We start from the raw sequence: 72,089 nt of genomic DNA, 5'->3' as shown, positions 1-72,089 counted from the left end.
TCCTCCCTAGCTGCTAGCCCAGGGCGATGTGCATCAACCGCTGGAAGGTCGCCCATGTGTTGTGTAGTCCGAACGGCATGGAGGTGCAGCAGTATACCCCTCACGGGATCAAGAAGGCCATCTTCTCCATGTACTCCACTGCCATCTTGATCTGGTGGTAGCCTGAGAACGCGTCTAGGAAGCATAGCAGGTCGCACTCGGCGGTGGAGTCGACGATCTGGTCGATGCGCGGGAGCAGGAATGGGTCTTGGGGGCAGGCTTTGTTGAGGTTGGTGAAGTCGACACACATGTGTTCCTTTATGCCCTTCTTAGGGACGACGACGAGGTTTGCCAGCCATTCTGGGTATCGTACCTCGCGAATGTCACCCGCTGCTTCTAGCTTGCGAGTTTCTTGGACGATGAAGGCCTGCTTCTCCGTGGATTGCCACTGCGCCTTCTGCTTCACGGCGCGCACATTGGGGCACACCCTTAAATGATGCTCGATTACCCCCCTGGGGACTCCCACCAGCTGCTTGGGCTCCCAGGCGAATACCTCCTTGTTCGCGCAGAAGAACTTTACCAATGCCTCCTCTTTGCCCGGGTCGAGGTTGGCGCCTATGGTGAAGGTGGCTCCCAAGCACCCATCTTCCTCGACCGGGACTTGCTTCATTTTGGCCCGATCTTGAGTAAACAACTGCTTCTTCTTCGCCGGTGCGGCCTCCTTAACCCCAGGGGCGGCTTCGTCCGCCGGGCGCCCTGCCACTGCGACCCTGAAGGCGAGCTTGAGGGCCGCCAGTGCCTCCTTGGTGTCTCCAGCCACAGTGAGGATGCCGCTGCTACCCGACATCTTCATGAGGTTGTAGGCCGGATGGGTCGCTACCATGAACTGAGCTAATGCAGGGTACCCGAGGATGGCATTGTACGGTAGGTCAATGCGGGAGATGTCGAAGTCGATCAGCTCGGTGCGGTAGTTGTCCCGGGTACCGAAGGTGACCGGAAGGCGTATTTGCCCCGGGGGCTGGTGGACCCGGGGCCGACCCCGGAGAAAGGCTTGGTGGGGCGGAGCTGGCCATACGGTACATGAAGCAAGCTGAAAGCTTCCACGGAGAGCATGTTGAGGCCTGCTCCACCGTCGATGAGTGTCTTGGTCATGGCGACGTGACAGATGGTGGGCGTGTAGAGCATTGGAGCGCTCCTGAGCCGGCAGTGGTAGCGGGGTGATCCCCTAAGTCGAAGGTGAGGTCGGCCTTGGATGGAGGGGCTCCCTGCCGTACAGATGTGGTGCCGATCTGGCGGAAGAACTGCTTGACGTGGCGGTCCGTGGGTGGCGCTTGGAGCCGCCGAGGAGGGCCGCGACAGCGACAGGCGCCGGTGTCGCCTAGCACACGACGAAAAGGCCACACAGCTCTTCCCAAGAAGCCATGGCGGATCCTGGCAGGTTGAGCAACCAAGCGCGTGGCGCGCCAGTGAGGGCCATGGGGAACCAACTAGCCATGACCTTGTTGTTGCCTCCCGCATCCAGGACGGCCTCCTCGTAAGCCAGCATGAAGGTCAACGGATCCGCCGCGCCATCAAAGGAGGCAGCATCTCCGGCCTGAACTTGGCGGCCACCGCACCTGTCGTAAGGCGGGGGTGAAGGCCCTGAGCCCCCCTGGCGCCGTCATGGTCGCCCATCGATCCAGTCGGTGGAGCAGTGCCGGCCATGGGGACCGAACGGGGAAGTGGAGCCGGCGGAGGAGTGGAACTTCGGCACACCCCTACTAGGCGTGCCAAATGTCAGATTCTGGGTTCCGGAAAACCCTTGAGGTTCGAACATTGGGGTGCACACGAAGATCTCTCTCTCTCTAGCTCGCCCTCGCAACGATCTCAAAGCCTAACTCGCCGAACCCGGGGAACAAGAGACATGAGGGTTTATACTGGTTCAGGCCACCGTTGTGGTGTAATACCCTACTCCAGTGTGGTGTGGTGGATTGCCTTGTAGGTTGATGATGAACAGTACAAGGGAAGAACAGCCTCCTGAGGAGAGGTGTTCTTGAGCTTGGTGAGCTTGTATGTGCAAGGGTGGTCTCGATCTCCCCCCTCTTGCTAAGGTGCTGGCTAGTCCTATTTATATAGGCCCTGGTCCTCTTCCCAAATATTAGGCGGGAAGGGATCCCACAATGGCCAGTTTGAAGGGGGACAGCTAGTACAAGTTATCCTGACAAAAGCCGGTCTTCGCCTAGCAAAGACTCTGGCGGTGACGCCGTTGTGGGCTTCGCGGTGACCTCCATCATGCCGTCCTGCTGGGCTTGGTCTCGTTGCACCAATATGGAAACCTTTGCCTGATGCCTCAAGACTCCTCGCCTGGGCTTGCCCCTTTAGCACAAAGAGGCAACGAGTACTCTGTGCCCACTAGCGCCCGCCTGGCCTTGGTCATCATGGCTCACGTCACACGCTCCTCGCGAGGTGCCCCTTGCATAGATATCTCCACCCCTCGGGAGCCAGCCTAGGGAGGATGCCCCTGAGGAGGTCTTGCATCGTCCGCCTCACGAGGCTTGGCCCCTCACGATGGTCTTGAATGGTTGCTGATGAAGATGGGCCGTACCGGGCCACTGGTGGAGCCACGCTCTGGGCCGCATGTAGGCAAGTCTGGGTACCCCCGTTCCTAGGACGCCGACAATGAACTTTGAGTTTATGATCAGATCTATCTTTTTATATCCATGAAAGTATTTGAGTTTCTTTGATCTCTTTTATGCATGATCTCTTGTAGCCTCGTATTTCTTCTCCGATATTTGGGTTTTGTTTGGCCAACTTGATCTATTTATCTTGCAATGGGAAGAAGTGCCCGGTAGTGGGTTCGATCTTACGGTGCTTGATCCCAGTGACGGAAAGGGGACCGACACGTATGTATCATTGCTACTAAGGATAAAAAAGATGGGATGTATATCTACCGCCATAGATAAACTAATCTCGTCTACATCATGTCATCGTTCTTATTGCATTACTCCGTTTTCCATGAACTTAATACCCTAGATGCATGCTGGATAGCGGTCGATGTGTGCAGTAATAGTAGTAGATGCAGGCAGGAGTCGGTCTACTAATCTTGGACGTGATGACTATGTAATGATCATTGCCTGGATATCGTCACAAGTATTTGAGGTTCTATCAATTGCCCAATAGTAATTTGTTTACCCACCGTTTGCTATTTTTCTCGAGAGAAGCCACTAGTGAAACCTACGGCCCCCGGGTCTTCTTTCTCATATTTTTGCCTTTGCGATCTACTTTTTATTTGCTTTTATCTTCAAATCTATTAAACCAAAACCCCAAAAATACTTTGCTGCACTTTATTTTATTTGCGATGTATTATCTATCACAAATTTATCTCCCGTCCAGGCACCGTTTCTAGCGCCGTTACCCGAAAGGGATTGATAACCCCTTTAACATGTCGGGTTGCGAGGTGTTGTTATTTGTGTGCAGGGGCTATTTACGTTGTATTGCTTGGTTCTCCTATTGGTTTGATAACCTTGGTTTCATATCTGAGGGAAATACCTATCGCCGTTGTGCTGCATCATCCCTTCCTCTTTGGGGAAATACCGACGTAGCTTCAAGCGACATCAAGTACCGGGGGGGGGGGATAATGGGCCTTATGGGCTATAAGAGGGGAGCACACCAGCCCACAAGGGGTTGCGTGCCCCCCTTTAGGCAGGAGGCCGAATTGGAGAAGGAAGAGGGGGTTCGCCCCCCATTTCCTTCCTCCCTTCCCTCTTCCCTTTTCCTCTCTAGTGAAATAAGGAAGGGGGCGAACTGGGATAGGACCCCAAGTAGGATTCCTCCTACTTGGGGCACCCCATGGCTGCTCCCCTCCCCCTCCCACCTATATATACGTAGGGAGGGGGTGCCTAGAACAACAATCATTAGCCGTGTGCGGTGCCCCCCTCCATAGTTTACGCCTCCGGTCATATCTTCGTAGTGCTTAGGCAAAGCCCTGCGTGGATCACTTCACCATCACTATCACCACGCCGTCATGCTGACGGAACTCATCTTCTTCCTCAACACCTTTGCTGGATCAAGAGGATGAGGGATGTCATCAAGCTGAACGTATGCAGAACTCGGAGGTGCCGTACGTTCGGTGCTTGATCGGTCGGATCTAGAGTTCGACTACATCAACCGCGTTGTAAAACACTTCCGCTTTCTGTCTACGAGGGTACATGCACTACAAAAAAAAGACACATCCGTGACATTTTGGGCCGAACGAAATTGTTCTCTGTCATACTTATGACATTTCTGTGACAATAATTCTGACAAAACCCGGTATCATCATAGATGTGGTGGGGTCCTACTTGTATGACAAAAAATCATGACAGAAAATGGGCTTTTCGTCCTGGGCGGGCCGGAGATGCAGCTGCATGACATTCTTTGGGCCGTCCATGACGGAAAAAACCATGGTAGAAGCGAGGGCAAGGAAAATATCGGGGAGCTCCCAGTTACGGTGGCTGGTCGGGGGCCGAGCGATGCGCATTTCTCTCATATGTACACGCGTGTGTGCGAGGCATTGCGCTCTAACTGAACCCGAGCAAGGCATTGGGCTCTAACTGAACCCGAGCGATTGCACTGCAGGCTATGTGTTACTAAACCCGAGCAATCGATCGATGGCTGTTAACTGAACCCGATCGAGCGATTCCTTCACTACTGCTGCTAACTGAAGCCGATCGATGTTGCCTCTGGATGAATAGTGAGCGTTGTTGGGGGGTTTGGATGAACAGTTCCCCGTGGGGGTTGGATGAACAGGAACCCGTGGTAGTAGAGGCGGTTGCCGTTGGATGAACATTACCCCGATCGATCGAGCCGGTGGATGAACAGGAGCCCGTGGAGGGATGGATGAACAGGAGCCCGTGGAGGGCTGGTTGAACAGTAGCCCGTGGAGGGCTGGTTGAACAGTAGCCGGTGGTGGGCTGGATGAACAGTAGCCCGTGGAGGGATGATTGAACAGGACCCCGTGGAGAGGGCTGGTTGAACAGTAGCCGGTGGAGGCTGGATGAACATGAGCCCGTGGATGAACAGTCGTAGGTGGAGGCTGGAGGAGGTCGACGGTGGATGAACAGTAGCCCGTGGAGGCTGGAGGAGGTCGACGGTGGAGATGAACAATATCCCGTGGAGTCCCGTTTTGCAGTACGCCACACCCATCCGATGAACAGGACCCCCATTTCTACCGTAGCGCTCCAACACAAGTCTGTTTCCTCCGTTTTACGGTACGCCACACCCCTCCCGATCAACAGGACCCCGTATCCACTGTAGGAGGTCCGTTTCCTCCGTTTTGTGGTACGCCAGACCCCTCCCGATGAACAGGATCCTGTTTCGACCGTGGCCGGTCGAACACAAGGCCGTTTCCTCCGTTCTACGGTACGCCAGGCCTCGTTTCCATCCCCTGTTCCATCCAAGCCGGTTGGCTCCCGATGAACACGATGACGACGCAGTTTCTCCATTCTGACCCAGCCATGTACACGAGCCCTGGCCGTACGTATGCACGAGTAGGCATTCGAGACCCCGCCCGTATGTACATACGTGTCCGTATTTACTTTCTTGCACCTTGGCCGATGTACGTACGTGTGCATGCTACGTGCGCGCCTCTACTACCACACGTGCCCTTCCTTGCACGGCCACGGTTCATCGCTGCAGCCTACTGACAGACCGGTTGACCAGTATGTACGTACACGTTCGCGACCAGAATGACAATGCTACGTACGCTTTGACCAGGTGGGTCCCGACTGTCAGGCACTTCCTTGCGTGTGAAGATGTAGCTGTGGGTCCCAGCAGTCAGGGGGCGAATCATTTTTTTGCCCGTATTATGGACACACTTCCTTGTGTGTGAAGATGTAGCTGGTGGGTCCCAGTAGTCAAGGGCGAATCATTTTTTTGCCCATAATATGGACGCACTACTTGCGTGCGAAGATGTAGCTGGTGGGTCCCAGCAGTTAGGGGAAGCCTTTTTTTTCACGAAATACGGTGGGCCGTCCGGTGGGTCCCTACTGTCAAGTGGATGAATAATTATTTTCCATGTAATAAGGAGGCACTTCCTTGCTGCGGCCGTGGACCCAGCTGTCAGCCTCTCCACGTACAGTACTCTTCCGATGGAAGTCGGCGTTGACCACATTGACCACGCCGTGCCGAGAGCACCAAGGCGGTGGACGAGGCGAGGCCTAGGAAGGGGACGACGCATAACCGGGGAAGACGTGGCAGTGGATGTCCACGCGGAGAGGAGTACGAGGGTTCACTGGTTTGGCTGCGGTGTGAGGATGCCATCGCCGCAGGGCCTGGCCAGCAGTGTGAGTAGTAGGGGGCTGTGAGGCCTCCACGGCAGCACAGCCGGCCACGGGAGGCAGGAGCAGGCAGCATGACCAGCACTGCTTTGGGAGGCTGGAGCAAGAATACCAAAGGTTGAAGAAGCACGACGGTCGTTGGATGGACATCGTACTGTCACTGCAGCTAGAATCATTTATATTGACTAAGTTGACAAAGCCCTCGGTACGCGTCAACTTAGTAGGCCCACAGGTCAGCCTCCGAAACGGTGCGCCCCAGATGTCAGGGGGAGGAATCATTTTTTGGGCGGGTGAAGCTAGAATATCCGAGATTGAAGAAGAAGCACGACATCCGTTGGATGGACATCCAACGGCCACTGTTGCTAGAACCGTGTGTTGACTATAAGTTGATAAAGCCTTGCATACGCGTCAACTTTTTTTGAGGGGACATGTCAACTTAGCAGGCCCACAAGTGTGTGGCAGAGAACTTATAGCCCATTTGAGATTTGTAAGAATGTACAACCCATTTACAGTTTGTTAAAAGTACAACCCATTTTCTAGCTAGGACAATGATTGATAATTTCAACGAAATGTTAAAAACAGAATTCAATAAAATTTCCCACATTTTGATGGGATCCCGAAATTTCTAGTCAGATTAAATACAATTTCAATATAACGAAACATTGCGCACGCAACAATTAATGAAATTAAAATTTTCAAAATCCAAAAATAATATTTTATAAACTAATTATGTGTTTGGTGCATTTTTTTGTAGTTACAGCCCAGTTTTTATAATTACATCCCGTTTATTATTTCTTAAAGGCCATTTTCTTGTTAAGCCTAATGCATCCCTCCTAGGAAAGATTTGTAGCCCAGCGGGGCGGAGAATAACAAGTTGACCTTGCCTGGGTATTCCTAAAAAAAGTATAGCTGGGCTAGCCATTTTCAGCTTGAAAAAAATTAATATCTGGGCTGGATATCTAGCCTGGGCTAGACGGGCCGCAGCCTGCCCAGTTAATACCCTGCTCTCCACTGAACATCAACGAAAACATCACTCAAGAAAAAGTATGCAGTGCTCACACCCCAAAAACACAAATACTGCTCGAGCTGCTTGGTCCCAGATATCGGCCGCTCCTTGTGCAATTCTCTTGTTTATTGTCTATATAGGTTGAGAATGGTGTGGGACCGTGATGTCAGGAAACCAGGAGGAAGCAAAAAAATATAGCTGTACATAATAAGGAGGCACTTGCGTACGTACGACTATGACCCTAGTGGGTCCCTACTGTCATCCAGGCAAAATAAAGTCATATCCTGAATCCTCATGTTCGTTGACCATGTTGACAATGCTCGACACCATGGCGAGAGCAACAACTCGAAGGACGACGGAGAGGGCCTCGCGGGCCCTACGGATAGTCTGATACAGCGCCTGCTGCTTATTCAGGAAGACAGGATCATCGTACACCTATGAGCACGTTCGAGAGACTGAGATGGCATGAAACGGTAAGGCCGCGCTTGGGAGCTCTGGTTTATTTCACACCTGTATTAAGATACAAGTGTAATTTACTCTTCATTTGAAACAACACGTAAAATACAAGCATAATGAAACCGAGGGCCTGAGGTCTGTAACGAAAACCGGCGAGTTACACGTGTAATTTGAGAGACCAGTGTATATTTTACTAGTCAAAATCGACCAACCAAACACTTCGCCGAGACCATCTGCTTTTATTTACAAGCGTTAGTTTTACAAGCGGTTTTGGTTGGAAAACGACGATCCAATCACGACCTAAGATGATGAGTTGGTTGGAAGATCATATGGTTTCACCTCTAACCTACCCGAGTTGTCGTATAGGCTATGAATGAAACATAAGACAATGACCTTCTTAAGCACAGAAACAACAGAAGAGTATGATCTTCTTAATATGCAAATCACATGCATTAGCTCAACATGCAAAACAATACCAAGCATTATTCTCAGGAGGCATGGTGAACAGCTTGTGATGCCGAATGCCACAACATTCCAAGCTCAACTTTGCAATCAAACTCACAAGGCCTGGCATTACATAGACAACATTCAGAACAAACTCTTAAAATACCTTACATAAGTCAACATTCATGTGACTATGCATCTTAGCAGAGTAAATATTTACTTATGAACTGAAGACAGGAATAGGAAAAAACGATCGACGTTGCTCACAGCAATGGGTGTCCCACTCAAAAATATCAAATGCATGTCTTCTGGCTAACATCAATGAGCAAAATTTGACAAGGTTTTCCAATTCAAATATATTAAACTAATGTCTTCTTGCTAACATCAATGATTAAACTTTGACAAGCTTTTCCCATTCAAAATATGTAATGCCTATGATTGTGGAACGGGCAGGGTTTGTCATCAGTTTGTCATTTGATAGTCTGGTGGCTTAAGGTGACGACGAATGATTAGAGAACCATTCGATGTATTGTGCATTATGAAGTATTATGGAGGACACGAACCATATGAACGTTTTGTGCAGTTCCACTAAAATCAAGCTGACATCCTTGTGGATTTCTTATTTATATGCTACAAGAAAACAAAGACACATCAGCACACACATGAATATAGGCCCCAGTGTCAACCAACCAATTGGTGGACTAACAAACTGAAAGTACGCTAAACAGATTACCATACCCAAATGCCCCATCATTGTTGCTTGGAATGACATCGACAGACTTGGAGTCCTGTCATGGCTTCTTGTACTTGTTTCGGCACTTTTTGCCCATGCACTCCACGTGTTGTAGAGTTGCCTATGCTCTCTGCAGACCAGTCATGTCACCGGCATCTACTAATACTCTGTAAAGCTTCTCGATCATTCCTTCTATAATGTAGCGCAAACTGTGACTGCTTCTTTCTGCAAAGTGGTAAAACCAACTGGACCCACTAATCCAGCAGTTTGCCTTAGACACATTGGCTCCTTTTGTGCAGTTCAACTAAAATCAAAGTTGGAATAAAACCGAGCTTTAATTTTGATATCCCTGCAAGCAACAATAGGTATAAGGGAAACAATTACTGAGAAATAATGATTGATGACTTGTACTCCCAGAAGAAAAACATCTACTGATCTACCTTATCTTAATGGGAAAAAAGCAGGAGAGTAGCAATTCTCCATCGGTGTGATTCATTCATATTAACTGAGATATTGTCTTAACAATGCCTTGTTTCAACATGTATAAAGAACGACAAAGCAAAAAAGTACCATTCCTAAAACAATGCGACTAATTCATTTTAACTGAGACATTATCTTAACAATACCTTGGTTAAACATGTAGAAATAATTACAAAGCAGGATAGTACCATTTGTAAAACACTGTAACTGATATATAATAACAGAGACATTATCTGAACAATACATTTCTTAAACATGTACTCCGGCTGATCCCTAACAGAAATGATACTCCCGCCGATCCCTAACAAGTGTTGCAGTTTTGAACTAAGATTCAGTAGTTAATTCTGAGGAAAGTCGGTACTGACCTTTCAAGACCAAAATTTGAAACAAGTCGTGAGGAAGACCTAAAAGAGATCTCAACACACATATGGAAATCCGATCTACAATAGCAACAAGTTGAATAGATATCCCTGTTTTAACAGAGGCAAAAAAGGAATCAATTACTAGCCAATAAAGGAGGATGAAACATGCGGCCACAAATATGGTAATCCCGCCAATCCCTAACAAGTGTTGCAGTTTTGAACTAATATTCAATAGTTAATTCTGAGAGTGGCATTACTTAATTTTACCAGCGGCATTAGATTAACAAAAAGCATAAACAGTTCCAGGGGAGAGTTGGCGCAACAACACCATGTGCTTCCATCTACTTATAAAGGGGGTGATGCAGAGTTTTGTTGTAACAAAGAAACAAGCATCATGTCTGGGTTGGAACAATTTTTGCCCACTCAATGGTAAAAGACAACATTTCAATAGCTTCAATTCAACATTTATCCAAAATAATACCAATACAAGTAGCACAACATCTCAAAGCACACTGCAGCATAATGTGGATGAAAGTCGGTACTGACCTTTCTTGACCAAGATTTGAAACAACTCGCGTGGAGGACTTGAAGAAATCCCAACACATATATGAAAATCCATGATCTCCTTTTGTGCAGTTCCACCAAAATTAAGCAAAGTCACCGGTGTGCCATTCAAGTTGAACTGCACAAAACACTCTTAAAACGTAAGTGTTTCGTGTAGCGAAGCAAAATGTCGCAATAAAAACAAGTTGAATAGATATCCCTGTTTTAATAGAGGCAAAAAAGGAATCAATTACTGGCAAAATAAAGGAGGATGAAACATGCGGCCACAAAAATAGTAATTCCGCCAATCCCTAACAAGTGTTGCAGTTTTGAACTAAGATTCGGTAGTTAATTCTGAGAGTGGCATTGCTTAATTTTACCAGCGACATCAGATTAACAAAAAGCATAAACAGTTCCAGGGGAGAGTGGGCGCATCAACACCATGTGCTTCCATCTACTTATAAAGGGGGTGATGCAGAGTTTGTTGTAACAAAGCAACAAGCATCATGTCTGGGTTGGTACCATTTTTGTTCACTATTTAATGGGAAAAGATAGCAATACAATAGCTTCAATTCAACATTTATTTAAAACTGTACCAATACAAGTAGCACAACATCTCAAAGCACACTGCACAATCATGTAGATAAAGGCCTGTACTGACCTTTCATGAGACAACCAACATAAAATACGAATCTACCTACATGAATAGGAAATCCAACCTCGTTTTGTGCAGTTGCACTGAAATCAAGCAAAGTTGTCGGTGTGACATTTAAGTTTGCTATAGCAACAAGTTGAATAGATATCCCTGTTTTAACAGAGGCAAAAAAGGAAACAATTACTGGCCAATAAAGGAGGATGAAACATGCGGCCACAAAAAGAAGCATCTACCTTATCTTGATGGAAAACAAAGTATATGACAGTAGCATTTCTAAAACGGTTGCATTGATTCATATTAACAGAGAAATTCTCTTAAAATGGTTCAATAGCTACTTCTAAGAGTGGCATTGCTTAATTTTACCAGCGGCATTAGATTAAGAAAAAGCATGCAGTTCCAGGGGAGAGTGGGCGCAACAACACCCTGTGCTTCCATCTACTTATAAAGGGGGTGATGCAGAGTTTGTTGTAACAAAGCAACAAGCATCATGTCTAGGTTGGTACCTTTTTTGTTCACTACTTAATGGGAAAAGAGAGCAATACAATAGATTTAATTCAACATTTATTTAAAACAGTACCAATACAAGTAGCACAACATCTCAAAACACACTGCACGATCATGTGGATGAAGGCAAGTACCAACCTGTCATGATGCACACAAGATCACCTACGAATCTGCCAACACAAATAGGAAATCCAATCTTGTTTTGTGCAGTTGCACTGAAATCAAGCAAAGTCACCAGTGTGACATTTAAGCTTGCTATAGCAACAAGTTGAATAGATATCCCTGTTTTAATAGAGGCAAAAAAGGAAACAATTACTGGCCAATAAAGGAGGATGAAACAAACGGCAACAAAAAGAAGCATCTAACTTATCTTGATGGAAAACAAAGTAGGAAGTAGCATTTCTAAAACGGTTGTATTGATTCATATTATCAGAGACATTCTCTTAAAACAACATTCGTTAAGAATGTAATTTACTTTTAACAGTGGCATTACTTCAATTTTCCAGCAGCATTCTTAGATTAACAATAGCAAAATAGTTGTATGGGACATGGGACATGGGACATGCCAGCACCACGTATGTCCACACGTATAAATGGGTGATGCAGAGTATGGAGCCAAGCAACATATCTGCGTTGGTCCCATATTTGTTCTCTTTGAACCTTTTCCTATGTGAGGGCAGCAAATCTAGTCCTGCACAAACTACCCGACCCCCCAGTTTATTTCCCTTTTCAACAAAGAGATCAGTTCCTTATAGATGTGTGTACTGGGTTACCCCCTTTTTCCTTTTGACCAACAAAGCGGCTGGATAGCCAGTCTATACTACTTTCCCCCCTCTTTTCCTCATTGAACCATGTCCTAGATTCCTGCTCCACCCCACCGCACCCTTCTTTCCTGTTTGAACCAAGACCTAGATTCGACTACAGAATAGAAAAATATCCGCATGCAGCAAGGGCAATGACGGTTTCAAAGAAACTTATACCTTAGGGTCGTCAGGATGTGTCAAGGCATGCGACGGGAGGCCGGATCTGCCCACACTACATACGGCAGCAAGGAAGAAGGGGTCGGTGGCCCTCCCGCATAGGTGTTGGGTGAAAGAGAACAGCGCAACCGGTAGTGGATGGCCTCCCTCGCTGAAGGCGATAGAGTGAACACTGCACCTCCTCCCCTTCCCGGTGCGATGAGATCCGGGCGCCTCCTTCACCAGCTGTGAGGGGGGAGAGAGAGACAAAGGCCAACGCAGTCTTGTTTAGATCTAGTGAAAAGGGTGACTGGGTGAGAGACTGTGAATATAGCAAACCCTAGCAAAGGAACACTGAGCCTCCAACGTGTATATATATGTAGTGCGGCGAGAGTGTGGAGAGTGCAAACTCTAGCAAACAAGCGCTGAGGCTCCAGCATATATAGTACTACATATATACTGTAGTATGGAATGAGCTCCGGTGCCTTAACTGCACCAGCTTTTGGCTGTATGACAGGTGCGCCAGGGCCCACCTTTCATAAACACAAAGGCAGGTGCACTAAGTCAATGAAGCTGCGTCCATATAGTACTCGTGTATACTACTAATATATAGTGGAGTGGTTTTCTTATTCTCTCCATAACAATCATTTTAAATTATGTAAGTACGAAACGAAACTCTTAATTTAACGTACCAGTGAAGAATGAACTAACGATCCACGCGTCCTGGTCGCACTTCCTGTCTGGGGCATGCGGTACACTACCCTCTCTTAAGTGAACAACCACACATGCGCCAAATTATCGGAAACGTGTGAGAGTGTGTACAAATAAAGAATTTTAATTTCAATTATTGGAAAGATTTGATAGTATGTACAATTTGCCCTGCTCAATAATTATGGTTTGTTGTGTTCGGCCTAAACTTGGTCAAACTTTACAAAGTTTGACTTCAGTCAAATCTAATATGCGGAGTAAATAAAAATGGAGGGCTACTACGTCCATTCGGGTTTTTAGTACACACCATTGTTTTAGTCAAAGTTAATAGGTGGACAAATAAAATTACAGGGGAGCTGAAGACAAAGTTGTGAGAAGGCTTAGAAATCAATACAAAACTTATGCTCATAGTACCAACATCGACCCTTCTTTGAGGAAACATTTAGTTCATAGCCAATTGTGTGATAAAATTACACCAGCGTGAAAGACGACTGCGTCTCCAACGTAACCAAGGTGAATTGATGAAGGATATCATCTTTGTGGGTAACAAGCAAAGATCACTGATGGAACACAACTTGTTTTCGTCAAAAATCAATCTACTTCACCAGCCGATGCAACCATGAGGCGCAACCATGAGCATCGATAGGTCATCGTGGTGATGCATCATCCATTTGGCATCAAGTTTGGGTGAGGCACCTATGAAGTTTGACAAATCCTCATTGTGGTCTGTTTCTTCTCATTAATCAAGCTCGAGGAAGGAAGAACCACATGGCAGAGGACAGTGAGGCGGAACAACAATGGCCATCCAATTTTGTGCAGTTCCACTAAAATTGAGGAAGACATGCCCGGGTATGGAGATACGCATCGCTGTTTGCAAAAATATAAAAAAGGGATATAACGTTGTTACTTTGTTTTGGCAGTGGTACAAGATTAACAACGACATCCTAATTGTCAATAAGAATTAATGAAAAGTACACCAACAAACAGAAGCATCATGATTATCTTGATGGGAACTAAACCAGGATACCTGGGAAAAAAGCATTTCTTCATTTAACCAGTGATAGTATTAGATTAGCAACAGCAATAGGAGCATATGGACAATGACCGCACAACCACCAGGTACTTCTTGTCGAAACAACATGTATACCTCCACCGAGGCATAAATCAGGACAACTTTTCGAGTGGCATTTCCTTTATAATAGTAGGTGATGTTGGACCAGCCGATGAACCCTAGCTACTATACATGGGGAGCTGGGGAGTACTCGCATAGAAGAAACCCGCATGCAGCAACCTGGGGAGCTGGACAAGTACAAGAAGTTATACCTCAGGTGGGCGAGATGTCGTTTAGGTGGGCGAGCGGGATCTGCCCACACGACGGCAGCGAACAAGGGCGCGGAGGACCTTTGTCCGCGCCAGTGCCGGCTCCAAGAGGACGGTGCGCATCGGCTTCCTCCATCGCCGATGGCGACAATGTCAACGCTGCACCTCATCACCTCCCGTAGCGGACGGGATTCGGCCAGATCTGTGACCACCGGTGAGGAGAGACATAGAGTAGACACTGTCATCTTGTTTTGATATGGAGAGGGTGAGAGAGCGATACGCGAGAAACCCTATCAAACAAGAGGCTATACAATGAAGTAAAAAAATCTCTCCATAGCAGTGGTTTTAAATAGAATACGCACGTTCCCGGAAAAAAGAAACGAAAACTGGTGGACAATTTTTTGACGTACCAAGAAAGAAAGCCCGATCAAAAACACGCCCCCGCTTCCAGGTCGTGAGAGTCGTCGCGCACATACACATAGACATAGACATGCATTCGAGGATGGCTGGGTAAAACTGAATACAGATGGTTCCTTCTTGCCAGAGAAAGGAACTGCTGGTACAGGCATGATACTGGGGTGCTATAATTTCTCTTCATGTAGAAGCTTGTGTTATTGCCCGAATGCACTAGAAGCAGAATTGTTGGCCATCAAAGAGGGTTTGTCGCTCGCATTGCAGTGGAGTAATCTTTTTTTTGACCCACACACCGTAGAACAATCGTTCTACGGTAAATTATATTAATATAATAAAGTACATGGGGAGTCTAAGCTCCAAATATGAATACCGAGACCGACTGCCTTGAAGCTACAAATATGGTGAGGATTAGGAATGAAGATCTTGATAGATCTCGGTTTGGTTTTTTGGTGCATGAGATTAGATCGCTCATTGCACTCTGAAATACTTGTATTGCTCATGTTTGACGAAACAACAACATTGTCAGTCATGCTTTAGCTCATTATGGTAGGACTAGTGGCCGTATCACTGTTTGGCTAGGTTTAGGCCCTGATGGCATTGTCGAACTTTGTAACTCTGACTGTAGCATGCCTACAAGTTTGTTCCCGCAAAAAAATAGACATGCATATCCGTGTTTACGTAAAATTCCATCTCCATCTCCATCTCCAATCATATTTGTCCAATTGGCACATTATTTACGTTGTTAATTATATAAGCAACAATATTAACGTACATCATCTCTTGTTTGCGGGCGTCCGGACCGCTGCCACACCCACTCCTGACCAACCCGAACCCTCTTCATCACCCGTGCGTGCTTCCCGCCCGAAACGGTCAGTGTCGCATTCATGCCCGGCCAGAGCGGACATGACCTCTCACTGGCGCCGGCATTGAAGCGGTGCGCCGGCCGAGAGAGCATCGCCCGCGCCGCTTCTCGGTACACGCGACTGCTCCGTGTTCAAAGGTCGCAATAGCCGGCCACAACATGCATGTAAAAAGTTCTTGGGAGTCTGTGCTACAGCTAGCTATCCTCCCCCAACTTGTCAATCTCTTCGAGTAGTGCTAGTACTCCATGGCACGATCCATCGACAAGCAGGCGGGAAAGTTACCGTATACTCAGTTAGCGGTGAGTGGCATGCCAAGCGACCGTGTGGGGTCGAGCCGTGGAGGAGGGTGAGACACGAACGCGGCAGACGTGACTTAAATGTTGGTTTTTCTCGATGGCGCGATCCAATGAAACGAAACATTGGTTTCCCTCCGTTTCCATTTTTTCTCTGAAAAACAGAAACTTTCCACTCCATTTTCATTCCTATTCCAAGGTTGCCCCGTTACAACATTCCATTAAATACAAAGGAAAACTAACACGCATGCTGATGCATCTCAATGATTCACAGATCATAGCCAATATTTACTTAACAACTAAAGACAAAAGTTGTGAGAGCGTGTACAAAAGAAAAACTACTGATGGGGTCACTATGACTTAAACCCTTAAACCCTGAACATGATTTAATTTCCTGGCTACATAGAACCTGTCAAAGGAAAGACGGCTGGCACCCTCGGATCATACGATGCTTTTGTGCAGTTCCACTAAAATCGAGCTGAGCATCCCTGGTGGCAAAGATATTGAAGAAGTGTGATTAGAATAATAGTACTGGCAGTAGTTCACGAGACATAAATTCATCACAAATAGAATCCGATAGAAGTAGAGAAAGATTGACAGGAGATGGAGCTACATGGGGAGCTGCGGCAGTGGAGCAAGCCGGCTCCAAAAGGAAGATGTACTACTTGGGATGTCGGGCTGTAGCTAGAAGGGCGGTTGGGACGCGGCATCAGCCCATACCGCGGGGACCCCCGATTGGGACGCACCGACTATGGGTTTTCTCCCTCGCCGATGTCGACCACGTCTACGCAGAACATTGTTCCCTTCCCCCAGCGGCGGGATCAGGCCGGATATGTGACCAGTGGTGTGGCCACCATCATTCTATGCTTGTGAAGAGAGCAACTCAAGCAAGCAAGCTTGTAGCTTAGGCTCCTGCTAGTGTATATAACTATATATAGTGGTTTTCTTTTTCTCTCCATATCAACCATTTTATATTGTGTACGTGTCATTGAAGAGTGAAATGATGGTTGCTTGTTCCAACTAACTTACTATGTGATTTGACTGCTCCTTAGTGGCCCCTACACGTACTCCCCCTACGTGTATGACCATTCCTGAGTCTCACTTGTACTTATCTCTATTTTCTTGCATGACACGTGAGGAGATAGGATGCGCATAGAGGAATTTTGTTACTGCATGTTGTTACATAGTACTGTACTACTAGTACCTACTCCCTCCTTCCGGTTCACTACTGGTACTCCCTCCGTCCTAGCTTATTGGTCCCCTTTGTACTCAATTCATGGGCTCGTTTTCCTCAAGAAATTGTCTTTACCAACGTATTAATATCGGGAATGCATGCGTGAACAACGAATGATTAAACCTTGCATGCAACGTTTTGACAAAGCATTGACTTATGAACATGTGAATGTAAGGGACTCCAACCTCATGCATGCATGCAACAGTCACATGTACACATGGACGCAAAAAACGCGCGCGACACCCTAATGATGCATGTCCGGGGACATGAAGGAACACACACGGTCACGCTCAAGTGCTCAACCTACACGTGCATGCACATACATACTCAGCCAGGGTGAGCTAGTGATTGTATAAACATCGGAAAATGTATATATTGAGCGCAATGAGCGTATTATGAAGTCCACTGGCCGTATTTTTACAAATATACAGTGACAGACAGTGTATTTATCTCATTTGAAATTAAGCCATATTAACTGGAAAGGAGGCAGTATGGATTAGCATTACTTTGTTGTGTCCCATCAACTTGCCAAGCGAGGAGAAGCTTGCAGGATGGGAGAAGCTTGCGTGCGGTGGCTCACAGGACAAGGAGAAACTTTTGACTAATGCAAGCTCTCCCTCGCTCAGGCAGTGGACGTGCAACGGTTAATTCGGTATCAGATTGCCAGAAGCATACACTATACTAGTACTAGTATTATTGTTCGACTTCCTGAAGAGGGGAACAACCAAGCGCAAAGTTTACTAGTACTAGTAATACTACTATAGAGGTATGTACTATACCATACTAGGAACCGGATGGAGGAGCTCTACACTCTTATTATATTTTAAAAATGTGATAAAGCAATCTTCAACACATTTGGTTCTCTTCGAGGGTTCTCGCATGTGATAATGGAAGTTGATTGCATGGAACACTCGCCACAATTCTCGCTTAATTCTGGCTCAGATCCTTTTACAAATAGGAGCGCTCGATAATATTTCCTCTTTTTTGTTATTCAGCATGTAAACAGGCCAGCAAACCTTGCGACGCATCTTTGTGCGAACCGTGCTTGCTGCACTTTGAATGTGGCCGAGAGCTGGCTTGATGAAACACCTCGCTTTCTTCTTCTTTTTTTGCGGGGTACCTCGCTTCCTAGTGACCAGTCTCTTGGCCGATCGTCCTAAGAATCCTTATATATGAATAAAGCTCTCTCATTTACCCGCAAAAAATATTAAGCCATATTAACCGGAAAGGAGGGAGTATGGACTAGCACTACTTTTTGATGTGTCACGTCAACTTGTAGAATGAGGAGAAAGTTTGCAGGACAAGGTGAAGTTCATTAATACCTTTTGACTAATGCAACCTAACCTCGCCCAGGCGGTGGACATGCAGCAGTTCATTCGGTGTCAGATTGCCATAGACATACACTATAGTACCCAACATGTAGAGTACCATCATTGTTCGACTTCACGAAGAGGCGAAGAGCCAAGCGCAAGGTTTATAGTTGTACGAGTAGTACTACTACTAGAACCGCATGGTGGAGCGTCTGTACTCTTATTTTATTTTAATCTCTAATAAAGTACACATTTATTCGGGAGAAGGGAGGAAAATGGTAGCCCAATGGTAGTGTTAAAAAACATCAAACATGTAATGATGATATCGACCAACCATGCTCGAATATATCTTGGCCTCCGTGCAAGCCCATTTGTGTGTTCTCGCTCCTCGTCTCTCTCAAGGAACGGCCGGTTGGCCATTTTGCGGTCAATTGAGATCGGTTTGCTCACACTCCGGTCCACATGTCAGTGATATGCCAAGAGGAAGTGCATTGACTGGCTGGCCATACGCGTACTTGGTTTTGCACCTTCAGGCCATGCTTGGAATGGTTGTATTTCAATACGGAGGCGTATAACTTACACCTGTAAGTTACTGGCCGCTGTGCAAATTCCAGCCTGAATTGAAACGACGGGTGCATGTGTGTATTTTTTACAAGTGTATTCAAAAGAGAAACGGCGATCCAAACAGGGCCTCATACTACTCCTCCCTCCATCACAATTTACAGGGCACGCTTCATTCTAATGCATTTCTCTCCATGCATTTCCACCACCAGAGAGACTTTAGAGCATATTGATGGTTGCTTCTTCCGACCAACTTACAGTGGGAAAGGCTGGGCTTATGATTTTACTGCTCATTACTGCTTACTATTAGTGCGGCGCAACAACCGGGCTGAGTCTCCCATGCGGTTGTGCACTACTCCATCCGTTCTTAAATATGCTACGGAGTATTTGTCTTTCTTGAGATTTCAACGAGTGACTACTGTGGCACCCCGGCTCAGAGGAACCGGTTTACCCTGCATTGCCAGCCCAGAGATCAAGTCTTCTAGGAACACACAACAACATGGCATAGGAACAACCACTTTATTGATGCTAGCAGATTACATAAGTCTGATATTACATCGAGATACAAGGCCAAGCGGCACACTCGGTGCGGCTGAACCGTATGTACATTATTTAATGAACATTACGAGGGCCTCGATCACACAAACTACACGACAGCGGAAGAACGATGAAGTGGAACTCCATAGCACAGGGACACCAACGTGGGCATGGCCTAGATGCGAGATGTGCTCCGATGCGAACCGACTTGCCTGAAAGCTGGCATGACACGCCAGGTCAGTACAATGAATGTACTTGCAAGCTCACAACAAACATAAGCACAATGACAAACAATATCATGACAATTAATCAGGTTAATGCAATGCAAGAAAAACTAGTAATGCGGTGAAACCAACATGTGCACCGAGTCTCACAGACTCGCTTACCAGACGAGTTACCTCGTAACCAAACGGTGATCATACCTAGGTCACAACTGACACCAATCACTCATGGTACAACTCATGAGTTCATGAATCATCACGAAACCAGAGCCAACAACAATTATTTAGGTTGCAAGATTAATTATAGAAGTTGATCCATGGTGTGACTTACTTCCGAGATATACCTATAACCGAGGACACGACTATTGATAGATTAAACACACTCTGCAGAGGTAGCGCACTTTACCCACACCGCGGAACCCATGGCCTCGCACTCCTATTCGGGTGGACCAACGGTGTTCCGACGAAACCCTCTTGTCGGTGTCAAAACCGGCGGATCTCGGGTAGGGGGTCCCGAACTGTGCGTCTAGGCGGATGATAATAGGAGGCAGGGGACACGAAGTTTTACCCAGGTCCGGGCCCTCTTGATGGAGGTAAAACCCTACGTCCTGCTTGATTAATATTGATGATATGGGTAGTACAAGAGTAGATCTACCACGAGACCAGAGAGGCTAAACCCTAGAAGCTAGCCTATGGTATGATTGTGTGTTGTCCTATGGACTAAAACCCTCCAGTTTATATAGACACCAGAGAGGGCTAGGGTTACACAAGGTCGGTTACAAAGGAGGAGATATGCATATCCGTATTGCCTAGCTTGCCTTCCATGCCAAGTAGAGTCCCATCCGGACACGAGATGAAGTCTTCAATCTTGTATCTTCATAGTCTAACAGTCCGGCCAAAGAATATAGTCCGGCTGTCCGGAGACCCCCTAATCTAGGACTCCCTCAGTAGCCCCACAACCAGGCTTCAATGACGATGAGTCCGGCGCGCAGTATTGTCTTCGGCATTGCAAGGCGGGTTCCTCCTCCGAATACATCATGGAAGAATTTGAATACAAGGATAGTGTCCGACCCTGCAAAATAAGTTCCACATACCACCGTAGAGAGAATAATATTTCCACAGATCTAATTTGCTGACTTGTTTTGGCAACACGACCTTATGCCATTGCCCGGTGATTATTCGAACTGTTTCCTTTAACTAGCCCCGCACATAATGCGAGGCAGATTTTTGACACGTCTTGTCAAAGCAGAGATCGTGTCCCCTTATCACGGGATTCCCATCAATACGGGCGTGGGTAACCCAACCGCGCCATCGATTCCGGCGCTTGGCGGATAAGCGAGTTTTACCAGGCTAGTGGGGGCGCATAGTTTTGGCCGCCCACATAAAGGGATAAGGATTCACCTTTTCATCCACGCCTTCTTCCTCCTTTGCTCATCCACTTTCGCACACTCGAGCTCCAGCGCCCAAGTCCGCATTTCCCACCTCGACCTTCTCCAACCATGTCCGGAGCGGGAGGTAGGTGGATGGTCTCCTCCGTCACGGAGGGACACATCAAGAAGCTGAGGAGAGCCGGATACCTGCCCGACAACATCGCGCAACGGCTCCCAGATGAGGGGCAGCTCATCCCCACCCCCAGGCCCCATGAGAGGGTAGTGTTCCTTACCCACTTCCTTCGCAGACTGGGATTCCCTCTCCACCCATTCGTCCGGGGCTCATGTTCTACTACGGCCTGGATTTCCACGATCTGGCCCCGAAATTCATCCTCAACATCTCGGCGTTTATCATCGTTTGCGAGGCCTTCCTCCGCATCAAGCCCCACTTTGGCTTATGGCTGAAGACCTTCAACGTCAAGCGGAAGGTAGTGAGCGGCCGCCAGGCGGAGTGCGGAGGCGCCATGGTGGGCAAGATGCTCAACGTCACATGGCTCGATGGCTCCTTCGTGGAGACCATAAAGGGGTGGCAATCGGGGTCGTTCTACATCACCGAGCCGCGCGACCCTAAATGGGCAGCGGCCCCCGAGTTCCGATCTGGCTTCCCCACGCGGCTCACCTCCTGGCAAGAGAAGGGCCTGTCCTAGGGTAGTTCGGGAGAGCTGACCGGACTCCAAACATGTATTCAAAACATGGTGAACAAGAAGCTCCAACTCATCAACGTAGTCCAGGTCATGCTCATCCGCCGGATCCTCCCATGCCAACAACGGGCTTTCAACTTGTGGGAGTTCGACCCAGCCCACACCGAACTCTGAACAGCCTCTTCGACACAACTCACGAAGAAGCCTGGAAGGTGCTATTCAAGAGTGACGAGGTTCCCCCTCCCACTACCGAGGACCGCGGATTCTGCGCGAAGCGCCAAGCCAGCGCGGTAAGCTGTTTTACTTCTCACAGGATACTTGTTTTTCATAGCTTGACTCTATGCGAGATCTAAGCTCCCGTACCTTTGACAGGACTAGCAGGAGACGGCAGGACAGATCGACTGTCCGGCTCCTTTACCCGAAGGCCCAACAGACGCTCTCCTGGTGAAGATGCTGACTCCGACTCCTTACATGGTGCCGGAGAAGACCAAGAAGGCCAAGGGAACCTGAAAGAGTTCCCGACGCCAGACGTCATCGGACTCACCGTCCGATGACTCTGCGGCACACTCCGCCCCCGAAGACGAGGAGGAAGAAGAAGAAGCTCCCGCTCCAGGCGGGGAAGACAAGAAAAGGAAGGCCGCCCCAACTGGGGGGGGGGGTAAAGGGTCCAAGAAGGGAAGGACTCTCCTTCCGGACAGTTCCACCGCCGCCGCCGAAGGCGAAGACGAGTGGTTGCCCAGGGCCAAGCCCCTGGGGAGGTCATAAGTATTCGGATACCAGAGTAACTCATAGCATTCATTTGTCGCACTGCTTTCCCTAACGCCGAATATGATTATGCAGGCCACCACGAGCCTGTATCGATGTATCATCGGACGGCTCCCTGGGCTCGTCGGATATGGATAGCGATCCATTTCCGACCGCCACCTCCCCTTGCCCTGCGGACGACACCGAGGTATTGTCTCAAGAGGCACCGGGTCGAGGGGAGACAGTCCCGGAGGCGTCTCAAGGCGACCTTCCGGACTCCGGGAGGAGAGGGGACAAGGCCCTTGAGGGCTCCGAGTTCGGCCCCTCAGCCGAACACCGCGCTGGAACCTCCAGTGGATCCAGACTCGGGCAGGCGGCCTCCTTCCAAGAGGGCCGAGACGTCTGTGCTGGTGACCTTTGTCCATCCAGAGGCACCGGACAATCTGCTGGGAGCGCTTCGCAGCGCTTCCATCGACGAGGAGCACCGTACTATTATGAGTGCGGTGGTCCAGAAGGTTCAGTCCGCCAAGAGCGGATTGACTGAAGCCTGTGCCAGCCTTCTAATAGGCTTTGAGGTAAGTGTTTAAAATATAGGAAAAATATTACCGCATAGCCAGTAGCCCCTGATGCTTTGTTCGGTGTTCACAAAGAAAAGCCGAACAGAGGATCAAACAACATCGCAGGAGTCTAATATAAGTATGGCAATATGCATATGCAGGCTTCGCCGCTGGCATCTGCCGCACTGACTGCGGAGGTCGCCGCACTGAAGCAGGACCTTAAAGTGTCCAAGGACGAGATCGGCCTTGCCAAGAGGCAGCTCGAGAAGAACAAAGGTAAGTAATACCTAGTTTATGGATATGTATAAAAAGAATGCGATTGCAAAATGACAGGATCATCATGAATTTGCCAGGGGCCACGACCGAAGTGGCGACCCTAAGGCAAGCGATGTCCGAGGCCGAAGATAAAGCGGTCAAGGAGCACACCGAGCGGGAAAGGCAAGAGGCTCGGGTGGGTGAGGTGCAGCAAGAGCTTCAGGCTCTCATGACGAAGCACGAGGCGTTGGAGCTTGACTCGAAGATGCAAGAGTCTGAGCTTGCCACGGCCCTCGAGAGCGCAAAAAGTGCCAAGGCCGAAGCCCAAAAGGCCCTCCAGGAGATTGGCGCGATGAAGAAAATAGTGGCGGGTAAGGCATTCTATATGCAAAGTAAGCATGTGAAAGTAAATTACCTATTACTTACCCGAATCCGGATCTCTCCAAGAGCATTCGCAGATTTGCCCCGCAGCGTGTCGGATGCCGCACAATTTTACCAGGCCGAGGAGGGAAGCTCAACGGAGAAGCTGTTCTGGTCTCAGTATACTGGGACCGAACACTCGGTGCCTATGAGCGACCAGCTGAAGCAGTTGGTCGAGCTACACAAAGCGGCTGAACTTGCCATGAAGGGCTTTATAGTCCGGCTGTGGCCTGGCGACGCCCTTCCGAACAGCTACTTCGGCCTGGTGAGGCGGCTTGTGGATGCTTGCCCACGGCTGGAGGTCGTCAAGCGGTCTGTCTGCATCGAAGGTGCACGCTGGGCTTTCGCCCACATGAAGGTACAATGTGCCAAGCTAGACGTCGTGAAGCTGATCAAGGAGGGACCGCCGCAGGGCAAGGAGCATCGCACCCCCGAAATTTATTATGAGGGTGTCCTGAAGGGTGCCCGTCTTGTAGCGGACGAATGTTCAAAGGATGTAATATTTGAGTAAACTTGCTCGTGTGATCCTGTATGATGAAAACTTGTTTCATATGCGCTATGCAACGCTTGTTTGAATTTAAAATATTACCGTCTGTTCGGCTGTTTATCCAATCTGAGAGATGGCTAGTCCTCGGCTTCTGCCCCCATGCCGCGAGTGCTGGGGTGTTTGGGATAAACCTGAGCACTCTTGTTCCCATTTTTGGGTCCTTCGAGGGAGGTGCTCAGCACAGCGAACAAGGCAACCGGACTAATAATGCTTTATCACTCTCACTTAGCCATAGAATTCTATAATTTTAAATTTCGGCGAAGCCCCTGGTATTCGGAAGTCCGAATTCGGGGCGCGGTACACGCCTTTAAGCCGGACAGGACCGGCTCCTTGCTCTAAGCGGCATAAGTCTTTAGGGACTCGAAACCTCGCCGAACAGCAACCAGTCTCTCGCCTTATCATGACAGTCAGTTTTAGCTTTCTCTACTGAGGTGCTTAGCCCAGCAGAACCGGGGCACAATCGCAGTAGTTCTCCTAGCGCTACCTTAGCCGATAGAGCGGAACGTAAGGTACCAAAACATAGGAGCCGGGCAAACCCAACATTTGACCAAAGACATGATTCGGAGCTGATGCATATATTGCTATAAGTTCGGGGTGTCGCACTTGTGAAAGTGTTCGGACTTCTCACACCATATTGTAGGGTACTTAAGCCCCTTGTGTGTTGGCCGTACCAAAGTGTACGGTTGCAAGGCGTCATTAATGAATATATATATATATATATATATAACAAGAATGCAATAATAGTCGTAATGTTATGCGTTGTTTATTCAAAGAGGTGCGTTAAATAAGGATGATACAGATAGTGCGATAAGCAAAAAGTAGGACTATGTCCCTTCCAAGGGCAAGCTGAGGAATAGTATTAAAGCAAATATTTCACTCGTTATCGTAATCCACCTGGGAGTTTCGTGGTGTGACGTAGCTTTCTGCCTCTCTTGGTTGATGCATCATGTGTTTGGCAATCATGCCGCCGGACAAGGTTTCCAGAGATAAAAGTCCTGAAAGAGAAAAATAACAAAGCACGAAGCCCCTGGTGCGGTTTAGGCCGCGTCTTGGAGCGTGTCGTAGTTGTGCCCCCTCCCCACCTGTGCCCATGGTATTTTTAATGCGTAATTATGTACGCGTGGCACGAATTTCACCGTTTGGCTTGGGCCGGGGTGGGGGCCGCATTGCTATGCGAGCTCAGACCGTGCTAGGCGGTCTAGTTGCCGATTACTCCGAGCGCGTTTGAAGGTGGCCGGGTCTTGAAACGCTGAACTGGTGGATTGCCTTGAGAGGCTGCTTTGCGCTTCTGCTATGAGGGCCGCAGTGTGCTCCTCCGTGCGGAGAGAGCGCTCTGTGTTTCCGTTAACTGTGATGACCCCCCGGGGTCCTGGCATCTTGAGCTTGAGGTATGCATAATGCGGTACCGCATTGAATCTCGCAAATGTGGTTCGCCCGAGCAGTGCATGATAGCCACAGTGAAACGGGACTATATCGAAGATTAATTCTTCGCTTCGGAAGTTATCCGGGGATCCGAAGACCACTTCCAGTGTAATTGAGCCTGTGCAATGGGCCTCTACACCTGGAATGACGCCTTTAAAGGTCGTTTTTGTGGGCTTGATCCTTGAGGGGTCTATACCCATTTTGCACACTGTGTCCTGGTAAAGCAGGTTCAGGCTACTGCCGCCATCCATAAGGACTCAAGTGAGGTGAAATCCGTCAATGATTGGGTCTAAGACCTGTGCGGCGAATCCGCTGTGACGGATACTAGTGGGGTGGTCCCTGTGATCGAAGGTGATCGGGCAGGAGGACCATGGGTTGAACTTTTGAGCGAATGGCTCCAACGCATATACGTCCCTGAGCGCGCGCTTCCGCTCCCTCTTGGGCATGTGGGTTGCGTATATCATGTTCACCGTCCGCACTTGTGGGGGGAACCTCTTCTGTCCTCCGGTGTTTGGCTGTCGGGGCTCCTCTTTGTCATCGCTGTGTGACCCTTTATCTTTGTCTTCGGCAATTAACTTGCCGGCCTGCTTGAACACCCAGCATTCCCTGTTTGTGTGGTTGGCTGGTTTGTCAGGGGAACCGTGTATTTGACACGAGCGATCGAGTATGCGGTCCAAACTGGACGGGCCCGGAGTGCTTCTTTTAAATGGCTTTTTCCGCTGACCGAGTTTAGAGCCTTTGAATCCGGCATTGACTGCCATATCCTCAGTATTATCGCTGTTAATTCGGCGCTTATGTTTGTTGCGACGTGACCTGCTATTGCCGTCCTCGGTATCCGAAGTACCATGGTTTTTTGATATGTTATTACTGCAAGCCAGCCAACTGTCTTCTCCCACACAAAAGCGGGCCATGAGTGTCATGAGGGCTGCCATAGATTTCGGCTTTTCCTGTCCAAGGTGCCGGGCAAGCCACTCGTCGTGGATGTTATGCTTGAAAGCTGCTAGGGCCTCTGCATCCGGACAGTGGACGATTTGATTTTTCTTTGTTAGGAACCGTGTCCAGAATTGCCTGGCCGATTCTTCTGGCTGCTGAATTATGTGACTCAAGTCATCGGCGTCTGGTGGTCGCACATAAGCGCCCTGAAAGTTGTCGAGGAATGCAGCTTCCAGATCTTCCCAATAGCTAATGTACTCTGCTGGCAACCTGTTAAGCCAATGCCGCGCTGGTCCTTTGAGCTTTAGTGGGGGGTATTTGATGGCGTGTAAGTCATCATCGCGGGCCATGTGGAAGTGGAATAGGAAATCCTCGATCCATACCGCAGGATCTGTTGTGCCGTCGTATGATTCAATATTTACGGGTTTGAAACCCTCTGGGATTTGATGATCCATTACTTCGTCTGTGAAGCATAGGGGGTGTGCGGCGCCTCTGTATTTAGCTATATCACGACGCAGCTCGAATGGGTCTTGCCCGCTGTGTTCGGCCCGGCCGGATTAACTTTTACTGTATCCGGCGTGATGTTTATCGTCTCGCATAGTGGCACGCCCTCATGATCCGTAGATTGATCTTGCATGTTTTGCTTTGTCCTCCAATACGTCTCGCAGGTCTGGTGTATTTCCCCATGCCTTTTTATTTGAATGGTGTCGGGGTGCAGGCTGATTTTTTGGCTGGAATGCCTCTCTATCGCGGCCACGAGGTTGTCGATCAGTCGCGTCATACGCTTCTTCCTCCAGTCGGGGTAGCAACCTGCATTTTGGGTAACTCTTGGAGGGGCGCTCGGGTTTATATTCCTCGGCCGCGAGGACTTCAGTCCATCTATCGGCTAGCAGATCTTGATCAGCTTGAAGCTGCTGCTGCTTTTTCTTAAGGCTATTTGCAGTGGCTATAAGCCGGCGCTTGAAGCGCTCTTGTTCGACGGGATCCTCTGGCACGGCGAATTCGTCATCGCCGAGGCTTGCCTCGTCTTCGGAGGGGGGAATGTAATTATCATTCTCCACTTCTCCATCTGCCGCTCTCTCAGGAGGGCTGGCTCCTCCATCCTCCTGCTCCAAATCTTGCTGGAGGGGATTGTTGTTGTCTTCGGCACTATCCGGAGTGTTATTATCTCCTGTGCTAGTATCACCACTTTTGCTTTGGCGGGACTTAGAGCGGCGCCGCTGACGTCGGCGCTTGGGTTGCTTCTTGGAGGGGTCATCCTCCGCTGTCTCGTCGCCATTGCCTTCTTTGGGTGTGTCCACCATGTATATATCGTATGATGAGGTGGCTGTCCAGTGCCCTGTGGGCAGTGGTTCATCTTCATCTCCTGCATTGTCGTCCATACCGTCGATGTTTTCGGAGTCAAAGTCGAGCATGTCGGTTAAGTCATCGACAGTGGCTACTAAGTGGGTGGTGGGCGGGCTGCGAATTTCTTCGTCGTCCGCATCCCAATCCTGCTAGACATAGTTCGGCCAGGATCCTCCTGATAAGGAGAGAGACCTTAACGAGTTCGGTATGTCGCCAAAGGGCGAGTGCTGAAAAATATCCGCGGAGGTAAACTCCATGATCGGAGCCCAATCGGATTCGCTAGGAACGGGCGCAAACGGTTCGGAGTCCGTGGCTGGAGAGAGATTCGGCAGTTTGTCAACACAGCTCTCGTGCAGAGTAAGGTCGATGTTCGGCTCGATCACCGATGAGGGTAAGGCCTCTGTGCCGGGGTCCATCCACCCATCCACGGACTGCGCAACTGGCTCCGAATTGAGGGTCGGAGCGGCTGCCGATGCGATCTCCTGAACACTGTCTGATGGTAAAGCTAAATCGTACTCATCATGACCGTGTGACGCACAAGGCAGAGGCTCGAATCCGTCGAAGATCAAGTCTCCGCGGATGTCGGCCGTGTAGTTTAAGCTTCCAAACCTGACCTGATGGCCAGGGGCATAGCTTTCAATTTGCTCCAGATGGCCAAGCGAATTGGCCCGCAGTGCAAAGCCACCGAATACAAAAATCTGTCCGGGGAAAAAAGTCTCACCCTGGACTACATCGCTATCGATGATCATAGGAGCCATCAAGCCTAACGGCGACGACACAGAGGAACTCTCAATGAAAGCACCAATGTCGGTGTCAAAACCGGCGGATCTCGGGTAGGGGGTCCCGAACTGTGCGTCTAGGCAGATGGTAACAGGAAGTAGGGGACACGAAGTTTTACCCAGGTTCGGGCCTCTTGATGGAGGTAAAACCCTATGTCCTGCTTGATTAATATTGATGATATGGGTACTACAAGAGTAGATCTACCACGAGATCAGAGAGGCTAAACCCTAGAAGCTAGCCTATGGTATGATTGTGTGTTGTCCTATGGACTAAAACCCTCCGGTTTATATAGATATCGGAGAGGGCTAGGGTTACACAAGGTCGGTTACAAAGGAGGAGATATGCGTATCCGTATTGCCTAGCTTGCCTTCCACGCCAAGTAGAGTCCCATCCGGACACGAGACGAAGTCTTCAATCTTGTATCTTCATAGTCTAACAGTCCGGCCAAAGAATATAGTCCGGCTGTCCGGAGACCCCCTAATCCAGGACTCCCTCACCTCCCCTTGTCATGACACTCTCCCGGCCACTTCGACCAACTCCCTCTCAGGGCTAGGTCTTGGGTGGCCCCGTGCCTACCAAAGGCACCAACGGCCACCGTCGTGGCAAAACGGTCCCAAACGGGGACAAGGTACCATAAAAAACAAGCACACAAGGTTATGTCTACTTACCGGGCCAGGGTATGCATGCCCATAACCTTCCCTTGCGGGAGGCACAAGTGAGAGGCACAACAAAGGACCGAATCAAGACCCCCCACAAGGTAAATGTGGTCGCACTGAGTAAAACCCGACTCAATGGCACCATGACGGGATTGACAACATATTCAAGTTGGACTTAATCAGGTTTAATTTTGAAATAAAAACTTTATACAAAAATCATACCATGCAATGGTCATGCAACTAATCGACATGCAAAGCTAGCAACGCATACATACAGATCAACATAATTATCTTGCACTACTCAGGATCAAAAACTCTACTGGTTCTACCTCATTTTTAATATCATGCAATATTTTGATTAACTCATAAGCCATATGAATATATTACTTAATAAAAGAACCATCATTATTTAGCATAGCAATATGACTAAGGCAAGATTTTGTGCTACTTGACTAATCTAGTCCATGCATTCAACCAGAGACTTAAACAAGCATTTCAAACATGATAAAGTAACTAGCACTCAACAAAATTTAATTAACAAATTTTAAATGCAAATAAGAACTATTATTCAAGTAGAAAATCATAGATATGTTGGTGTGGCTTGCCTTAGTACAGAGGAGGATCACACTCCTCCTGGTTGGCTTCAAGACAAGTCTCTCCTTCTGAAAATAATTAAAAACCACAAAAACAAATATCAAAAACCAGTATGAATATCACCAGAAATTCTAGACAGCAAGGAAAAATCCACCTTTTGGTGTGCTGGTAGAGCTTTCTGAAACAAAGACAATGCAAAAAGAAACAAATCATTTGGACTTATGGTCTAGAAATGGTGGTTGGTCAAAGTTTGGGTCAATTTTTGATTAAATTTTAATTAAGCAGAAATTCCTGGGGGGGTGACGTCGAAGGCGTAAAGAGAGAATACGCCTCCACTCGTACTGCTTCGGGCGCGAGTGGTGAGGCTGACGTACGGGACCCACCCGTCAGGAGAGAGAGGGGGAAATGAGATCCGAGCGCGACGGCGCTTCACCGGAGCTCACGCCGGCGAGGAGGGGGTTTGGCGCTAGATGAGAGGGATAGAAATGAAGCTGGGTTCATAGCGCACCTACCGGTACCCATGGCTTGCCGTGGAATGGTCGGAGCTGCTCGCGGTCAAGCTCGCAAGCTGCGGTGGCGGACGGGATTCACCGGAGTGGAAGAAGACGACGGCTAGAAGCGGTTCCGGGGGCTCAGCAGCATCTAGGAAGCACCAAGGGACCTCCAATGCCACGCCTGAGCAGTTGGTCGAGCTCTAGGGGCACCGGAGCGAGGTGGCCGAGCTGCGGAGGTCGCCGGAGTACTCTGGTCGAGGCAGACGGCCAAAGGCCTGCCCGACCGGGCTGTGGCCCTTGTACGTGTTCGTGGAGGTGGTAAGGAGTGGCGTGTGGCTTGGAAGCGCGGAGAGGGGCTCTATATATAGCCAGAGCGAGGGGGTATCGTGTCACCGCCGGAGTTCTCTGGAAGCTGGCTAACGGCGACGAAACGCTCTAGTGCGAGGGGGCAAGGCTTCAGTGTATAGGTGGAGGTTGTCCACGCTCGCGGACGAGCACAGGGAGCAGGGGGAGAGGACAAGGGCACGAGTGTACCGCATTTGGCTGTGTCATGCCCATGCTTGTTGCGGCGTCTCCGGCGTTAGCGAGCGCCAGGGAGGGGTCAAGGATGATGGGTCGAGGATGGTGGCGCGATGCGACAGTCATCGGCAAGCTCTGGCTCGAGCATGCGCCGAATAGGAACGTTGGCTCCACCCAGAGCGCGTCGGACGCATGCCAGGCGTCATGTCCTCATGCGGTCACTGCCCTGGCATGGTCAAGACGATGTCCAAGCGCTGCCAAACCTTGTCTATGCTCTAGTCCACACAGTGTTTAGTCTAGGAACGTTGAGAACACATAGCCAGGCCGACCAGACTTGACGCAACCAAGTTGGCAAGTTTCTGACCAGAAACTTGGTCACCAAGTTAAGCTGGCTTCTAGATGCCATTTGGGCTAATCTCCTGGGGTTTAGGTTTTCTTAGGAGGGTAATTAAGCTCAAGAAAGATCAGGGCCAAAAGATCAAGGAAAAATGCACTTGTTGTACAAAGTGCATTTCCGGTCCAGAATAGAAATGATTTTCTATAGCAAAAATATTACAAAAAGTCATGCAATATTTTTGCTTGGGAAGGTGTGCCAAGGTCCAAAGAATATTCAAGAATTATTTCAGAATCTTTGGAGCAAGAAAAATGGTTGTTGCTTTGGAGCACAAGTTTCTGAAAAGAGTTTCAGAGAGGAAAATGAATATTTTTCTTTTATGAAAAATATTCATTTGATTATTTTGGGGACATATCAGAGAAATAAGGTTGAATGGGAAGTAGATAGGTCACTTGGGTGAAAGTCAAGGGTATGCCCAAGTGACAAGTCCATTTGAAATGATTCCAAAATTCAAATTAGTGCAAGACAAAAACCAAGTCCGGAAACAGAGAGAAGGCAAGTCCGGAAAAAGAGAGAAGGTAAAATACAGGCTGTCGCAAACACATACGAAGCAACGATGGTCAGAGAGAATGGCGGGTACCGCAGATCGGGACGTGATGCCTCGGCGCCGTCGAACAGAGAAACGATGCACATCCTCCCTTTCCGTCGGCGGACGGGATGCAGCCGGATCAGTGACCAACGGTGAGAGAGAGAGAGGCCACCGCCGCCTTGTGTGAGATACTCTGAAGAGAGACAAACCCAGGCAGGCAGGCGCCATTGCATATAGTGGAGCGGACTACCTTTTTCTCCATAAAAATCGTTTTATATTCTGTGAACGTGCCATTGAGCGATATAACTTCATTTAAAAATAACGCGCCAACGCATCAAGTCGAACTTTGTTTCGTGCACGCGTGGTACATGACCTCCATAGGTAAACAACCGCTACACGCATTCAAATTAGCACATGGGCTGCCATTTCGTACAAAAATGAGCTCCACCGTGTACCCGCGCGGGTGTGGCTGGGCACGAAGCATGAGTACGTGCACCTATTCTCTTCGTGTATGTACACCACCTACGTGGGGTTGTGTGAGAGAGATGCAAACGTAGAGAGAGATAGTGTGTGGGTTCGTGAGTGTTTTTGGGGGGTGTCAATCAAAAAATGCAACATATGCAATTTGTGTGAAAATAGAGTCCTGGATATATCATATATATAGAGGGGGTGATCACGAGAAGAGAGTGGAGGTATCATCGGCTTGAGGTATCCATAGAATCAAAGAGAGGGATGATGTGTGTGTGTGCACGCGCGCGATCAATAAAGAGTGCCATCGAATTTGTGTGTGCCCACGTCAAAGATATAGGGTGGCTGGCCTACTGGAACATGAGAGGGGACAGGTGTAGTTTGTCTCTGTGGCATGGATACCTACTACATCGCTCGACTATCGGTGTGTGGTGTGGGGGGAGGCATTATTAACTATAGAGGTACAATGGCTAGTATATGTGTGGAGGAGGAGAGAGGCCTACCTTATGTATCAAGGGAGATCGATCGGCATCCATGCATATGTGTAGGAGAGGAATAAGGTTGGGAGAGAGACAGAGCTAGAGTGTTGGAGGGGGTGGTAGTGGAGTTGCTTCTAACAAATGGTGGGAGGGGCTTGCTAGACAAATGGAGGGCACGCCTGCAATATCAATAAGAGAGGGGATGGCTGCCTGTCTATGCGCTTGCGTGTGAGAGACGGGTCGAGAGGCATGCACGAATGATGAGGGGGCGGTATGACTGTGGTAAGCAGACATAACTACATAGGAAGATCAATCATCCTCTGTCAGAGAAAGGAGAGACATAACTTGTGAGGTACGTCGATCGATGGGTGGGGGAAATAGTTAAAGTCGACCTAGGTATATGTAGGGAGATCGATCGGTATACATGCATGTTTGTGTTAGAAGCAAATAAGGCCAGGGGAGGAGGATAGAGAGAGAGGGATGCATCTAAGAGGTGGTGCGAGAGGCATACTATATTGAGGGGGAAGGAGTGTGCGAGTATGACATCGATGAAAAGAGTGGTGGGACTGAGGCATGGACGGTGAGAAGAGAAGAGGGGAAGCTTGTGTTTGTGGTAGGCACACCTGGCTAGAGAGGCATATCGATCGATGTGTGTCGTAAAGAAGGAGTTGGGGGCCTACAGACACCGTGGGTGAACAACCTAAAGTGAAAAGATGAATTTGCATGATGGAGCTAGAGAATGCTGAGGGAGGGTGAGAGGGATGCGACTGTGTGCATGCACGAGAGAAAGTTAGCGCTAGCTACAAAGATAAGAGGAATGTGTTGGTGTAAAAGACGAATAGAGATCATAATTCATTATAAAAAGCGAATTAGGATATTTGAAGAATTTATCATAGTGTTTTAAACCGACGGATGCGTGAATATATATAACAGTGATACACATGGTGTGGTTATAAACATGTTATACTACATATAATATATTTTATCTCTACTCTTATAGAAAAACAGAGTTGTCAATGATGGTGTCCCTGCCATCATGCAATATAGGCCGTCCGATTTATATCTGACGGATAGGAAGGAAACTATGGTGATTTTGAAAAAAGATACCAACACCCCTCTCCATATTTGCAAATAAGGCCTCCCCTTGATCATGTTGATGCTCCGTGGAATGCATGGGCATCTTGCTAGTACTACATATAACATATAGAACATTGATTATAATTTGGGCTAATGTGTGGCTTTTGCAGCTCAGGGCTAAATACTTGTCATAATGTAGGGGGCGGGGCACTATACTTTGTGTGATAAACACGGTGTATGTATGGAACATGGTTTAGATTATGAATATATATTTAGTACATCAAATGTACTATTATTTGGAATCAAAATCAAGTGTATTCAAAAGATTGAATTCGAGTTCATATAGTACACATAGTTCATATCTATCTATATAGTAATCATGTGGTGTGTTGTTAAGGTAATACACGAATGATGGTGGAAGTTGGCAACAATCATGATTGTAGATTCTTATTGAAATAGAGAAACGAATTCAAATTCAGTTCGAATTGCAGCGGTAGTATAAACATTTGGAATGCACTAAAATGTTGGTATGAGTAGGTTACATGCATTAGACAGCCAGCGAAAAAATTTAATTGGAAATAACATGGATTCATACTCTCTCTTTCTGTAGCTTTGAATAACATTTGTATAGTAAAATGAGACAAGACTCTCTCTTTGTGTGGTGTGAATAGTTTTATTTTTTCGTTTTTTTCATTGAGGGAAGTGCGAATTGATTTGGTACGTACAAGTACAATATTACACGTTAGGCTTGTCCATAAAATTCAACCCGCGCCTTGTTACATCCCGAAAATTTTGATATCGTGCTCCCAAAACTAGCGCCTTCACAACCCGCGCCTTGTTATCCCGAAATTACAACGCGCGCGAAAACTCCCTCCAACTGCCAAATCCCGACACGCGAAATCCCCCTTCTAACCGTGAGCCGAAAGGGCCGCTAGTTCAAATCGGTGGGGGTACTTTTGTAACACACCCTACATTTTGAACAAGCGCGTCCCTAAGTCATGGTTCCCCCCTCCCATCGCCTCCTTTTCGCCATTCGAAATCCCAGGCCGACATAACCTCTCCGCTCCAGCCGCGAAACCCCACCCTCCTCCGTCCGCCACCTCACCTCTGCCCAGCTGGAGCCTCTTCACCGACGACGTCGTCCACCGCAACAGCTCGACGTCCCTCATCCACCTCCCCAGATGAGGATCCATCGTCCATCTCATTGTCCCGTCGGTTCAGTCGCACCGTCCTCCACCTCCAAGGAGCTTCTCCGATGATCGCCTCGTCTACCGCGGCTGCTCCATCCCCACAGCGCCGCCTTAACCTGTTCCACCAGAACCGCATCATCCTCACCGACTCCTTGGACGAAGCCGAGGCCTGCTCGGCGCCACCAAAGAGGTTGTACACTCATCGCATCGCACCTTCTCCTTAACTCGACCTCCCGGCACCGACGGTGCTCCATCCCACACCTCCATGGAGCGGCTACCTCGAAGCCGGCATCGCAGGCGACATCTCCATGGCGGCTCTCCCTAGTGTGAGGCCCCTTCGGCGGCGGCGGCCATACCAGCCGGATCTGCTGCTGCTGCTCCAGCTATCGCTCGGTCGCTCGCGCTGCTGCTCCGGCTCTCGCTCGCGCTGCCGCTCTCCCCCTTGCTCGTGCTGCTGCTCTGCTTCAATTTAGCTATACTTCAGTCGACTGAATCGACTTTTGGGTCAGTCGATTTTCAGGGGGTGGTGGGTCTCACCGAAGTTAAGGAAGAACCACCCGCAGCGGGAAGGGGGCTCGCCAGAGAGGTACCCCACTATCTATCTTAGGGTTCTGGGTGGGGTGCTGCTCGCCGGCGGTGGGGTCGTGGTGGTGGGGCGGTGGCGTGGGGATCGCTAGAGAAAAAGCTTGGCGTGGGGGGCTAGAGGGCTGGCCAGGGTGGCGGCAGACCGACGGTTGGGAGTTGTTTCGAGGCAGCGAGGCGGCGGTGGGGAGTTGTTTCGGGGTGGCGAGGCGACGGTGGGGAGTTGTTTCGGGGCGGTGAGGCGGCGGTCGGGAGTTGTTTCGGGGAGGTGAGGCGGCACAGGGTTCGGTCGGTGGTGGCTGGCGGCTTAGGGGGGTGCAGGTTGAAGATGAACTGCATGCCCTCCCTAAACTATCCCATGTGAAGTGCCTCTCTGCTACCATTGCGTTCAGTTTCGACAGTAACATTCAGATTCCACAGTAAATTTCAGTTTTGATAGTTAAGTTCAGAGTCAACAGTTTTTACCACATCTGTTGTAGTCAGGTGGTTTTTGGTGATGTAAATTTTACATCTATCACTTTTTGGTAATGCATTTTACATCATCTATTGGAGATGCTATTAGAATCCCACTTGAGATTAACGATGTCTGTCTTGTGCTGCTTCAGCCTTGATGTCTTACGACTCACTGGAGCTGCTCCAAGGACGGAACGATCCATCACAACAGAGCAGTGCCTTGGGCGTCGTCTACAGATTCCTCAGATCTTCCTCCACACCTCCGACAGCCACCTCTGCCTCAACTTCTTCAGCGACCAACCCAATGATGCTGTGGTCAACACGGCTACGACAAAGAGGTTGTACACTTGTCGCATCACTTATTACTCTACATTCATGTCGATCCATTAGGGCTATTGTGGTTCAACAGAAAAACATAGCAATAGGAAATTTTCCTATGGCACTCTACTATTCAATTATTCATGCATTTTGTTGAAAGGAATAGAGCAAAACATCCACCTGGACCTACTTTTCAAAATCCTGTGCATGAAAACAAGACCAAGTGCATTAGTGGCAGAATAACATTCTAACTGTACACGCTTTCATATGGTTTCACTTTATTTTGGCTATGTTTCTTTGCATTCCTATGCTCCTCCTTTTCCTGTGAACCAAACACCCAAGTTGACAGAAATCTTGTGTTCACAAATGCTCTATTTCCCATGTGCATTCCTCCCCTATTCCGGCGTTTTTCCTCCTATCCCTGCGTTTTTAGAATCATGCAAGCCAAATGAGCCCTTATAGAATTACTTCAGTTACAGGTAGGTGTCAAAGAAAACTTTGTGTGGTTTGTCCTGCTCCTGCTGCGATGCCGTCCACCTCATCTGAGCTGCTCCATCGACAGAAGCATCCACCAAACCAGACATCACGACTCTTGACCGTCTTTCGCCGCCTCAGATCTCCTTCACTGCTGCCGGCACCCACCGCAACGGCATCACCATCATCGACTCAGCAGATGAACCTGAGGAGTACACGGGCCCACAAGAGAGGTCGCACTCTTTTGTTTCTGCTTATGTTATGCATTGCTTAATATTACCTGCTACTTTATTGTCCTGTTCACCTCTTAGACTCCAAGTCAGGTCCAAATTGATGTTCAAACTTGAGTTCTAAATTAGTTGTGGGGCACATATAGAGGCATCAATGAATAATATTTTTGTCTAATATCTGGTTCACCTAGGGTATGCCTGTGTTGTTCATCTTGGGTGGGAAACAAATAGTAAAGCAATTATCATCTGTTTTTTTATTAAATTGAAGCAATCATCAGCCTGCTATCATTATTTTTGGATCCATCCACTGGTTGTTACCATTACTCTAGATTTCTGCATGCTCTCCTTACATAATCTCACTATATTTTTTTTATGCATGTCAGATATTGTACATAGTCATGCTGAACATGTAGAGAAAAAGAAAAGAGTTTTGCGTGGCAATACAATGTCATGCAGACATCGCTCCATGATGGGTTCAATGGCAAACCCTCCCCCCCTCTCTAGATTGTAATCTAGAGGAAGATATTTGTTCTGAGGCGGATTCAGACGCAGCTGACCACTCCTATTTACCCCCAAGGTGTTTGCTCTAACTTGGCATGATGATGTTAATCATATCATGCATATGTTGCCTTGCAGCGCCTACTTTCGACATCATATATGTCATCTGCTTAGTTTAGACATATTCGGTAATGCCACTTGTTTAGTTTCAATATCATATATGGGAATTGTGCAATCTCATATCTTTTAGCCAGCCATAATATATGTGAAATGTGCAATGCCATCCTGTTTAACGAGGCATCATATATTTGAATGATACCTAGCCCATCCTTTTCTTCATTAAATTTCCATTTGTCGACAGTGTTTGTACATTAAACTACTCTTCCTATGAATCAGCCATTTGAGTTGGTGATGGAAAAATCTGGAGTGAAAACAAGGCCTTCAAAGCAGACAGTGCTACCTGTTGAAGCAGATCTCTTGATGGGTCCCGATAGCTCCTCGGAGATGGATTCAGAGACAGATGACCAGTCTTATTCCCCCACCGAGGTGTATTCTCTAACTTGGCATAGTTCTACTGCTCATATCATGCATATGGTGTCTTGCATTGCATAGTTTAGACATCATATACACAATATTCAACACCGTGTTCTTAGTTCAGACATCATATATGTGAATGCCCTCTGCTTAGCATATAAATACATATGTGAATTAAATCATGCGATCCTGGTTACTTAGGTAACATGTATGTGAATTATGTCATGCGATCTTGTTTAGTTAGTCATCATATCTTTGAATTATGTTATGCTATGCTATCCAGTTTAGATAGACATCATATATGTGAAATTATGTTATGCTATCTGTTTTAATTAAACAATATACATGTCAATTATTTAATGCCCTATTTTTCCACACTATCTATTGCATCTGTCTCTCATACAATGTCTGTACATTCAATTATGTTTCCTGTTTATCAGCCATTTGAATTGGAGCGGGTGATGGCAGTATCTAGCGGAGTAAAAACACGATCTTCAAATAAACAGTGCTACCTCTTGGTGGAGATAGCACCCCGTTTGTACATGCACGAGAACCAGCCCTACCGCACATAACCCATACTTTCGCACATTTTACCCCTACTGTGATGAACAGAGAACTAGCTTCGCCCAATCTAACCCCAACCCCAGCAGATAGTAACCTAGTTCCTGTTGACACAGCACCATCTCCATCACAGAGCTCCCAAACAAGAGCAATTAGTAAGGCAGCTCCAGTGCCCAAAGCGCCAGTACTACCACGGCGAACCCCAACTCCACTAGTTAGTACACCTATTCCTGTGGAGGAAGCACAACCAGCCATTCATAGTTTAGCATCTATCGCATTTGATGTTGTCAAATCCTATGTGTGTATCTTCCCATCATGGAAATATTATACTGAAGATGAAGGAAAATGCCAGTTGCAGGTGTTTGTCCAGGAGTTATGTGTAAGTAATGTTATTCATGGAAATTACTTTGCTTTGTCCCATACATTCTACCTCCATGATGGTTATAATACAACAAATTTTCCCATTTTTCTCTATAGAGAAGGACCGATTTGGAAACTCGGGATGAGGTAACCTATGCTATCTTCAAGAATTCTTGGTGGCGGTATTAGAATTACCTGAAGAAAACGTACTTCACTAGCAAAGAAACTCATCAAATTCCCTTACATTCTCCCGAGACACATTTACTGGACAATGACTGAGAACGCCTTGTTCTTTACTGGTCCCGAACCAAGAATGTGGTAAGGTCTATGAGCTCATTTTATTTTAAGTACTATATGCTTGCGTCTTACTGTACTCTGTTCATGTAGAACAAGTGCTTAAACCTGAAGAACAAATGTTCTCATTTAAGATTCCATTGCTATCGTGCATACTGCTTTGCTCTTGTATCACTGTATTTACTCATACAAACTTATTTTTAAATTGAACTATCCAATGGAAACTCCAATGGCACAACAGGTATGTTTACGCATGTTTCTTTCACAGGTTTTCTCTTATAAATAGCTCCGTTGATTTCAATTTCAATTGTGTATACAGTTGACTTCTCATATCATGCACATTACTAGCATCATAACAGGGCCAATAGAGTTGTTGTACATGTAGACCCGTGGTACCCATCTGAAATCTTGTTGTGCCGTTTAGTTACCCACGCTTTGTATTCTTTCAGTGCTGCTTTCTCTTGAACTGATATGATTTGAACCGTGTCTCTATTTTGATTTGACAAGACAATGCAGTGACCATAGGACATAGATATATGTTTGTTTGATGCTTTTATAATGTACTACTTGGCAATAGAAGACTTGGTAGTTTAATCTTGTCCACCTTACTAATGAACTGGTTCACCGAAATGAGTTTCATATACTAGTACATGCTAAACCTGTTATGTGTCTGCTTGTTTCTTCTTTTAGAATGCTAACAGAATATTGGGGAAGACTGCCTTATTAAGCAATGATAAAGGAAGTAATGCAGATAAGGTTCGGGATCGTGAGACATCCTTGTTGGTATCCAACAAAGCTGATAAAACAGCTAAGGTAAACTATCTTGAAGAAAGTGAGGCAACCCCAAAGTCCTGTCTTGGTTTACTATTCGAGTTACTGGCCACTACCGCTTGCACAAGCTATTCAAACTCACTGTCTGAACCAGTTCAGTTTCTTGAGTCTCAACTACAAGCTGAAATACATCGATCAGCTGTGCTGCGACAAGAAGCGGAAGGACTGCGGAAGTCCCTGGAGCATTCAGATGCATACTTCCTTGTGCAACAGCAAGCGTTGGAGGATTTTAGTGCCAAACAGGACAAAGCTAATAAGCTTGCTAAGCTTATTGCCAACATGGTGGATACCCAGGATAACGTTTCTTGAGCTCTTCTGAAGTTGTTTCAGTTATGGACTTGTTTTGCTGCTGCGTTTATTTGCACTAGCGGCCAATTTTGACGGCCAGTGTATGTAATATGCTGCTTTGTTCCCTATATTTGCACTGGTGGCGAACTTTGATGCCCAGTGAATGTAATATGTGTAATAGCTGTAATAGGCTAGCGTTAGTTACTTGCTTATTTATTTCCTTATTGTCTTGTTTAGTTGTTTGCTTGTGGTAACTGCAGTTCTTTTTCCGTGTTTTTTAGTGGCCACAATAACCTAGTTTTGGTAACTAGGCCACAATAATCATGGCCACACACGGACTATTGTAACCATGGGCCTCCCGCGGGCCGTAGGATCCGCGGGCCTTCTACGGGCCGTAGAATCCATGGGCCTTTTACGGGTCGTAGGATCCATGGACTTTCTACGGGCCGTATGATCTATGGGCCTTCTACAGGCCGTAGGATCCATTGGTCTTCTACGGGCTGTAGGATCCATGGGCCTTCTACGGGGCGTATAATCATTCCGCCAAACATGGGCCACACTATTATATTCGTGGACCATAACGGGTCGTTAATAGGCCGTATTTGATAACGCTATGAAAACAGCCCAACGGGTTAACGGGCCACAAATGGGCCTGCTACCTCTTGAGCACTGCGTTGGATTTCCCCAAAGAGGAAGGGATGATGCAGCAAAGTAGCATAAGTATTTCCCTCAGTTTTTGAGAACCAAGGTATCAATCCAGTAGGAGGCCACGCACAAGTCCCTTGTACCTACACAAAAACAATAGCTCAACGCAACCAACGCGCTTAGGGGTTGTCAATCCCTTCATGGTCACTTACGAAAGTGAGATCTGATAGAGATGATAAATAATATTTTTGGTATTTTTGGTATAGAGATGCAAAGTAAAAAGTAAAAGCAAAGTAAAAGCAAAGAAATAATAAAGTGATGGAGATTAATATAATGAGAAAGAGACCCGGGGGCTATAGGTTTCACTAGTGGCTTCTCTCAAGAGCATAAGTATTCTACGGTGGGTGAACAAATTACTGTTGAGCAATTGACAGAATTGAGCATAGTTATGAGAATATCTAGGTATGATCATGTATATAGGCATCATGTCCGAGACAAGTAGACCGAAACGATTCTGCATCTACTACTATTACTCCACTCATCGACCGCTATCCAGCATGCATCTAGAGTATTAAGTTAAAAATAGAGTAACGCCTTAAGCAAGATGACATGATGTAGAGGGATAGTTTCATGCAATATGATAAAAAAACCATCTTGTTATCCTCGATGGCAATGATACAATGCGTGCCTTGCTGCCCCTTCTGTCATTGGGAAAGGACACCGCAAGATCGAACCCAAAGCTAAGCACTTCTCCTATGGCAAGAACAACCAATCTAGTAGGCCAAACCAAACTAATAATTCGAAGAGACTTGCAAAGATAACCAATCATACATAAAATAATTCAGAGAAGATTCAAATATTATTCATAGATAGATTTGATCATAAACCCACAATTCCTCGGTCTCAACAAACACACCGCAAAAAGAAGACTACATCGAATAGATCTCCATGAGAGAGGGGGAGAACATTGTATTGAGATCCAAAAAGAGAGAAGAAGCCATCTAGCTACTAGCTATGGACCCGTAGGTCTGAAGTAAACTACTCACACTTCATCGGAGAGGCTTGGGTGATGATGTAGAAGCCCTCGATGATCGATGCCCCCTCCGGTAGAGCTCCGGAACAGGCCCCAAGATGGGATCTCGTGGATACAGAAAGTTGCGGCGGTGGAATTAGGTTTTTGGCTCCGTATCTGATTGTTTGGGGGTACGTGGATATATATAGGAGGAAGAAGTACGTCGGTGGAGCTTCGAGGGGCCCACGAGGCAGGGGGCGCGCCCTCCACCCTCGTGACCACCTCGTGGCTTTCTTGACGGAGGGTCCAAGTCTCTTGGATCTTATCTAGTGAGAAAATCACGTTTCCGAAGGTTTCATTCCGTTTGGACTCCGTTTGATATTTCTTTTCTTCAAAACCCTAAAACGGGCAAAAAACAGCAATTCTGGGTTGGGCCTCCGGTTAATAGGTTAGTCCCAAAAATAATATATAAGTGGATAATAAAGCCCAATAATGTCCAAAACAGTAGATAATATAGCATGGAGCAATCAAAAATTATAGATACGTTGGAGACGTATCAGGGCCGAATGTAACCACGGGTTGTATTTGGCCCGCAAATGGAACAGGCCAGTAACGGGCTGTATGTAACTGAATTCTAGAAATGAGCCCAAGAATAAATGGGCCCTTAGAAGGCCGAAAGTTAACACGAGCTAGAAACGGTCGACGGAATAATGGGCCATTAATGGGTATAAAGCGATACACTGTTCATTATGGGCCAGTTTTATCTCGGGCTTGTAATGGGTCGAGAGTTACAAAGGGGCTCATATGGGCCGAAACACATCATGGGCCGGAAGTTACAACGGGCTGGAATCATATTGGACGGCCCAGATGAAGCTACTGGGCTTAATTCTGATAGGCCGTAATGGGCCGGTACTAAGCGGGCCATAAATGGGCTATATATGTGTGACGCCCTTGATTCAATCATACATTAATCATACACGCAAACGTGTACGATCAAGATCAGGGACTCACGGGAAGATATCACAACACAACTCTACAGATAAAATAAGTCATACAAGCATCATATTACAAGCCAGGGGCCTCAAGGGCTCGAATACAAGAGCTCGATCATAGACGAGTCAGCGGAAGCAACAATATCTGAGTACAGACATAAGTAAACAAGTTGCCATAAGATGAATAGCACAAACTGGGATACATATCGAAAGAGGCGCAGGCCTCCTGCCTGGGATCCTCCTAAACTACTCCTGGTCGTCGTCAGCGGCCTGCACATAGTAGTAGGCACCTCCAATGCAGTAGGAGTCATCGTCGATGGTGGCGTCTGGCTCCTGGACTCCAACGTCTGGTAGCAACAACCGGGTATAGAAAGGGGAAAAGGGGGAGCAAAGCAACCGTGAGTACTCATCCAAAGTACTCGCAAGCAAGGAGCTACACTACATATGCATTGCTATCAATGAAAGGGGTAGTATATGTGGACTGAACTGCAAAATGCTGGAATCAGAGGGGATAGCTAGTCCTATCGAAGACTACGCTTCTAGCAACCTCCATCTTGCAGCAGAAGAAGAGAGTAGATGGTAAGTTAACCAAGTATCATCGCATAGCATAATCCTACCCAGTGATCCTCCCCTCGTCGCCCTGTGAGAGAGCGATCACCGGGTTGTATCTGGCACTTGGAAGGGTGTGTTTTATTAAGTATCCGGTTCTAGTTGTCATAAGGTCAAGGTACAACTCCGGGTCGTCCTTTTACCGAGGGACACGACTATTCAAATAGATAAACTTCCCTATAGGGGTGCACCACATAACCCAACACGCTCGATCCCTCTGGCCGGGCACACTCTTCTGGGTCATGTCCGGCCTCGGAAGATCAACATGTCTCAGCCCTACCTAGGCACAACAGAGAGGTCAGCATGTCGGTCTAAATCCTATGCATGCAGAGGTCTGGGCCCATCGCCCATTGCACACTTGCACGTTGCGTACGCGGCCGGTGAGCAGACCTAGCAACCTCCATTACAAAGGAAGTTGCGTTACGCGGTCCAACCCGGTGCGCGCCGCTCAGTCGCTGATACCACGATGTCGAGTGCCCATAACTGTTCCCGCGTAGTTGGTTAGTGCATATAGGCCAGTGGCCAGACTCAGATCAAATACCAAGATCTCGTTAAGCATTTATCTTGAAGTAACCATGAACACCGACCAGGGCCAGGCCCACCTCTCTCCTGGGTGGTCTCAACCTGCCTTGTCGCTCCGCCACAAAGATCCACCCAGAGGGCCGTTGGGACAAAGGTCCTTTCAGCCCCCAATCTGTGAATCACTTGCGGTACTCTACGAGCCGACCCGTCTTTAGTCATCACATGTATCATGTATATGTATATAAGTATATACCCATGATCACCTCCCTAGTGATCACGGCCCGATAGTATAGCACGGCAAACGGACAAGAATGTAGGGCCACTGATGATAAACTAGCATCCTATACTAAGCATTTAGGATTGCAGGTAAGGTATCAACAACTATAGCAACAATGATAGGCTATGCAACAGAAAAGGATTAACGAAAAGTAGTAACATGCGACACTACTGTAATGCAAGCAGTAGAGAGAAGATCAAGGGGGGGCTTGCCTAGTTGCTCTGGCAAGTAGGGGTCGTCAACAACGTAATCGACCGGGGCACCAGCAGCGGTGTCAGTCTCGTAGTCTACCGGAGAGAAGAGGGGGAAGAAACAATGAATACAATGCAAACAGATGCATATCGATGCATGCATGACAATGAGCGTTGCTAGGTGTGCCCTAACGCGGTAGGAGGTGATACCGGCGAAGGGGGGAAACATCCGGGAAAGTATTCCCGGTGTTTAGGGTTTTCGGACAGATGAACCGGAGGGGGAAAGTTAAATGTTTGCTATGCTAGGGATCTGTGGCGGATGAACGGGCTGCGTATTCGGATTTGTCTCGTCGTTCTAAGCAACTTTCATGTAGAAAACATTTTCATCCGAGTTACAGTTTATTTTCTATGTTTTTCTAAAGTTTTAATCATTTTCTGAATTTATCTAAATTAACAGAAGTGGAATTATGACATCAGCATTGCGTGGGGATGATGGGATGACGTCAGCAGTCAACACACTGGTTGGCTAGTCAAAATGACCAGTGGGGCCCACTTGTCATAGACAGTGGGGCTAACAGGGGTTTATTTTAATTATACAGAGTTAATTAGCAGTAGGGCCCCACATGTCAGTGACAGTTTAGGTTAACTAATTAATTATATTTATAAAAATGTTTTAATTAGTTTAATTATGCGGTGGGGCCCACATGTCAGTGTCTAACTAATTAATCATTTTAACTAACAGTTTAATTAACTTTCTAATTAACCATTTTATTTATTTTTATAACGTTTTAAACTACGAGGCCCGCATGTCAGCGACACACGCATGCCACGTCAGTGGTTGACCGGGTCAACTGGGCCCATTGGGTCCTAGTGGCAGTGACACAAAGGCGGGGCCCGCAGTGCCAGGTTGTAGCCACGTACGACGCCGGCCACTGGAGCTCTCCGGCGAGTCCGAACGACGGCGACAACTCTGGTGAGCTTGGGTTTCTCGTACGGTGCACCAAATCGGGCGTTCTTTGGCTCCATCGAATGTGCACACGAGGCCGCGTCCGATGGTGCAGTCCACGGCAGCTGGGAGAGGCTGGAATGGGCGCCGGCGACGACGTCGGGCGGCGGGGCGATGCGTATTCGGCAGTAGTGAGGCGCAGGCAGACGACGACGCGGCCGTGGCGGAGCAGGGGAACGGAGGGGGGGTGCAGGGGACGGCGCCATTAGCAATGGCGCCATGAGGCGGGCACGGGCAGCCGGCAGGTGGGCGAGCGGTCGGGTGCGACGAACGGGGACGAGCGAGAGAGAGGGGAGGTAGAGGTCGGGCCTCACTTGCGGTGCAGGGGAACGGGGCGGCGAGGATCGAGGACGACGGCCCGGGGAAGAGGACGGAGACGGCGAGGCGGCGGGAAGGACGCGTGACGGCGACGCCGACCGGGTCGGTGCGGGAGTGGTCGTGGAGGAGGCGACGGCGGCGGGCGTCGAACGGCACGGTCGGGGGAGAGGGGACGGGGGCGCGAGGACGAGGACGAGGGCGGAGGCGGCATCCCTTGGGCGCGGGCGTGCTCGCTGGCGCCGCTGGGAGCAATGGCGGACCCGGTCGGGACGGCGGGGCGCCGGCGGGGGAGGGCGTCGCCGCAACAGTGGTGGCAGAGGCGGGCGCAGCACCCCGATCCAGATCAGGTCGGGGGAGGAGACGTGGGAGCGAGAGGGAAGTGGGGGAACGTGGGGCGGTAGCGGTGCTAGGGTTCCTAGGCATGGGGTTAAGGGAGTGAGGGGGTCGGCTGGGTCGGCCTGGTCGGCTGAGCCGACTAGGCCAAGAGGCCCAGTGGGGAAGGGGGCCTTTTGTCCTTTTTTTAGTTACTATTTTCTATTTTCTTTTATTTCTTCTTTTCTGCTTTATTAAATTTTTATTTTTATGAAATACCCAAGTCGTACCTAAAATATTATTATTACTTATGCCGCTACCACAATTAACTTGGCACCTAATATAAAATAGTTTGTAATTGGTTATTATTTTATAATCATTTAACTAATTGTTTTTGCTACTATGTTATTCATTTTTGAGTATTTACACATTTTATACAAGTGTGGTTTCTCCACCATTATTACTTAGGATTTATTTGTCCCAGTTTGAACATTTTAGTTTTAATATTTGAAAACTTTTATTGTTTGCTTGATTTTGAATTTTGAATTTGAATTGGTTTCGAACTAACGCGAGAATAGCAACAATAACCGAGGTGACGTGGCATCGTTAACGTGGGATCACTATAGCTTAATTATATGGGCGTCACAATACGAACAGGCCATTAACATGCTTTCCGTGGGCCGGCCCGTTACCTTTTGACCAAGTCAAACGGGCCAGCCTTTTCACCGGAATGGGCCTCTGTTGGGTCGTGCCACGTATCGACGTATCATAGGCGCCTCCTGTCCAATGAATGGATGACATCTATCCGAACGTTGAGCCGACACGTGTTTCCTCCGGCCAATGAGAATTTTACACGTGGAAAATTCCCATTGGTCCGGGCTGTTAACGGGTTATCGGATCCAAAATCGGACCCGATAGCTTAACGGTGTCCCGTTACGATGGATGCCACGTGTCGGTCACCCTTAACGAAAGCACTTCTATGACACGTGATTTATTGTCATGGAAGTGGACACTTCTGTGATGATAATTTTGGTAATGTCATGGAACACTTCCACGACAGCACAAGTATGACTATCTTGATTCTGTCATAAATTTGTCATGGATGTACATGCATGATAGAAAACGTGACCTACTGTGACAAACACATATCATCACAGAAGTGTCTTTTTTTTGTAGTGATGGACACACTCTCCCCCTCTCGTTGCTATGCATCTCCTAGGTAGATCTTGCATGAACATAGGATTTTTTTTTTGAAATTGCATGCTACGTTTCCCAACAGTATTTCCCTCGGTGATGAGACCAAGGTTATCGAACCATTAGGATAACCACACAACACTACGTAAACAGTACCTACACACAAAGAACAAATACTTGTAACCCCACGTAAAAGAGGGGTTGTCAATCCCTCCCGGCTAAAAAGATAGATAAAATTGTAGTAGATTGGATAAATAGATCTCACGGGAACACGGGATAAAAATAAATAACAATAAATTGCAGCAAGGTATTTTTGGGTTTTTGGGTTAACAGATCTGGAAATAAAAGCAAATGAAAATAGATCTCGAAGGCAAATATGATAAAGAAGAGACCCGGGGGGCGTAGATTTCACTAGTGGCTTCTCTCAAGAGAAATAGCATACAGCGGGTAAACAAATTACTGTTGGGCAATTGATAGAACTTCAAATAATTATGACGATATCCAGGCAATGATCATTACATAGGCATCAGGTCCAAGATTAGTAGACCGACTTCTGCCTGCATCTACTACTATTACTCCACACATCGACCGCTATCCAGCATGCATATAGTGTATTAAGTTCATGGAGAAACAGAGTAATGAATAAGAGCGATGACATGATGTAGACAAGATCTATTCATGTAGGAATAGACCCCATCTTTTTATCCCTAATAGTAACGATACATACGTGTCATTTCCCCTTCTGTCACTGGGATTGAGCACTGTAAGATCGAACCCATCACAAAGCACCTCTTCCCATGGTAAGAAAAATCGATCTAGTCGGCCTAACTAAACAAAATATTTGAAGAAGAAATACGAGGCTATAAGAAATCATGCATATAAGAGATCAAAACTCAAATAACTTTCACGAATAAAATAGATCTGATCATAAACTCAAAGTTCATCGGATCCCAACAAACACACCGCAAAAAAGTTACATCAAATAGATCTCCAAGAGACCATTGTATTGAGAATCAAAAGAGAGAGAGGAAGCCATCTAGCTACTAACTACGGATCCGTAGGTCTACAATGAACTACTCACGCATCATCGGAGAGGCACCAATGAGGATGATGAACCCCTCCGTGATGGTGTCTAGATTGGATCGATGGTTTCTGGAACTTGCTGCGGCTGGAATTGTGTTTCGTCGACTCCCTTAGGGTTTTTGGAATATTGGGGTATTTATAGAGCAAAGAGGCGGTGCAGGAGGCGGCCAGGTGGGCATAACCCACCAGGGTGCGCCTGGGCCCCCAAGCGCATCCAGGTGGGTTGTGCTCCCCTCGGAGCCCCCCTCCGGTACTTCCTTGGCCCAATGTGTGTATTCTAGTCCAGAAAAATTCACCAAAAAGTTTCGCTGCATTTGGACTCGGTTTGGTATTGATTTTCTATGAAGTAAAAAAACAAGCAAAAAACAACAACTGGTACTAGACACTATGCCAATAGGTTAGTCCCAAAAATGATATAAAGTTGCTATAAAATGATTGTAAAACATTCAGGAATGATAATATAACAACATGGAACAATCGCTCCATGTCTCTACGATCTCTCTCGTAAGAAAAACTCCTCGGTTCAGCAAGCTATGGCCAACAACCAGTGGATTGCGAATATTGACATCTCAAATGGCCTCTCCCTTGAACACATCCAACAGTTTGCTAACCTTTGGGGCAAACTAACAATGGTGACTCTTTATGACGACATTGAAGACTCTATTATATGGAAGTTCACCAAAGATGGGGCATATTCTGCATCCTCGGCCTACAAGGCTCAATTTTAAGGCCTCGCCACCTCAGACCTTGTCCATTCTGTGTGGACGGCGCGGGCGTCCCCTCGGTGCAAGTTTTTTGCTTGGCTTGTTCTTCAAGATAGGATTTGGACATCAGACCTCTTGAGCCGCCACGGTTGGCCTAATTGCGGTCTATGCCCTCTTTGCAAGCAAACCCAAGAAACGATAGCTCATCTTCTCTTCCAGTGCCGCTACACCATATGCATTTGGAATGCCGTCCTCCCATGGCTCGGCATGCATCACATCACTACGTCTACTTGGATGACGAGGGCTTCGGTCAGAGAATGTGGAATGGTAACCTTCAGATGCTCATCTCTTGGGAGGTTTGGTTGGAGCGCAATGCTAGAGTCTTCTGTAGACAGATAATTTGCAATGCGATGTATTGATGGGGTGCTGGTGCACGCATATATATTACAAGGGAAGGCCACTACCTCAACTATACAAGACTAGGAGGTGGGCCACAACTCCAGTACACGTCAATACAAAATACATACTCAACACCCCCCCCCCCCCCCGCAGTCGAAGCGTCGCTGGAGACACAGAGACTGGACCGAAACTCCTCGAAGACGGGAGTAGGCAATCCCTTAGTCATCACATCAGCAAACTGTTGCATCATCGGCACGTGAATAACTCGAACACGTCCAAGGGCAACCTGCTCACGCACGAAGTGAATATCAAGCTCAATATGCTTCGTCCGTCGATAGTGCACCGGGTTGGCGGAGAGGTAGACCGCGCGGACGTTATCACGGTAGACAAGAGTGGCCTTGTGAACGTCACAAATCAACTCCTGGAGCAGCTGACGTATCCAAGAGCATTCGGCCACGGCACGATACTCTGCCTCAGTGCTGGAGCGGGAGACCGTGGGCTGCCGCTTCAATGACCAGGAGATCAACGAGGGCCCAAGGTAGACGCAGTAGCCTGACATAGAGCGACGCGTATCGGGGCAGCCAGCCCAGTCAGCATCCGAGTAGGCCACGAGGTCGGTGGAGGCGGAGGCCGTCAGGGTGAGTCCCAAGGACATGGTGCCGCGTATATAACAGAGAATATGCTTCACCAAGGTCCCGTGAGAGTCACGCGGGGCGTGCATATGGAGGCACACCTGCTGAACAACATACTGCAGGTCGGGTCGAGTCAGTGTCAAGTACTATAAAGCACCAACAATAGAGTGATAAAACGCTCCATCAGACGCGAGAGACCCCTCCATGGCAGAGACCTTCGCCTTCGTGTCGATAGGGGTGGGTGCCGGCTTGCAGTTAAGCATACCGGCATGCTCCAAGAGCTCGTGGGCGTACTTCTGTTGATGCAGAAAGAAATCGTCAGCCCGGCGGATCACCTCGATGCCGAGAAAGTAGTGCAAGGGCCCCAAGTCCTTGAGGGCGAACTCATCACGAAGACGAGCAGTCAACCGCTGAAAGACATCGAGGGCGGATGCCGTGAGGATGATGTTGTCGATGTAGAGCAGCAGATAGGCAGTGTCAGCGCCCTGATGATACACGAAGAGTGATGCATCGGAGCGAGTTGACCGAAATCCCAGAGACTGCAGGAAGGCTGCAATACGCTGGTACCAAGTCCGAGGCGCCTGCTTCAACCCATAAAGAGAACGGGAGAGCAAGCACACAAAGTCGGGGTGCTCGGCGTCGACGCAGCCAGTAGGCTGCTCACAGAACACCTGCTCGGCGAGATGGCCGTGCAAGAAGGCATTGGAAATGTCCAACTGATGCATAGGCCAGGCACGCGACACCGCCAGCTGGAGGATGGCGCGGATCGTGCCCGGTTTCACAACCGTGGCGAAGGTATCGGTGAAGTCCACGCCCACGCGCTGCTGAAAGCCACGAACACCCATCGAGCCTTGTAGCGCTCGAGAGAACCGTCCGGGCGAGTCTTGTGGCGAAACACCCACTTGCCAGAGATGGTGTTGGCTCGAGGGGGTCGCGGAACAAGCTGCCACATGCGGTTGCGCTGTAGGGCGTCGAACTCCTCCTGCATCGTATCCAGCCAATGGGGATCTCGAAGGGCGGCACGAGCGGAGGTGGGGATGGGTGATGGCGTCGGTGTCGAGGCAGCGCACACATACTTGTAGGAGGAGTAGCGCGTGCTCGGCCGATGCACTCCTGGACGGGCACAGGTAGTCACCCGAGCGGCGGAGCAACCGGGCCGGCGATGGCGGCGGGTGCCGCGGCGATAGGGGCCACAACGGCGGTGGGGGCCGCGGCCACGAGGGTGCACCCGCGGCGGCGAGGGTCGCGGCGTCAGGGGCGGGGCCCGCGGCGTCACGGGCCATGGCAGCGAGGACCGCGGCGGTGGCATGGCCAGCCGAGCCAGCGGCGAAGGAGACGACGGGCGAAGTCAAGGTCGAGCCCGTCGCAGGGGTGGCGGCGCCAGCCGGGGTGGCGGGCGGTGTGCCCACCGGCTCGACCTTGTAGGAGGGAGCCGGGGACCCGAGGGCCCGGTCGGACTCAACCTCGGGGGAGGGAGTCGAGAACCCAGGAGGGGGCGGCAGAAGACGCCGGGCCAGAGGGCCGCCGGGGGGTGCCGCCGCGCATCGCTCCAAGTAGGGGGCGCGGAGGCCGGCGCCGGAGAATCCGTGGCCGGATGAACCTGAAAAAAGGGAACACCATCTCGACGAAGTACACATGCCTTGAGGTGTACAAACGATGAGTGACAGGATCATAGCAGCGGTAACCTTTGGTGTTGGGAGGGTAGCCAAGGAAGATGCATAGGACGGATCGGGGTGCGAGCTTGTGGGCGTGGTGGATGCGGTGCTAGGATAACAGAGACACCCAAAGATGCAGAGACCGTCATAGGACGGTGGTGTAACAAAGAGAAGTTGGTGAGGGGCGTAGTTCCACCGAGGACGACACGGATGAATGTTAACTAAAAGAGTGGCGGTGGCGAGAGCATCGGGCCAGAACCGAGCGGGTACAGTAGCGTGAAAGAGCAATGTGCGAACATGGTCATTAAGAGTGCGAAGAATGCGCTCGGCGCGGCCGTTCTGCTGTGAGATGTAGGGGCATGTCAGACGGAAAATAGTGTCGTGAGAGGCGAGAAGTGAGCGAAGAGCGACGTTGTCAAACTCTTTTCCATTATCAGTTTGGAGTGCAAGTATGGGGCGACTGAACTGAGTTGTGACATAGGAATAAAAGGCGGTGAGTGTGGCAAAAGCATCGGATTTACGACGAAGAGGAAAATTCCACACATAATGAGAATAATCATCTAAAATCACCAAATAGTATAGATAGCCCGTGTTACTTGCAACGGGAGACGTCCAAACATCACTATGAATCAACTGAAATGGAAAAGTGGAAACTGAAGTAGACGCACTAAACGGAAGACGAATGTGCTTGCCCAACCGACAAGCCTCACAAGTATGCTTGTCGAGCTTATTACATGAGAAAGAAAAACTCCTAAGAATCTGACGCAAAACGGCGGGGTTGGGGTGGCCCAAGCGAGCATGCCAAAGGTCGACGCCGGCGGAGAGGGCGACTGGTGTGGAAGTGAAGGCGTCGGTGTGCATGGGATAAAGCTCGTCAGGGCTATCACATCGGTGAAGCAACATCCGGGTATGGGCGTCCTTCACAGAAAACCAACGCCGTCAAATTCAACAGTAAGAGGATTCTCCCGAGTAAGACGACGAACAAAGACTAAGCTAGTGACTAAGTCAGGTGAAACAAGAACATTAGACATGGTGATAGGCGTGGAATTAGAAGGAAAACTAGTGCTACCGACATGGGTGATAGGTAAAGAGGAACCGTTGCCAACGGTGATACGAGTAGGAGTGTGAACTGGAGTGGAAAAGGGGAGGTTATCGGGATGAGCTGTCATATGCGCAGTGGCACCCGAGTCCATGTACCAGTCGCCTCCACCACCATAGTTGCTCGGCGACGGCGCCGATTGTAGGGTGGCCAGGAGGGCGGGGTCCCACGGTGCAGGTGCCGGCAGCGGTAGCTGACCTCCATAGGGCGGCGCCTGGGCGGGCGCGCCGTAGCCACCGAGGGGTGGCGGCGCGAGCGGGGCACCGTAGGGCTGGTAGGGAGCGCCGACGAATGCCTGGTGACCCGCTGGGCGGGGGCCAAGAAGACCTGGTGCAGGAGCCCGCGGGACGAGCATGTGATAGGCGTGGACGATGCCCGTCCACGGGTTCTGCCCGGCGGCCCACGGTGGAGGTGGCTGCTGGTAGCGGGGCGCCCCCCTGCGCCCGGCGCCTGCTGCTGCGGCTGCTGCTGGTGGTGGTGGCGGCCCCCACCACTCCGCCTGTTGCGCCGGCCCCCGCCGCCTTGCGGTTGCTGGGGAGGCGCGGGAGGCGCGGGCGGAGCGGGCGGCAACGGGTAGTAGCCCGCGGGTGCGGGCGGCGCGGGCGGGCGAGGGACGGCCCGAGGAGCGGGGCCGCCGCGGGTGGTACCAGCGGCGAGGGCGGTGTGCTAGACCCGCTGCTTCAGCTTTGTCATCCGGCGCTCCTCAAGTTTGAGGTACGCGACAACGCGCTGGAAAGTGGGTTGCGGCAGCAGGGTGAGGTTGGACGTCGCGTTGCCGAAGTCCTCATTAAGACCGGCGGTGAGGGTGCTCAGCATGAGGTCGTCAGAGACCTTAGCACCGATGTCGCGGAGCTCGTCGGCGAGCATCTTGAGCCTCATGCAGTACTCGTCGATAGTAGAGTTGTCCTGGTGACAGCCGAAGAACTCCCGCTGCAAGAAAACAAGGCGCCAAAGTTTGTTGTCGGTGAAGAGCGCATTGATCTTGGTCCACACGGTGCAGGTGTCATCGTCCTCGGCGACGACCGTGTGGAAGATGTCCTTCGAGACCGTCTGGTAGAACCAACGGATGATCGTGGCCTCGATGGTGGACCACTCCGGGTCGCCGCGCATGTACGCACTGTTCACGGAACCGTCAATATGCTCGGTGAGATAGTACTCGCGGAAGACGAGGTTGAAGTAGGTCTTCCACGCGTAGTACGACGTGCTGGAGCTGTCGAGACGGATAGGGACCCGGGCCTCGATATTGAGGTCACGGATGGCGGCGGCGGAGGGCTCAGGACCAGCGAACGGGTTGGACGAGTAGGTGGTGGAGGAGCCGGGGGAGGACGGCCACGACATGGCGGCGGCGTGTGGGCGCGAGGTAGCGGCTAGGGTTAGGGTTTGGTGGAGAAGGGTGCAGCGGCGGCGGGTGCGGCTGCAGCGAGAGGAAGAGCAGAGCGGCGCGGCGGTAGAAGGAATCGGCGGCGCGCGGGGGCGACTGGCTAGCGAGGTTGAAGTACTCACCGCCGCAGGAATAAAGTTTGACTCGGTGGACTTTAATTTTTTGTGTGTGTGGAGTGTGTGAGGAGTACAGAATGAAATCAATATAGTAGATAGCATCAATCTTGGTAACCGAGCCTCGTAACTGAGCTACATGTGAAGCTTATCATAAATTTATGTTCTAGGTACAAACGTGTTAGCACAAAACTTATCGGAACACCACTTCTTAGTATTTGGATCATCACTTCAGGAATATATGAGGTTATGAGGCATTGGAATTAATTACCTTGCCAAATGAGAACCATCTTTTTATTCATAATGAAGGTATTGTACTGTTATAATATCTCGCTCATTGGCTTTGCATTTTAATTAAATATATAGTTAAACTGAATAGCGTTTCAATAAGCTAAAGTCAGGTTCTTCACTTCAATTGCAGCTTCCCCGACCAAAGTCATCCATGACTACTGAACAGGTTAGTGCTCTTCCTGCCACTCTTGTGTATTTATATCTCTGCCATGATTAAAAGCTTAATTCTGGGGATGGGTTGAGGCAATGCAGTTGCTTATAGTCAGTCAGAGAAAGAGTGCCAGTGGTAGCTAGCTTTAGTTAGTTGTCTAGCAAGGCACCTGGAAGCATTCGGGACGAAATTAGCAGAAGAAGTCGAGCGTACAGGTTTTATTTGTACAATTCTGTTGCTGTGATATGGCATCCATGAGGAAGTCTTGAGTATGTTTGTGTGTAAGCATGCTCTGTCATTGTAATACTCACAACGCAAGCTTGTATTTTAGAGCAGTTTTAACATGCTCCCTCTTACCCCCTCTTTTCACATTGGAGGTAAGAGTATATAATAAATCTGAGCCGTTAATCTCATCAATTAGTGGTCTGATTAACTCTTACCTTCTTACCTCGTATGAAAAAAGAAGGGGTAAGAGGGAGCATGTTAAAATTTGCCTGTATTTTAGGAATGTGCATCATACAAGATATGGGTGCCGATTGTGTCAGGCTTTTCGTACCTTCACTTTTAATCATTTGTTCACTACAAGCTCTTAAAAGCCAGTTTTGCTATAACAATGCAGATTAAACCTCCGTCATCTCAGGTTGGTCATTTACTCAAATACTCTCTATAGGAATTGGAGGATCATCTTTGGGGCCTCAATTTGTTTCTGAGGCACTTGCGTCTGATAACCCCCCATTGAAGGTATTGCCCCGAGTTCTCTAATCTGCGCAATGTACCTTGATTGCATTTTTTCATTCTGTGTATTTATGTGTGTTTCAAGCACTATAAGCATTACCCTTTTTTCTGCTGGATATCAGATACGATTTATTAACAACACCGACCCTGCTGGAATTGATCATCAAATTGCTCAACTAGGGGAGGAAATTAAATCTACTCTTGTAATTCTAATCTCTAAGGTACATATATAGTCCTATATTTCCTTATTATGCCTCTCTTTTCCCATTGCTATTAGATACTTGTTCGCATCACATGCTTGTTTATACGTACAGAGTGGTGGTACACCTGAAACCCGGAATGGTCTACTAGAAGAACAAAAGGCCTTCAGAGATGCTGGACTGGATTTTTCAAAACAGGTTTTGACTTCAGTTCTTTTCCCCCTTTTGCATGTTAATTCATATATTGAAATGGCAAATGCTGTATGTTGGGCTACTCTTTAACTGCAACCAGTGAATATTACTCTGGACTGTTAATTTTCTATAGATGCTGATGCCATCCTATCAGGGTTGTGAGGTACACTGGAATGATTTGCTCATGTTTCATGTACAGACTAGTGACAAGATGATAATCTGTATGAACTGCCCTGGATCCAGTTCTTGCCGCGTTTTTAGTATTTTAATTGTGTCATAACTCGATTCTCTACGGATTCGATGCATCAATACATAATTTTGTGGTCACTGTCATTGCTCAATAAATAAGCATTCATCTTGATAACACAAATGATTTTTCTAAACCAGTGTGAAAACTGTGCATAAGACATAACAACAATTAAGCCTTCAGTCCCAAACAAGTTGGGGTAGGTTTCTCGAAACCAAATCATGGTTCTGGCACGTGGATAACTAACTTCCACGCACCCTATCCATTGATTATTTGTCTGATTTATGTCATCCGTCATGCAAGCACAATTGTTTTTTTTTCTTCCGAAAGAAACTCTGGGTAGTAAGCCTTCTATATTCTTTGTTGAATGGAATTCACACAAAAAAATTGATATCCTATTTAAGAAAAATAGCAATCTATGTTAGTCTAGGAACAACATGATGCTGATGGATTCTTCTCTCGATTATGCCCATCTTATCTGATATCGACAACTTTGTTTCATTAGGAATTTAATGTGGTCATATGGGCATCTTTTAATGGTTTTGTAAAGTAAATTAGCAGATTTAGTCTGCATGTTGTAAATAAATTATAATCTAATATGTTTACTTATAATATACTTGATATAACACTGAGGTACGCACCCCTGTTTTCATCCATGTACCTTGTGTATGTAGACTACTATGATACAGCTCTGGCCATGGTTGCATAAATATTACATTAGTCTATTAATTCAAGAGATAAACAGTTACCATGAAAAGTTTCCAACTCTGGCCATTCAAGAGATAAACAGTTACCATAAATATTACACACAGCGAGGCGATTGGCCATCATCGTCAGTAAGAGCTACAAACTTCTAATCTGGTATTTGTTTTGTTTGTTTCAGCGGCACTACCATACTGCAAGGGGTCTGGAACGCGGGTATTTTGGAACGGCAACTTCACCATCTATATGGCCATACAAGTCCCCACATAACAAGTCAGGTTGTACCAGACAAATGGGACCCATCTTTATAACATTTTCCAAGAGTTCAACCATGGGATAGGTTAATATTATTTAAATATATTCTTCTCAATAAATTGTAAACCTCCATAGCCATCCCGCCCTGTCCAGAAGGAAAAACAACAGCCGAAATTGAGTGAAATATATTTAAAAGAGCAGCTCAACAGATAACACTTAAAATCTTTCAGAGTTGGCGGATAAAAAAGTTGTTTGATTTGAATCCTAGATTAACCACCTGACCATAATCAAGAACTGGGTGACAAGGTTGGCATGTTTCATACAACTACTAATGCTATATTTATGCTTCTTGCATGATACCATGTGCTTCAGTTTCTGGTAGTCCCCATGAAGATATATACCTGAAGTGTTCCTGAAGGAGTGTTGAAGAATGAAAAGTGGAGTTTTGGTCAAGTGGAATATGATGGCAGACCATAGTATTATTAAGGAGCTCTTAAGTTGGTATGGTCCAGCACACCAGTACTCTCCACCATGCCATGTACTCAATGTTTCAAAATTTAAATAGCCCTCTACAGCTTTTATAGAATGAAATGCTACCCTACTGAATAATTTCCATGAACAGAACTAATACTGCTAATATCCACTATTGATGTAGAAGATATAGTTCATGTATGCTACATACACCAAAACTACTTGGAACTTATAAACACTTTTTCATGTATACACTTCTTAGGTATCATACACACTGTCCATAAGTTTAAGTAATTCGGGTACTAGAAAATAAGCATTTAGAGAACTTCCCAGTCTTCTGTTAAATTTACATGTATGGCAGCTCCCTGCGTGTTCATAGGTTTTTTCTCTCTTCTAATTCAGTACAACTGTCCGCTCCTCTTTAGGTGGCGTATTTTGGAATCCGCTAAGACCAAGGAGTTTTGTATTTGTTGGAACTTTGTACTGTTCTTTTGATGATAAAAAGGGCAGCCCGGTGCACGTAGCTCCTGCTTGTGCAGGGTCCGGGGAAGGGCCCGACCACTTACTGTTCTTTCGATAAGTAATAGAATTATTCAGGCTAGACCAAGTCTTGGCTTAGTTCAGCCATAGATATGACCAAATGCAAAATTCATCTTCTATTATATATCTCACTGCATACATTTTATACTCGGAACAGTAAACAAAGATGTGTATTATAGTAAAAAGCAATAGTAGCGTGGCTTTTTCAATGTGAGGCATTGTTCTTTATTAAAGATATTTTGTGATGATGCAGCATGGGTTCAGATAACTTTGAAAACAGATTCAGCAAAGGCACATAGGGGGCATCAAGTTATTTTGGTAAGTATTATAAATCATAGATAGTTTGATTTTCAGTAAATGCCTAAACATATTATAAAAGAATTAGGGTCACGACATCAGAGAAAAAAGTGAAGCTTCTGTAAGCTATGAGACATATAGAATCAACACTTGAAAAGTATTCTTCAGGATTTAAGAAGTATGCTTTGCCCCATTTCAGATGACAGAAATTCTCTCTGGACACTGCTACATGTTCCACTAGACGAGTAACTTCAGCTTGACTATCTTGCAGTTGTCCAAGATTTTCCTGTTTAGAAGCATAGTCATATCCAGGGGTCATGCTCGGATCGTGTTGACTGCAAAGTCAGGCTGCAACAGCAAGACCCTGCCATGCCAAGTCCTTGGAGGCATATGGTTTCGTAGGGTCCATCATGCCGCCTATGCTGTGCTTGCGCACATCGTGTCCGCATATGCTCCGGAGCCGTGACTCCTCCATCGGCGCCACTGGCTATCCCAAGTACTCGCCTTCTCCTCCTCCCACCATGACTACGGTTTCCTCTGTTCCCTGATCGTCCTCGCCGACACAGGAGCTGACTAGGCTGATTAATAAGCTTATTCATTTGAGCTCTATATTTTCAAATCTTCTTAGGCTTACCAAACTTGCAGTACTGTAAATTTTTATCAAAATTCTAAAAGATTGTGCATTGACTATGTACCTGATAGTTATTATATACATAGGTGCCAAATCATGCTCATGGAGGGACCTCTGCAAAAGAGAAATAGCCAGACACTTATAGTAGATGAAGCTCACCATTCGTATCATGAGAATGTGGGAACACACTAATACGGATTCTACTTTGTTAGATGGTCCAAATTTCCTTATGGTTGATCACAAGGTAAAATTCATAACGGAACTACAATCTCACATCTCATTGCAGCAGATTATATGATTCAGTCTATGTACAACTTTTCAGGGCAACACAATGGAAGGAACGATCCCCACATATAGGATGTGTATCTATGAAAATGAGTTCCAAGAAGGGGTCATATATACGATTGGAAACTTTTGTGATACGTACAGCCAGGAAAAAAAATAGAGGGCGGTGGAGCATCCGTTCTGGATCAGTTTTGCTCAACAAACATTAATATAACCAGTCGTTCCGCAACCAGAAGATTCTGTGTGTGGTTACACTGCTTATCCGCTTTCACAATTTGAAAAGTGCATCAGCCAAAATGTTTTCATCTTAGTTCAGCGCTTAGTAAAGTTCTTCCTTGACCCCTTATGCTAATCGACTCCTTGACAAAATGAGATATACCTATGTGATTTTATTTTTTTTGCATCTTGTGACATTACAGGTTGAACAATCGAGGAGGCCGAGGGATGACTATATTGGGGTCGTGATGGATTGGCTGATGGATGTGATTGATGAGTTCAAACTTCTGGCTGACACACTTTACCTTCTGATTCATATATTGGCCAATTCCTCGCAGCGGGACAAGTTGAGTTTCTTGGTGTCGCTTCATTACTTGTTGCTGTGTATGGCCTAAACTTTATTCTATCTCTTTGTGCGTGTCTCTTTACTGTCCAACTAGCATGACTGTGGTACTATAGGAAGTACAAAGAGATTCATCTAGGTAAGATGAACAAATTCAGTGACACTACTGACGGCACATACACGAATCAGCAGGTAACCTTCTTCTAACTTGCCATTTCATTGGTAAAATTTCTTTGACTGGTGTGAATGACGAAGACACATTTGTAATTTGTATGCACTGTAGATAGTGAAGATGGAGGCCGAATTTATACAGTGGGTCTGTTCCAGCACCTACTTTTGATCATATGAAACTAAAAAGATAGAAGGTACTTCCCATGCAAGATCTTATCCTATGCGAAGTTATTCTGCGGGTTTTGTTGTAAGACATTTATGAGCAGTTTGCCCATGTTGCAAGATCTTAGGACCTCTCATGTTTGGGATTCCTCCTTTCTACTTTGTTAGAATACAATTGCAGGAATCACAGGTGATGAGATAGCGCAGCTCTCATTTCTGGTGAGAGGCGCCATCGGCAGCAAGTCAGCATAGGGGATCATACACCCAGTGTCCGATATCTGGTGTGTGGCACCATCTTTTGCCTTCTCCCCCTCCTCTATCTGCTTCCTCTCCCTTCTCTTATATCCTTATCTGGTTGCCCTCTTCCCTTCCCTTCTCTCTCCCTCGTGAAGTCTTAGCACAAGTTGATCCCTCCTTTCTTGTCCTTTTCCCCTTTGACAATTACTAGATTTTTATAGTGCCTTTGCGCGTTGTTCTGCAAAATGACGATGAATAGTTGAATTTGTTGAATTTTGGTAAATTCAGTCAAAACATGTATTGTTAAAGAAGCAATAAAGTTGGCCAAATAATGCATAAGACAGATAAAAATCAGGATTACAATAATATAATTGATGCATTGATCAGCAAGCAGGACTAGGTAGTTGTCCGGCAAGACCGGCCGCAGAGGTGAAACTGAGCAGCACCGTAGTTGGTCGTAACCTACAGAGCGCCCGCGTCCAGCACAAAAGTGATTCTTTTCTTCCCTAATTGCCTAGAAAATTGGAGTGACTTTCGTGCTTGCAGATACACTCTCTAGGTAAATAATTAACTTTTCTCCTTTTCTACCCCTGACAGGGAGATCCAGGAAGGAGGCGAGTCTGTCCCACGGCGTCGCTGTCCAGGTACATTAAGGGAGCTCCATGTCTTGGTTTGCCGCACGTACGTTTACCACGCAGAGGAGCACATATGATCCTCATAATAGCATGTTTGTAATGAATTCTGGAACCAATCGGGAGATTAAAATCAGCAAAGCATATTCATCCGTCCAGGTACATTAAGGGAGCTCTATGTCTTGGTTTGTCGTACGTACGTTTACCACACAGAGGAGCACATATGATCCTCATAATAGCAAGTTTGTAATGAATTCTGGAACCAATCGGGAGGTTAAAGTCAGCAAAGCATATCACCTGTAGTCAAATCACTTTTGGTATATATAAGTGCGATCAAAGATCAACCTAGACCCATCAACATGCATAAACTAGATAAGTGGGCACATGAACGCTCAGGAGGCGTGGCACGCCCCAACCACTAGTAAAACCCATTAACAGTCGCGTAATGGGCGGACCCTCGCAGTAGCCACGTCATCACCGATTCCTGGCCGTCCGATCCGTTCATTTATACAATCTCGTCCGTTGGTTTTTTCAGTGGTGGAGGTATAAAGGCAGCTAGCCCACCCAAATCCCTCACTCCCCGCGTGCGTCTCCTCTTCCTTCCCTCACGTCGCCGCCGGCCCATATCGAAGACAGAGAGAAAGAGCAGGGCACTCACGCAACCCTTTCTCACTGCCGGCTCGTCTCCCCTCCCACCTCAGCGCCGCTGCCTCTGTCTGCTCCGCCTCACTCTCCTCCGTCCCTCAGCGCGCCACGCCATCTCCACAGGGTCCAGCCTCCACCGAAGCCGATCTCTCCGCTGAGCACGCCCCGCACCGCCGTTGCTGTCGTGGGCTCCTCGGCACCGCTGCAGACGGGGAGGCGGCCTGTGGGAGGGCCCTAAATGTGGCCGACGACTCCATCCCCGCTCGCATGTGGCGGCGGCCAGCCCAGCTCCGCCTCTTCCGACCCATCTTCTTGGTATGCATCTGGATGCTTGCCTAAAGAAGGTGTCTGCATTATTGATTCCTTTGGAGGTAATTTTCTTTCAACGTTCTTGTGTGCTGACAAGTCTTATTCATACATCAGGGCATCATTGGTAGTGAAGGAGGACTCTTGCAGGTGCAAAATATTAGCAGAGGAAAATCTATATGGTTTGAAGGGTTCAGATTCATAATCTGATACTATTAGGACCCTTGATCCTTCAACCATTATGAGATTTCAAGGCAGATAGTGCATCTTGTACTGCTTACCTTGATTTAATCAATGCCTTCTGTAGCTTAAGGTTTAATTAGCAGACTACTAGTGCTTTGATAATCTCCTTTCTGAATTCCATACTTGGTACAACAATGTTCCTCACCCGGTCACCCCAAACTGGTGGAATATAAGAAGGATCAGAACTGGGTCACAATGTCTGGCGATTATCTTGTTTTCTCTGGAGGCAGAACTCAATTCAAATATGGTATTGCAAGATATATACAGTTTGCAGAACAGGTAGAAATTACTATGCCACTTGATCTACATTTGAACATATTAACTTTGCAAGAAAATTCCAAGTACTTTTATTGCCAAGTTCTGTGTACTTGTGAATGGAGATCCTTCTTGTGTGCATGTTTGCCAATGTTCAGTATTTCCTTTGGTAATATTGGGACTTTAGGAGTGAATATACACGATGTGCAATCACATCCAACAGTAATAACACCAGTAGCAAAATAAAACTATTGTATTTGCTTCAGTTGATATCCTAAACTATATTAATATGTTATATAGCCAGCTTCATGTTAACATCTTCCTGCTTTTTCTTGTGGTGAAGTCAAGAGCTTTTTAGTTATAATCAAGTCCTAGATACAATCAGCCTTTTGTTAGTTTCACCCTGTTTTAACAAGCAGAATTTAGAAAAATGTACTAATGCACACAAGAAGAGGTGATAAAAGAGGATGCTGGTGATGTGGATTATAACATTTTCCCCTGCTCATATGGAAACAATATTGAGGATACCACCCTCCCTGCCCAAATATTATGTGCAGTTTTCTCACTTATTCTCTAAAAAACTGCCACATAAATTTAATTTGATTTAAGCAAATCGATCTATGCTTTTTCCTAGGTGCTACGTGACTTCACTGGTCGCGTTATTGACTGGGATTTCGAGTACGACAACTTCACAAAAAATGGTTGGCTTCCTATCGTCTTGATGATCTTGAATTTCAGTTTGTTCTTTGGATTTACAGTTTCAAATTTTATCCCACTTGATTTCCAGTTTGAACTTTGGTCGAAGAACTTGGTTATTCTTGTTCTGATTGTTGACACATGTACTTAATTGACTACAAGCATGCCATTCATATGATTGATACAATACATTGCTTGCTTCATTCTGTTGGAAGAGGGATATGTGTACCTTAATGCAGACTGCACATGCATCCTTGGTAGAACAATGTATGCAACTACGTGTACATATCTGGGAGAACATGAATTCTTTCTCCCCTTTCTAGCAATTTACCACCACATAGAAGTTGTCCCAGACATGTGTTTTTCCTAGATGCATGTGATGTTCCTTTCTTTTTCTCCCTGACTTGTTTATGGGCTTCTAGAGATTCTAAAGAACTATTATTTTTGCTTCTGGATAGGCACAAAAAATCCTGTGCCACAAAGGTTAGCTTCATAGTGTGATTGGCATGTTGATGGCTAGCTCTACTGCGTGTAAAAAACCGGAATTCAATCAATTTTTTCTCTTTTCTAGAAAGATAAGAACAATATCCAGTGTGATTCTCTTCTTATGTACCAGCTTCGCCGCGGAGCTCGAAGGCTGCTACTATTACTTCTTGCGCCATTATTTGGCAACGTACTGCTGCGGTGTCCAGAGATGACACCATTAGTATGTGTCAGTTGTATTGGTGACGCTGAGCACAAAACTGTGAATCTACTCCCTTTTGCTCTAGACTGTGTATGTCTCTCCAACCGTAAGCTCTCCTTGTTATCTTAGTAGTTGGATATAATGTCAAATCATTTACAATACTTGTGTGTAACTACAATCTGATGCAGAAGAGTTCTGGTTAGTTCTCATAATTCATCCAGTATATGTTTGCTTTCAAAGCAAAGAAATTGGAAAGTCATGTAAGAGAAGCATAAATGACATGTCTTGAAAATTGTATGAGGTTCAATCTTGATGTAGTTTTGGACTGAATATTTCACACTTTGAGGAATGTGTTTTTGATGAATGTTTTTTCCAGTACCCCAACGATTTTATTCCCTGGTACCCCATGGACTTAGACCAGATTTTTCTTCCAAAAATCTATTTAATTTACTATGAGGTTATTTGACAGAGAGAAATGTTCTCTGTATAGTGGATACAAGCACTCATGATAGATCCTTTATGTATCGCCACTGACATATATCTTTTCTTCCAAGGACAATATATTTGTGGGTTAATTCATATTATCAAGTTGATGTATCAGTTTTATGTATCGCGGTGACGTAATGTTACTGATAATACTTGTCTTGAGAGTTATATCAGGTTGCAGCCATCCTTTGAGATTGACATTTCATTTTTTACACCCAGGATTAATTCATGTTATCTTTCTATTTGCTTCCAATCCTAAATATTTCTCATCCATACACGATTCTGTATCTATAGGTTTGGTTGTGGCGCCAACTGGCTATCTCGACAACATTGACGCTGAAGTTATCGAGCCTCCGAAGAATGGGATGTAGATGTCGTAGAACTTGTCTGTGATGTTATCAAGCATTCACGGAATCCAAATGTCATAGTTTCTAGAAATGGGCGTGAGCTATTGGAATGCCCCATGTGTTTGGTTCCCATGTATCCTCCAGTTCATCAGGTATGTCTTCTTGCCGAACTAATCACATTTAACTATAGCATATCGTTTGTATCTTACTAGCCTTTCTAGGTTTTTGGCTTTCTATGTGTATGCCAATATATAAGAATACCCAGTTCCAAAAGAATATGACATTGCTGACCAAGGTAGGCAAAGCTAAAATAGGGTTTTGGTTTTGTGACCTTTTTCTATGAATCCCTTTCACACTAATAGGTAGCATCTCTTCCTTTCTGTTAACCACCCGATGCATCAGGCCTACCCCCGACTAGCTCCCTGCAAACATTTTGAACTTACAGATTGCACGCTCTCCTTTTTCATTTTCAACGTTGTCCAGATTGTTCCTTATCAATTGATTCTACAAGGAGGGCTGATATCTCATTATTTAGAATTTACACTACAAATCCTTGCTCAGAAAGAAAGTTATGAATGTGTCTAGAGGTTCTTTTACTATTGTCGCATTTGTGCATGCACTGCTCCAATGGCCATGCTATTTATTCTGAATGCAGGCCAAGGGTTCATAATTGTCGTCCAACTTGCAGCAGTGAATTGGGTAACATAAGATGCCTTGCTTTGGAGAAGGTTGGCGCCTCTCTAGAGGTTCTGTAAAAGTTCCAGAACTTTGGATGCTTGGGAATATATCCTTATTATTGCAAGCTGAAAAATGAATCAGAGTGCCAATACAGACCATATACTGGCCCACATGCAGGTTCTTAATGCACTGTCGCTGGTGACATTCCATATCAAATTTCAGAGTGTTCTTTCTGTAGGTTTTAGATTTTCGTGGATTTATGTAATGGAATCTTGATATGTCGGGAATGCGTCGAGAAAATGCAACATGACTTGATGTTTGAAGTTACAGCTTTACAGGGGCATCGACTCAAATTTGCAACGACGAATTTTATACCCCTGCAAACTGTTTAGCTCAGTCTGGTACTTTTCTTTCTCGAACATATAAACAGATTTAGTCCTATATCTTGCTCTGTTTATCAGTGTACTATTGGCCTGCTTATCTAAATAAAATGGCAGTGCATATGACCATAATTACGCAGATTCTTGACAGTTAAAACTAAACCATGATTCCATGTTTAGGGATGCAATGATTCAGTTTGGACATCCAATATCAGGTGGGTTGAGGTTCTGGATGTTTTACATAGGTAGTTGTACCTAATGCAAAATCCTCACCTTAGTGAACTACTGTTTAGTATGTGACTGACTAAACTGAACAAGATCACCTATATATCTCTGAACTAAAATACACTTGATTTTTCTTGCTTGCCGCCCTGCCTCACCCCATTTCCTTCCCTTGGCCACCGCTCCACCCATCCGCTCTGCTCCATTTCTATGCGAAACCCTAGAGATGGTGGCGACTGATTGATGTGGGCCTGGCGGTAGCGACAACGGCTTAAAGCAGGAATAGTAGGAGAAAGGAAGACAGACATAGATCCATGCAGAGCATGAGGCGGGAAGCCAGAATAGATCGATGTCGGGGCGTGAGGACCATCTCGTCATTCTAAAAAATACCACTTACACCAAATGTCAGTATAGTATCATGTTCATGTAAGAATCTAAGAGATTTAGGAACATAGGGAGTAGATGGTAATTATAGACATCAGAGAGGAGTAAATTTGATCACATATACTATATAGGGACTTCGTAGATGCATTCTAGCAGCAGAAGCACAAAACCCTGTATGGATAAAATTCACTTTTATTAAAGTACCAACATGAATATGGCAGTGCGGCGTTGATGAGCAGTGGCGGGCGAGGCGTGGGAGGTGACGATGACGAATGATATGGTGATTAGCAGGTAAAAGGTAAGTGCCCCCGTCGTTTGGTCCCTCTCCTCTCCTTGCTTCTGCCTCTTCCTATATTCATGTTTTGTGTTCTTGCCTTGTCAGAAGCCGTTCATTTCCATTGCTCAGCGGGGGCCTCTTCGGGGACTCATCTAGCATCAGGCGTTATTGGAGGAGAGATGGCTCTCATGGATTAGGATGTTGCACATCATTGACGGGTCATTCCATGGATTAGGACGTTGCACATCATTGACGGGTCGTTCCGCACACTGCTCTTGTTGTTTGTTCTTGACATATCATGTGTGGTGCTGTACTTTCTGAATCAGTTGGTGGTTTATATTAGCAAGTACTATCATTCTGTCACTATTCTGTCACTTTTGAACCACCGATATTGTATGTGATCAGTCCTCTAAACTATAAAACTATTGCTTTTGTGTTCATACAAGCCTCTTAGTATATATGATGTCACTATTATTCTTTTAAGGCTGATCCATTCTCTGAATGTTTTCTATAACTCTGTCTTATTGTTCCAGTCACCAACTTCCATGTTCTTGTACTTTAAGTCTAACACAATAACACTACATAGTACAAACAAGTGAGTATAAGGGGCGCAATCCACCTGACACCGCCTCAACTTTCTCTCAGGAGGCGCCACCCGGTGGCGCCCCAACCACTAGTCCCATGCAATGGGGCGCGACGGAGCTTCACAATGTTATACTGCAGGATGTGTTTCAAGAAGTCAGGCGCAGTACTGGTTGGAAACCATTGAAATATTTGTTGTATGTACCTTGGTGGGAACACTGAGTTTGTTGCGGAAAAAGTCCATTTTAAACCCCGAATTTGTAGAGGTTCGGCGAAATGAACCCTCAAATCAAAATCCCGGTCGATTGCACCCTGAACTATACAATCCCGGTCTAAATCGAACCCTAGCAAAATTCAACCGGGATCCATCTGACTAGTGGGCCAGGGAACGGCAGTATTGACCACAGAGCGCCCATGTCCTCCGCGCTGGGCCGGCCCATTTGACTTTTTTCGGTTACACTTATATTTCGGTGTTTGCAACATTTCAAAAATATTCAAGCGTTACAAAAAGAGTACATGGCATTTCGAAATATATTTTAATATTATTTAAATATTTATATATGTGTAACTTAAAAATGTACGTTGCATTTGTAAAATGTTCACGCATTTTAAAATAATGTTTGTGACATTTTGAAAAATGTATACAATGCACAAAAATGTCACGTAGTTTCAAACAATGTTTCCTACCATCCCAAAAAATGTTATCTTTTTGTAACAAGGTTAAAAATGTACGTTACATTTGTAAATTGTCATCTTGCCTTCGCCCGTCGCCTCGCCGCCGAGGAATACACTGTGGTGAATGTTTATGAAAAAATAGACATAAAAATATATATTTAAAAATTGTTAATCATGTATTTAGAAAATGTTGAACGTGTATAAAGACGTTTCGGATATATACGAAAATGAGCAATGTGTGTGAAGAAAATAGACATGTGTATAAATTTTTCCTGATGTACACAGAAATTATATTAAGGGAACGTTAGTTTACTGGTCATCTAATTTCGCCTTTGTTATATATGTTGATTTTTTCGAATAAACATTGAAATAATTATAAAATTACGGCATTTCAAAACAATACGCAAATATGGAAAAAAATCGTCAATTTGAAACAAAATCACGAATTTAATAAAAAAGGGAAACTGAAAAATAAAAAGGAAAGAACAGAAAGGAAAAAAGAAGAAAAAGGGAGGAAGTGAATACAGCCTGTGTCGTGTCCCTTGAATTGATCACATTATAGCCTAGAGCACGGGTCTCGCATTCGAGTCTCACCGTCCACTTCTTTTTCTTTTTTAACGAAAAGAATAAACCGGGCTGGTGCACTATTTTTGTTTGGCCGGCCCAACAGTGCGTCCTGTGCAAAATACCCGCATCCCTGCCATCCAAACGACCGATTTAGACCAGGATTTCATAGTTCAGGGTGCAATCGACCGGGATTTTGACTTGAGGGTTCATTTCGCCTAACCTCTACGAATTCAAGGTTTAAAATAGACTTTTTCCGTTTGTTGCCATCGGTACATGACTGATGCAGGTCCTGTACCAGCGGTCCATTCGTCAACTTACCGGCCGGATCTCCAGTACACACAACCTACCATCGTCCAAAGATACTCTCTGAATATCTGACGCTCGCACATGCTATATTCAATGCCCTGCCTACCTACCAATCTGGCCGTCTGGACGGTACAAATAATGGGACTACATGCCGATACGACCCATATCGCTGCTTCAGGCTTTCTTTTTTTTGTTGAGGATGCTGCTTCAGAGCAATTTTAGTAGACCCTTTATCCCGTCGATCCGCAAAACGTGTTTGCAGTTTGCGGAAAAACGTCTTTATAGGCCGCCCGCTGCAGATTCCACATATCGGACCCGTAAAAAATGATATTCGCGGAATATGTTTTTTAGGGGTCGGCTTTGCGGTGTCTGATCTAGCGCAGCTCCTCCCAACCCGAAAACCCTAAATTTGCACCTTGATTTGATCCAACATAATGCATTTCTTTGCTTTTTCAATAACATTAAATACATAAGACATCATCAAATCTTTGCTAGAATAGTAAGACCAAAGAAAACAAGAACCACAAGTATGCATTTTAAAAGATTTCCAACTTCCATAACTGCTCCCACTAGTTGAATTAATATCTTCTCCATGCATTGATTGTTTATCTGCGGATTCTTGATTTTGCATTCTCGTTTCTTCATCTTTGGTTTGAAAGAAGTAAACGTTTCTTCCCCTCTAGTTGCACATGCAGCCGCATCATTGCCTTCTATTCTTCTAAGGAGTGCGGCAACGTCTATTAAGTTTCTTTCTATCAATAAATCAATGTATTCGCCTTCCCAAAACCAAAATGAGCATCCATCCTCCTACACACATGAATGAGCATGTTCGAAATGAGCTACCGCAATTGAACCAAAGAATGAGCTATCAAAATGAGCTAGCGCAAGTGCACATACCCCATCGTTTTCGCATTTGAAGAACATCCATCCGGGGTGCTTCGGCGTGCCCGAAGTTAGCTGCAGCACAGTCCGCATGCAGTCGTCGCACTGTATGAGCGGCATCGGCGAGCCACAGAGCCGCTGCGCGAGCGCCGAGCCCGGTGGACGGCCGGACAAATCCATGCCCGCAAATCGTCGGCGACGTCGGGAGGACGAACCCGTACCTGCATGCGGTGATGCGCCCTTGCCGGGGCTGCGGGAGATGCTTCTCGACCACTCCATCGCTTGGCGCAGCCACCGACGGCCGAAAAAGCCAAATCCGGCGGCCCGCGATGAAGGTCCGCAGATCCGCAAATCCGGCTGTCCGCCGACGCAAGGGGGAGAGGGGAGCCCTCGTGCGTGTGGCGGCCTTTCGGCGAGCTCCTGCCGGCTGCTTTCGCCGGAATCTTGGGCGGCGGCCCGGCGGCGAGGGGAGGTGGTTGGTGGGGAAAGCGCGGGCTGAAATGTCCCCCCACCAACCGCTTCCTGCTTATATGCAGGGCACCGCAGCGGCGAGGGGGAAACCCGTGAATACGCGGGTTGGGGCCGAGATTTTGCCGCAGCCCTCAAAATTGTTTGCGGGCCGGGGCGGGATGCGGGGTCTCATCGGGCAGGTTTTTCGCCCGGCCCGCATTTTGACGGTTATTTTGCGGGTCGGAGCGGGATGTGGGGTCTGCTAGAGTTGCTCTCAGGCTTTAGTTTGAGGAGAGTGCTAGTTAAATGTTCGCAGGAGAAATTATATTCTACCATGCACATGATTTTGATATTTGTGCCATGTTTTCTACTCTGTCAAATTTGTTTTGTTTCATAATGTTACATAGTTTCATGTTTTTTTCCTTTTCTTCTTTTTTCAGTGTATTGTCATGTCTATTTGTCTACCAACGAATAAGAACGCACACTATGATACACTCTGAAACGAGAAAAAACCCAAACATCATGTAATGCTTTCAAACGTTGAAAAAATCAGAAAAAACATTGCATGCACGGATATACTATAAATCACTCTCCGCAAGACTTTTTCGTTCAAACAGCAGACAGGTACTCAAATGCCACAATTTCAAAATTGCGGAAAGCAGCCAGATTGCAACAAATCCAACTGCATAGAAAATTACAACAGCAAAAAACCTGATCTCCCATTGCCATAATTAATACTACAACAATTGCATGGTGTGATTGCACTCTGATAGTACCTATCTAGTTTTATCCATGCTGGCGTCAGAATTACCTTGGTTATCATCTTCTTGCTTGAACTTGGGGCCACTCAAGACATCATCAGCTGTGCAGCCGTCGATGTAATCGATATCATGCTCCTGCCGCCCATAGCTGTTTTCAGCCCCCTGGTAGCCACTAGCTTCATTATCAATTGATTTCCTGCAAGATGGTCTTTCTGGCCCTCCCAAATCTTCCAGATGCTCATGACCATGTTCATCATCATGCTCATGGACATGTTCTTGCTCCTGCCGGCTGCCGAATGATGGGTCGTACGCATGGGGACCATGCACCCTCATTTGCACCGACCTCAGTAGTGCCGTTCGCCTCAGGTCCGCGCCATGGCACATGTCATTGGGTGAAGACGGGAACCGGCCTTCATTCTCAGAGCCACGCCGAGGGTGAGAGCAAGCCACGGATGAGAGGGAGCAGCTGGGGAGAGGATATGGGCTTGATGGTAGGAAACTAGCTTGTGGTTTCTGGAACCGGTGAGGAGATGACATTGGACTAGTTGATGGGCTGACCATTGCATCACCTTGACTCCCGTTG

General features: G+C 47.1%; 1 protein-coding gene and 1 long non-coding RNA gene across 7 annotated transcripts in view; one reads left to right on the top strand and one right to left on the bottom strand.

Annotated features, from left to right (window-relative positions):
• The first annotated feature begins 62,257 nt into the window (after window positions 1-62,257).
• LOC123191840 (uncharacterized) lies at window positions 62,258-67,723 on the top strand. Of its 6 annotated transcripts, none has more exons than XR_006496806.1 (9): window positions 62,258-62,639; window positions 62,748-63,152; window positions 63,763-63,829; window positions 64,441-64,599; window positions 65,290-65,494; window positions 65,998-66,197; window positions 66,351-66,421; window positions 67,228-67,304; window positions 67,389-67,723. It is a non-coding gene; the product is annotated as an uncharacterized lncRNA (long non-coding RNA). The 6 variants fall into 6 exon arrangements; XR_006496805.1 differs by adding an exon at window positions 66,581-66,615 and having other exon boundaries at window positions 65,998-66,421; XR_006496802.1 differs by having other exon boundaries at window positions 65,998-66,421.
• Window positions 67,724-71,321: 3,598 nt separating this feature from the next.
• Window positions 71,322-72,089, bottom strand: part of LOC123191829 (uncharacterized) — a 4,229-nt gene continuing 3,461 nt past the window's right edge. Inside the window, exon 3 of the mRNA XM_044604413.1 lies at window positions 71,322-72,089. This exon is cut by the window's right edge and continues 78 nt beyond it. Coding sequence (XP_044460348.1) covers window positions 71,522-72,089 — 568 coding nt within the window. The 3' untranslated portion in view covers window positions 71,322-71,521.

The sequence above is a fragment of the Triticum aestivum genome, chromosome 1A (genome assembly GCF_018294505.1).
Source record: "Triticum aestivum cultivar Chinese Spring chromosome 1A, IWGSC CS RefSeq v2.1, whole genome shotgun sequence".
Classification (NCBI taxonomy): domain Eukaryota; kingdom Viridiplantae; phylum Streptophyta; class Magnoliopsida; order Poales; family Poaceae; genus Triticum; species Triticum aestivum.
Note: the sequence above shows the minus strand (reverse complement) of the source record. Positions and strands in the feature narration are given on the sequence as shown.